The following is a 60,948-nucleotide window of genomic DNA, read 5'->3' on the forward strand; positions in this document are numbered from 1 at the left end:
GGGGGGGGGGTGTCAGATAAAATTAATATCAAATGAATGAATATCTACATACTGAATCGAGCAACTGCGTGGCTGCATGACACAGAGTTGGACATTTGATGCCGATACATGAAAGAAGAAGACATTACATACCAAGCCACCAGGGAGGCGGCAAGTGGTGTCTGCCAGGTGTAAGGTGATTCACTACATAATTTATGATGTTGAGAGAGAATGTTAGAAAACACAACCATCTCTTTAGCGTGGCAGGCCATATACACTGGGTATGTTTCATCTTCCGAACAATATGATTCTGTTGCTTCCATTGACAGCAGGCCACATTAAGGAAAGGAAGGCACAGGAATCAGGGAGCGGAATTGGAAATGAGTACGACACAAGTTTATTTGAAAAGACTGCAGTCAGTCTATGAGAAAAGAGTAGACATACTGTAGATTGTTGTTATGATAGCGGTGCCAGTGTCAGCTAAGGATCCACATGCATTCAGAAAAGCGATTTGATTTGATTTGAAAAACAGTGCCAGGACTCTACCCATATGAACTCAGTAAATGGAGTAGTACGTGATTGCAAATGACAATAAGCCAACATAGCGTGATTATATATGATTACAAATAATGAGAAAATTACATGATTACGTTGCAGTTGACAAATTTGTCAACATATTCGTGTATCAGGAAAACTTCACTATTGGGATAGAAGTATACGATCAATCGAGATAAGGGGTGGGATGGATGGTTATATAATTTATTGTGAATCACAGTGTCGGTTATATACTGACACCTGAAGATTAGGATATTTGAAGGTTATAGCTGTTTGACTTGCTGCCCACTCAGAAAAGAAGCAAAGAAGAAGGGAGTGATAAGTGGCCTGTCGCTGTCAGTAGAGGCCGAGTCATTTCAGGTCATTGCAGGTGTGTGTGTGAGGAAGAAAGACTGACAATATTCAGAGAAGGGGAGGAGGATAGGACAGTAAGTAATGCAGTGTGTTTGAAGCCGGGGAAATTGCTCCTTGTGTCACGTCACGTGGGCGCCTCGCTCCTTTGAGAGACCAATGGCAGGCCCCATGAGTCTATTATTTCTCATGGGAGGAATGAACATGTGCACTGATTGTGACCGATTCATTTGGCCCATATTTACAGAAGTACTACAGTTGGAGGCCATCGATATTGTCCTTTTCTTTTTGCTGAGGTTTGCGTGATCTGCGCAAAAGGACAGTTAACGCATTTTGGGCGGGAACCCCTTTTGGTGTTTTAAACATTATGTTATAATTTAGCTATTGAAAAATAGCAGATCTACAAGCTCATAGCGCGCCACCGAGTGGCGCGCTACGAGCTTGTAGGTCTGCTATTTTTGAAAAATCGTGAAAATATTTATTTCAGAAAACTGGAGGATTTAGAAGGATTTTTTTAAAATTTTGAGGTCAGGCCTAAATGGGTCAAATGATAAGGGACAATATCGGTGGCACCCAACTGTAGATTGTCGAGAGAGCAATGTAGTGCCTCGAAGACGCTTGGTCAGGATAACATTCTTAACATTTGTGGTGGAGGAAAAACAAATCTAAGAAAACAAAAAGAGAAAAGGTAATCTAAGATAATACTGTACCTGCATAGTGAACTAGCATCAAGAAGGGATACAAGGAGAGTTAAGTGCAAAGTGAACGTTGTGGGTCTTGTCTTAGCAACACACTCTTGTGAGATCTGGCACAGCTCAGGTTTGCAGAAGGTCACGGCGCCCACTTAGGACGCTGGAAGTGTGTACTATATTATACCAGCTTTGAATGACTCATATATTTGGTGTGAGTCAGTCAGTTTTTCATCTTTTAAAACTTTCCAGCTTAGTTAGTCATCTATCAACATAATATCCTATTTAACTTATTTAATGTTGGCTATTTAGTGGTTTTGCATCTCCCATTATGCCTTTCAACAAAGAAGAAGAAGAAGTAGGTCGGGAGTGGCTTATTGTTGGTATCAACCGGTAACTCCCCCCGTTACAATGTGCCAGACCCCTGATTGCTGAGGTGGAGCACCACACCTACCATGATCAGCACCCAGTACTTCCCGCACCCAGTACTTCCCACACCCAGTACTTCCCGCACCCATGCAGTACTTCCCGCACCCAAGCCGTGCTACTCATACGTTGAGTTGGCAGTGCCCGGGATAGAACCCATGAACTTGTGGTTCAAAGGCAAGAGCTCTACCGACTGAGCTACCCGGACACAAACTTTTCTTTCAACAAAATTCTCCATAATCGGGTTTTAGTGTTACACATACTTAGGACAACCAGGTTTAGTCTGGTGACCACCGGAGAGACGGTTGACAGCCGGAATGTAGACTGCATCCGGGTGAGCAGTATGGGTTAGCCAGCCTGTGTCCTCCTTGAGGAGGAAGCCCAACAAACCCTTGGTGTGGCCTTTAGGAGGGCCCGCAGCACCACCTTCTTGCTCGGGGGGAGTCTGCGGAACCATTGCCCACCACTCCTGAATGAAGTGTCTGGTGCTGGGACTCTGGTGCAACGCACAGGTCCTGGGCCTGGTGAGAGCAGGAGTGGACCTGGTGAGACGTAGGAGGGCCCCGGACAGGAGTCAACCCACAGAGCCTAGTCCTTCCATGCGCCAGAAGCGTACCTCCCAGCCCTGGCAGAGTAGTTCTGGAGTAGTTCCAACGGATTGTGTGGCCCTGGTTTTTCCCTAATGGGACTGATTGAGGGTAGCTACTAGGCATGTAACGATTCACTCAACTCACGATACGATTCGTATCACGATATGAGGTTCACGATACGACTTTTCACAATATTAAAAAATATATATATTTTAAAGAGAAATTACCGTTTTTTAAATTTTATATAATTTATCTTCCCCCCTGAGATTTTTGAGTGGTGCAAACCACTCCAACAACCAGCTTTGTCTGTACCCGTGTACCCGTGTATGTACCCGTGTACGTGGCCCCACGCACAGGTGAGCATGGTTGCTATGGTTAGTGTGTGACGTCACTGCACCACTCAGTTCACACTGGTGTGATTTTTTATTTAACTACATTGCAAAAGAAGTAGCATTACTTTTGACAGTGCAGAAACATAATTGCCTTCCTTGATGAGCATCAACGACCATCATCACCTGGGCACAGTCGCAGACACACACAGCTCCCCTCTACAGTGCTCTACTACTGAAAGTGACTATCATTTCTCTCCAAAAGCACTTGAATATGATGGAATATGACTAAACATATTGGACACTCAGGCATGAAGGAAGCATGAGTTCAAGTCCGTTTTCTCTCCACAGGTTGGTGGAGGGTGTGTAGAGCCCAGGATCACATTAGATAATTGACACAGGGGTGAAAAATGGGTTACAAAATCGTGGGATAAAAAAAATAAATCAAACTGAGCTCCGAGCACTAGAAGTGCACTATGAAGTGCATGTTCATCTGAACATCATGCATTGTGTTCTCCATGGTCTCCTAGTCGCGTCTCCCGTGCTTATTTTAGCCCTATCTTGGGATATGATTCCATGTCATCAGGGAGTGTGTCTGTAGAACACATTGACATAGATAATTAAATTCCCTTTTAATTCTACTCACTAATCTTAGAAGATGAGTGAGTCCTTTCCAGTGATAGAGGAACATCACTAGAAAGGATTATTATAGTTATAACTAAAACTAAGACAAAAACTTAAGCCTTAAACCAAAATGAACAATGCTAAACTAACTAAAACGAACAAATTACCGAACCAAAATAGAATTGCATGTAAAATCATCTTGGTTTTTCTTTCCTTTCTTTTTTTCTTTTTTTCTTTTTCACTATCTGATCAGCATGATATTGCTTTAGATGGGAGCACACTAAATGCTTGGGAAAAGACGTGGGAATGCTCTTGAGAGTCCATACCCTCCACTGTATGTGAATGCTCTTGAGAGTCCATATCCTTCTACTGTATGTGAATGCTCTTGAGAGTCCATATATACCCTCTACTGTATGTGAATGCTCTTGAGAGTCCATATATACCCTCTACTGTATGTGAATGCTCTTGAGAGTCCATATATACCCTCCACTGTATGTGAATGCTCTTGAGAGTCCATATATACCCTCCACTGTATGTGCTACTTTCTTTTCGCTGTGCCCTTCACTACTGGGTGGATGAAACTGAAGCGGGATCTCTTGATTGGATTATTGTCGCAGCTAGTCATGGCAGCCCCAGGGCGGTCAGAACACCCAGGCAGCTTTGATGGGCAACCTCTCTTTTTGGGCTGCCTGGTCCCAGTCAAACGCCAATTGTGATGAACTCTCTGGATAAACAATGACAGACTATACAAGCCAGTCTCTGGCTAGTTGGAGCTAGAGCATGTTTAAGACCAATTACAATTTGAGAAGAGCCATGATTTTAGGGCAGACTTCAAGTTGAATGGGGAAAAATTCCCCATTCAATTTGCAGGGCTGCTTAATGTAGACTAGAGCATTCCACTGTTTGGTGGCCACATAGTAGTAGATTTTTACCCTTGAGTGTCTTAAATTTAGGTCATACCCACACACACGCACACACACGCAAACTAGCTAGCAGTGCTCAGTGTTGACATTGCTGTGGGTTATAGGGTTTAAAACTCCCAAGAGAATCCCCTCACAGCCACATATGGACAGTACATAGACACAGGTACACACACACACACACACACACACACACACACACACACACACACACACACACACACACACACACACACACACACACACACACACACACACACACACACACACACACACACACACACACACACACAGGTTTAGCTGCATTTTGATTTCTTTCAGTGTTCCTGACACGCAATTTCTCTCTCTCCTCAGGAGTCAGAGATCAGCACCAGAAGGAAGGAGTGTGAAACACTTGAGGCGGAGGTGAAGAAAAAGAGTCAGACATGTCAGACTTTGGTAAGTGCTCCAAAAATATAACACTACACCCACAATCCCTGCCCTGGCCCCTGGCTGAAAGTCTGAGGCTTCACATTGATGTGTCCCTAATAGCCTTGCCTATAGTACAATCCAACACTGTGCTCCCTGGGGACCACGAGCTGCACTTTACTTGTAGAGTCTTTAGTGGTGATTACTGATTACTGTAATTGAAAATTATATATATATAATACTGTATATATGCTGTGCACGCACGCGCGTACACACACACACACACACACACACACACACACACACACACACACACACACACACACACACACACACACACACACACACACACACACACAAGACACTCTCTCTCTCTTTCTCTCTCTCTCTTTCTCTCTCCATCTCTCTCTCTCTCTGTCTCTCGATAAAGTATGTCGAAAATAGCAGATCTACAAGCCCGTTGTGAGCTTGTAGTAGGGCATCTGACAATGGCAAACAGAGTTGGTGTAATATTGTATACGGGGTGAGGGCTATATGGGGTTTCTGCAGGCCTTGGCTATAGTGGCCACAGAGTTTTTGCATAATACTATAACAATTCATGTGCCCACAGCAATGTTGCATGTATGCATATACTGTACAGTAGCATTTGTTCATGCTGTACATTTGCTGAGAAGGTAGCAGAAATGTCACTGTGCCTTGTGGGCTCGCCTTGACTCCAGACGAAAAGGCCAGGGAAAGAAGAGGAAGCACGATACATGAATATTGTTGTGACAATATCTGCATTTGCTCCTTACTGTTGGTTGCATGTTTGCAACATTTACAATTTCACACACACACACACACACACACACACACACACACACACACACACACACACACACACACACACACACACACACACACACACACACACACACACACACACGCTTCTTCGCCTGGAAAGGGGACAGCTTAGGTGGTTTCGGGCATCTGGTTATTAGGAGGCCTCTCGAGCGTCACCCTAGGGAGGTCCCGACTACGGATAAGCGGTTGTAGATGGATGGATGAATGGATGGAAATTCAACCCTGTACAAATGAGTTAATTAGAATGATATTGTACCCTGAAATACTATGGCATCTTCTCTATGTTCTTGTATCGCTGCCCGCCGGTATATAATATTACAGTTTAGGGGCAAACCACCAATAGCCGAATGGTTACCACATGGGCACAAACTCCCGGGGGGCCGGACTTTTGTCCCGAATTTGTATTTTTTATTATTATTGCAGATCAAGTCAGGCCATAACCGTCCGTAAGTTAATAGATGTCATTGTCTATTCATATCTTTGGCCATATATTGTACTTTTTTGCTGGCGATGTTGTTTATTTTTCGCCAGAAACGGTAATATGTCAGCCGCGATGCGATCAAAAATCACTATTCACATCTGATCGCCGGATGGATTTGACAAAAAGACTGACTTTGGAGTATTTTTCAGAGAAAACAGGCAGAGAAGAAATCATAGTAAGTGGATTCCTATTGGATGCGCGCACATTCCGTCTTGTGCTGGGAGGGACAAAGGCGTTGCCTAGCAACCTGGGCAGTACTAGATGTATGTGTTTGGCTTCTGCCAGTCGATTTTTATATAAAGCTTATAACCCGCGGCGCCGCAGGTTTTGCTTTCAATGGGTAATTATACACTTTTTTTGTTCCCGACCCGATCCCGATACCACAATTTCTGTTAGCCGATACGATACCGAATACCCTGATCTTGTGTTGTGTAACTTGTGTTTATAGCTATCTAGCTATATATCTCGTGTTGTGTTTATAGCAGACTCAAATGTGCACTTGCAGTTTGGGCAACTCGAAAGTAAACTCCACATGCCCCAACATTTTATTTACCTGCCATAGTATCAACTCCTTACCACTGTGTCGGATCGGTGGTTAGACTGGCATACTGTATTTGCCGATACCGATATGATCCGATATCACAAATAAGGGCCGATACCGCTATGATCCGATACCGCTACAGTATCGGGACATCTCTAGTAGTTATTATAACCCGCGGTGCCACGGGTTATTAGCGCAGCCAGACTTCATCTGCCTTCTAATGCATATGCATATTGCCTGAACACAGTGGTATATTAGTATCGCAATGCGAGGCTAGCAGGTTATGGCGCTGCCAGGCGTGCAGAGAGCTCCTATTTAACAGCATTTCTTATAAATTGAGCTGAAATGTAAAAAAATAATGAACAAAATACTATACCCTCAAATGTTTTGTTCTATCAAATGCAACATTATAATTAGCTATCACTTAGCAGCATTTCTTATAAACTGAATTATAAATGAAACATGACAAAACAGTTCCCCAAAGCTTTTTTTTAACCTGTAAAAATAATAATGAAAATAAATAATAACAAACTAATCAAACTGGTCTCTTCAATTCAGCAGCACCAGGTTGTAAAGCACAAATGTCACACCCTGGCACCAATAACAGTATATATTATACAGGTATATTATGATGTCAGTGGAATATTCCCATTCAACAGCACCAGTTGCAGAGAGGAGCACATACGCCTAATTTATGCCTCGTTGCATAGAGAGGAAATATGGTTATATCAGTGCCGATAATCGGTCTATCGCTACTCAAAACACAACAATAAAGTTCACTGCGCTGGACTACTTATCTCAAGCAAGTCTCTGTACTGTCTGCAAGGTGGTTTTCATACCATACTGAAATTAATAGCTAATTAGCCTAATGGCTTCCTCGAAAATCAAACAAAGCATAATATGCTTTGGAAAATGTCAAGTAGTATACGGTGAGTCACAGTCGGCTAAACATGCCAGACACACACAGACCACCAGGCCTCGTGCACCACAGGACCTCACTAGTGTACAACATCAGTACCATGAGCTGTAAGTAACACAGCTAATGCTAAATTCACTGTGGTCCTGGAGGCATTCCCTACCACAGCCACAGGAAGCGCAGCATGCACAATGACTAATCACTCCATATTATACTGAGATGAATGCTCCACTCCCCACTCCCACCCCTCTGCAGCTCTGCTGGTACACACACACACACACACACACACACACACACACACACACACACACACACACACACACGTCCTCTGAAATTAGCTCTCTTTTCTGTGACGCTGCTATAACAGAATGTGACTATCTAGTTTCATTATTAGGATTGAGGATTGCTGTGGTGGTGCGGGAGGAGGAAGGAACCCTGTTTGAGAGGTTTTCATGGTTCCTGTTACGGAACAAGAAGGCCAATTTTCAGACTACGTTTTTAGATCACCGACACAATATAGACGTTCTGCTGTGTTTGTGTGCGTGCGTGTATGTGGAGGGGTGCATCAGTGTGTTACAGTGAATGGCTTTGCGTGGCATTGAGTATTTGAATTCCAAATCCCTTTGTGCCCTGCAGGCCTCTTCCTTAGACGCGCCGTCTTTGTGGCTGCGTGCCCCAGATAAACACTCCATTAACACTCTGACATCTTCTCACGTGCCCAGCCCCAGAGCAGCACTTCCCTCTCCTTCCCTCGTCAGGTTCCTCAGTCCACGGGAACTGACCCAAAGGACAAACTGTCCCCGAAATGGAATGCAGCAAAGGCAGGCTGGCCTCCATGGCGGCGCCACAGCGCTGCTGTCCTCCTCGTCTCCTCGTGTGTTGTCCTCAGAGGACAGAGACAAACAGGTACAGGACAAGTGAACACCAATGTGAGGGCAGGGAGGTTTGACAGAAGTGTCACTTCCTGTTTGGTCTCTGCTAGCTCTTGTTTCCCTTTTCTCTCTCTGTCTCTCTTTCTCTCTCCCTTTCCGTCTGTCTCCTCCCACTGTCTTTTTGTCCTCTCATCCGTCCTTGTCCATGTCTTACATTTATCTCAAGCTCTGCATTCTTTCCCCCCCATGTCTCTGTCTTGCCTCTGTTGTTGTCTGTCTCTTTCTGTCGGGTGAGAACTTTCTGACTAGAGCGTGCACGTGGCTACATGAAGCAAGCATATGCAAACCTACTCGCTGCAGTGTGTAGGGTGATCATGTATTTAAAACCTACTCGCTGCAGTGTGTAGGGTGATCATGTATTTACACCTGCAGTGTGTAGGGTGATCATGTATTTACACCTGCAGTGTGTAGGGTGATCATGTATTTACACCTGCAGTGTGTAGGGTGATCATGTATTTACACCAAACCTACTCGCTGCAGTGTGTAGGGTGATCATGTATTTACACCTACTCGCTGCAGTGTGTAGGGTGATCATGTATTTACACCAAACCTACTCGCTGCAGTGTGTAGGGTGATCATGTATTTACACCTACTCGCTGCAGTGTGTAGGGTGATCATGTATTTACACCTACTCGCTGCAGTGTGTAGGGTGATCATGTATTTACACCTACTCGCTGCAGTGTGTAGGGTGATCATGTATTTACACCAAACCTACTCGCTGCAGTGTGTAGGGTGATCATGTATTTACACCAAAAGCCTATATAGGATTGCACGCCGACATTCAATATCAAGTGTACAAATTACCACTGCCACTAATGCCATTAATGCTGTCGTCGCTGCAATGATCCTGGAACATAGCTGTGACAGTAATACACACACTCACATCTGTATGTGTGTGTGTGTGTGTGCGTGTGTGTGTGTGTGTGTGTGTGTGTGTGTGTGTGTGTGTGTGTGTGTGTGTGTGCGCGTGTGCGTGCGCGCGTGCGTCGTGCGTGCGAGAGAGAGACACTGACAGTAAACACTGACACAGCCATCTGTCCTAGGCATAGTGCACATGTGCACACACACACACGACACACACACGCGTGCGTGCATGCTGATTACAATCATGCAACCAACAGTAAGGAGCACGATTGCAGATATTATCTTCAGAATATTCATGTACTCTGTCTATAATAAAAGACCAGCCAGAAAGGTGCAAGTAAAGTGTGTGTTGTCTTGTGCATTGAGTAAGTCAAGCACACCTGGGAGTTCTCATGCCAGGTGAAATGTTTCCTGCTTGTTTACTGAAGGGAAGCAGGGCTGTTTCAACCCTCAGCCTTATTGCTCTAATTAGACAGAGCACTAGCTCAGTAGGTCGAGCCTGACCATGTTTGGTCCGAAACCACATCCGCCTACACACTGATGGGCCTTAAAACAGAGGCAGAATCTCAGGTATTCTACACTGTGGGACTAATTAAACGAGCGACTGCATTATTCAGGAAGCTAACCTGGCTTCTCAGAATTAATGGAATACATTTTAATGACTTCCTCCATTGATGAAACATCAAGGGCTTTATTTTCCCTTTCAGGAATCATTACATTTTGACTCATGAGCTACACTTTTGTTGTTTCTGTCATTGGTGCTGTCATATTAGCGTTCTTTTTTCCCAAGACACAGTGATTTCACTGGCAGCGCAAATCGATTGTAGAATAAGTCTACGCTTTATGTTGATGTTGGAATGCATGCGGTTAGAATGTTTTTGAAACAGAGCTTGTCAAATAAGTTGAACATCCATGTCATGCTGAGCAGTGCTCTAGAAATGCCAGGGAATGTAGGCCACAGGCAGCCATACAGTAGTATTGTACCATTGATCCTTTCCCTCGCTAACTTCTTCAAAAAGTGAGACCAAAATATGATGAGACAGCATTTAATAAGAGCTCGTATGCGATTCATCTAGATATAGAATCTAACATTCCTTATTCAGTCAAGCGTTAACCACTTCCAATCTGGTCCCTATATTTTGGGCATTTCATTATCCTATCCTACAGTTGGAGGCCATCGATATTGTCCTTTTCTTTTTGCTGAGGTTTGCGTGATCTGCGCAAAAGGACAGTTAACACATTTTGGGCGGGAACCCCTTTTGGTGTTTTAAACATTGTTATAATTTAGCTATTGAAAAATAGCAGACCTACAAGCTCGTAGCGCGCCACTCGGTGGCGCGCTATGAGCTTGTAGATCTGCTATTTTTTTTTCAAAATCGTGAAAATATTTATTTCAGAAAACTGGAGGATTTAGAAGGATTTTTTAAAATTTTGAGGTCAGGCCTAAATGGGTCAAATGATAAGGGACAATATCGGTGGCACCCAACTGTATACCACCTGTACTCACCTGTGGGCAGTCCCTCTCCATGGTAACGGATTGGTGTGTGTCATTTGATTGGCCCCCGCTGATCTCAGAGATGTATTTATGCTGACTGTTTGTCAGTACTGCTTTATGCCTGATGAAGGTCTGACGACCGAAACGTTGCAATAAAAACCAACCTAAGTGAAGACAGTGTGCGGGATTCTCCTTTTTTCTACATATCAGTTTCCTGTTATCCGACGCACCTGTCCTTTGTAGGTGTGCAGAAGGACTTTTTCGTATAGTTTGCGCCTTTGGCACCCAACTGTACATTAAAATTGGTTAATGTGAGGAGCGGCCGGATGGTGCGCTGACGGGCAGAACACGGCCATGTCACTATGACTCAGACATAACCATAAACAAACTACACCCATATATAGGCATATACTGTATGGAGAATTGGAGATCCAGTTGTCCTGAGCCACTGATCTGACCATGCCTCTATACAGTTGGGTGCCACCGATATTGTCCCTTATTATTTGACCCATTTAGGCCTGACCTCAAAATTTTAAAAAATCCTTCTAAATCCTCCAGTTTTCTGAAATAAATATTTTCACGACTTTTCAAAAATAGCAGACCTACAAGCTCGTAGCGCGCCACTCGGTGGCGCGCTATGAGCTTGTAGATCTGCTATTTTTCAATAGCTAAATTATAACATAATGTTTAAAACACCAAAAGGGGTTCCCGCCCAAAATGGGTTAACTGTCCTTTTGCGCAGATCACGCAAACCTCAGCAAAAAGAAAAGGACAATATCGATGGCCTCCAACTGTAGGCATATACTGTATGGAGAATTGGAGATCCAGTTGTCCTGAGCCACTGATCTGACCATGTATGCCTCTATATGTCATACACATAATAATGGGACCGACCGACTTCAAACTCGGCGAGCGCATCAGCAGGGGCACGATGATGTTTGGTGACCGCAGTCGAGTCGTTGGGATATGCGGTTGTCCAGAATTGCAGATGGTCTCTGACACTATACTCAGAACATTTGGTCGGATCGACCATGCGACGTAGGTGTGATGATTCCAAAAATGGTCCAAAATGTAAAATAAAGAAGCTAAAATATAGCAGATCAACAAGCTCACATAAGTCACACATATGCATCTGTAGGGGATCAGCCAACGCATGCCGTCGTGTTAAACTCGTCAATTACCCATTGCTGTCTTGCATATTGTATATGCTGGTGTATAGTTGGTTTGACTCGTGTGTGGTTTGTTTGACTGACTACAGATGGCTAGACAATCAATGCAATTACTCAAAGGAGTAACAGAAAGGGATTTCAATTCCATTATGTGGACACATGTCACATTTATACACACAGCTGTTCAAACATGGCCGGTGAAGTACCTAAGACCAGGGCTAGTTGTGACACAATGATCCTTGTCAATAACTCTTACATTTTACAACCTCGAGCCATCAAAGGCCAACAGATGCGAGCTCTCTTCTTAACCTCACCCTAGCCTGAGGTCAGGAAGTAAAGTCCACAGAGTTCCCTCACACTTTCCAATGAGTGATGATGTGTTTGAACTTTGAAGAAAACAGTCCCTCTCATTAGGACAACATTTATGTAAATAAATTAGGAACTCGATTCTTCAGACAGTCTCTGGGTAAAAAGAAAAGCATGTATATGTTTCTGAATTGAAAGAGCAAAAGATTTGAATGGAAATACCAATGCAACCACAAGCTAATGCAGGAAAGAGTGTGTGTGTGTGTGTGTGTGTGTGTGTGTGTGTGTGTGTGTGTGTGTGTGTGTGTGTGTGTGTGTGTGTGTGTGTGTGTGTGTGTGTGTGTGTGTGTGTGTGTGTGTGTGTGTGTGTGTGTGTGTGTGTGTGTGTGTGTGCGTGTGTGTGTGCGCGTGCGTGCGTGCGCGCGCGTGCGTGCGTGCGTGCGCGCGCGCGTGCGCGTAACGAAAAATGTATTATATTACCTTTTCCAGTAACGACAAATATTACTACTATACCATTTTGACAGTTGCTTTTCACCAAAAGTAACTAGCAAAAATGTTCTTGTGCCTTGGTGGAACTGTGGGTCGAGACTCCAGATATGTGTCACGTGTGACGTGATTTGCGTGTGTTGGGAGGGTTTACAGTACAGTTGGTGTACAGTCCAACATACAGTGCAAGCAAACTTGTTTTCAGATCGTTAACATAGAAATCTTATGTTAAGCTTTCCAGATGTTGGCAGCTGAAGAGACAAGTCCATCTCCTTACAGTAAATGCTTTCCTCAGCTGAATTTCCATCGAAGTTTATTCCTTGTCCGAATAGCATCCAAATGTCTTGGTAAAGCTTGGTTTCTATAATTAACCAATATGATCCTCTCTAGGGCCTGCAGCTGTATCCAGTCATTTGCGTGCACACATATTCGCTGCATTTCCGTATCTGCTCTGGGTCTAGAGCAGATTGGGAATATGCTATGCTATGTGTGTAGCATATACATATACATGTAACATGCAAATTAACTTAAGATAGTATTAATTTAACTGATGAGGGTATACATTTTGTCCACAATCACAATCAGTAACAGAAAAGTAATATAACAGGTTACTTTTGGCAAGGAGTAAGTAATATAACCTAAAAGAGTAACGAACGTAACATATTATTCTTTCTGTAACAAGCCCAACATTGATGCACATAATGTGTAATTGCATAGGTACTGTGCATGTACTGCTGTAAATTAACGTATTTCCCCAGTCCACATTTGCCCTCCATTGAAACATGGGCATGGCTGACCTTCATAAGTAAAACATCGGGAACCAGCTGCAGTACAGCACAGTGCAGCACAGTCAGTAGCCATTAAGGGACACTATACTGTGTACATACATAAATCTACCATGCATGAGCAGCGAGCTTTTTTTGCTGTACAACATGTCGTGTTTTGCTTGGCGATGCTGTTAGCTAAAGTCAAAATGCACATGGAGAGAAAAAAGAGAGAGCTCTCCAGTTGACACTGCAAATCGCATCTGTGGCACGCCTTATGGCTGTTGATTGGATGTAATTAGATTTTCCTCCTTTGCATTGAGGGCATGTTTTTTTAATATCTCCCTGACTGACACGCTTTTAGTGGGAAAAAGAAGAGCGTTGAAGGAGAGAGTGGGGATGGTGGGTTGTTTGCGGGGAGGTGTGGGGGTGGGTTGCATAAAAAATGCAAATATATGTTTTTACATCCTATGACAATCACATTTCATGACTTTACCTCTTCCACTGTTGTATGCTAAACACGTTACGTGTCTTGTTATCGTTATAAATGTGACTTTTGTGTCTTTGATCCACAAGTCAGACCTCCCTTTGCTCTTTTTAGTCATGCTTTCTAGGACAGCTGAGAGTGAGAACAACCTCCACAGATGAATAATACATGGCTACATCACTAACAGCACATTAGTTAGAGTAGAGTGCTCCGATCACACCTTGTTCTGAGGGTTTCAAAAAACAGTTTCTCCTTCTTCTTCCACCTAGGAGACTGAGCTTCATGATGTTCTACAGGAGAAGAAACACTTGAGTCTCCAGTTGTTCAGCAATAGCCAAAAGGCAGTCGAGTATGAGAAGGTAAGAGACGACAACTGGGTCATGGCTTCATGCTCTACAATGAACCTCCAAGCCTTTTATCTTCACCCACATCTCACAGGTTTTACTTGACATATTATTACCCCAGGTTCTGTATATCTAATGGTGTTTCTGTCACATTAATAGAAGACCTGGTGTTTGCTTCAGACAGTGACCTTAGGCTGCACTGCCCCTGTCTTCACATCTCCTCTACAATATTTTAGTCCCACTGCCAGTCAGACAAAGGTGCCGTAGGTACAACAGTAAAGATGCTGCCTGGATGTTTGCGGTGCGGATGTTGAGCTGTTTCACCACCTATAGCCTGTCGTCTCCAATACCATTAAAGCACTATATCGCCTTCCTTTTGAGCTCATAGACCTCAAAGGCTGTCTCCAAATGATAACACAGGGGGGCCAGAGGAGACTAACGAACACAGACTGAGCACTAGCTGGGCCTCGCTATACGGGTGGGAAAGCAATTTCCTGGACGAGGCGATTGGCAGGTGGCTGCTGTGAGGTTGAAGGAGGGTGGGATGCCGGTTATTGATGTCTTATCAGGCGCCTCTTGCAGCAGCTATCCTCCAGTGTTATCACACGGACGGATATGAGAGCACCACTCTGCAGGGCAGCGCGGATATTAGCCCTCGCCTGCACCCCCCTGTGTTCAGATGGTTATCGTTTGCCTGAAAGGTGTGGCTGTGAGCAGAACCGCCCTCATTCCATGTTAGCCTGTCACTCCAGCCCGGATCTGATGCATCTGATACTGCAGTTGACCGGCAGTTTATAAATCCATGATCGTGCACAACCCTAACCTCCCACGGGGCAGCACACCTAAACCTAACCTTGACCCATGTCTAACCAATGACTAGTCTAAACTAAGTATGCACCCCCCTAAACCTAACCTTAACCCATGTCTAACCAATGACTAGTCTAAACGAATGCAATATTAGGAAGTCGTCTTTTTTTGTTTAACACTGATGTCCCAAACTATATTATATATAACCGACGACCGTATTATTCTATTTATTATTTTATAGTTTTTTATAGTATCTATCTATCTATCTATCTATCTATCTATCTATCTATCTATCTATCTATCTATCTATCTATCTATCTATCTATCTATCTATCTATTTAAAAACCTGATTTCTCCCAAATATTACCTTTTGGTGATGGGACACCAATGTCAGACTCAGGACCACGTCTGTACCTGTAAACTTGTGTTTTAGCTGTCTATACACTATTCAGTTATTTGTATCCATAGATATCTGCGCTGTGGTCCATTGCCTATAGGTGTTGTTGTTTTCATAGCTGCTGTTTGTTGAAACAGCCTCTCCTAGTAGTCATTAGTCATTCATGACTGCGCTGAGAAAGGGATATTACTACATTATTGCTGCAGGAGCCAGTCACCTTCTTGGTGATTATGGCAATCAGAAGGTTGATTGCAACACACTAGCTTCTGAGTTATGAATGCAATTGTTCTGTGACTGGACAATGCTTCATACAGTGTGCAATACAGATTGTATCTATTCTAATCTATTGTACAAGTGCGTAATTGTTTTGAATTCTAGGTTTTAGCCCTTGGTTTAGGATTGGTAGGAATTTCTGCTGCCACGTTATAATAATTTAACTGCCTTCATCTCTATTTACCATTGGTTGGATTTCACAGACAACCTAAAAAATAAGTAGGAATCATCAAACAGGGGACAAGGTGTCCTGGCTTAGCCATGAGCAAGTTTGAGGTTATAAAAAAAGTATAACAAACATCGGCCTCATGGTGGTGCTATGACAGCCAATGTAAAAAGATTGGGGCAGAGGTTCTGCTCATGGCCTCTAGGGAGTGTGTGTGCAAAAGCTTCATGCCGGTCAGTCCAACCGTGCCGGAGATTAGCTGCCCACAGACGGAAAGGCGGACGGACGCACACGCACAAGGATGGATGGATGGACATAGTCTCAGCCACTCCTTCGGCCTGGCAGTGACAACAATTATATAGTTGTGTACAGTATATTGTAATAATAACAATGTGTAGTTGTCACTCTCTGGCCCTTAGCTCTTTGCTTGTTCTTTGTGTACAGGTGATAGCTGAGTATGCCCAACTCAAAGAGACCCTTGGTATTGTGACCCAGGAGAGAAATTCAGCTCTGTGGGAGAAGAAACTGCTCCAAGGCAAACTGGAGAACCTAGAGCAGGTGCTCAAGGTAGGAAACCCAGTTTCCAGGGAATGCATGTTCCTATTATTTATGTTATGTTATGTTTTTGCTGTGATGTGGTGTCTTATTCTGTGTATTATACCAGCCCCAATTCAGGTGTTATTACAGAGTCTGAACCTCCTGCTGCCAGCCCCCTCCCTGCCTGCACTACAGTGACTCCGCCTGATAATCTTCCTCTATCTGTCTAATGTCCCTGACCTGTCTGTTGCCTTCCAGTGCCATTTTGGGAGGTCTCACCGGGAGCTGTGAAAGAGTAGAAGCTCGGAGCAGTCTGCCCCGTCTGCCCCTCTACTCCTTAACATTGTTCCACTGCCCCAGCCCCGTCCATCCCTGCCCCCCCCCCCCCCCCAGCCCCTCTCTCCCCAACTAGATTTCCAAGGTATCATTGCCATGTCAAAATGTTAGGGAGAATCCCTTTTCAATCCCATTTCGAATGCTCTCTCTCTCCACCCCATTGGCTGTGCTTACACACACCTTCCCTGTATCTCTGGGCTGCTTACCAAGCAGGCACACGAATGGGCACCTGGCGATGTGACCAGAGCACTGTGGAATGTGATTGTGCATGAGGCAGGCCAAAGAGCTTGGCAACAGTCAGACGGGGGTGGCTGAGAAGAGATAAGACAGGCTGGGGTTTGGGGGCGGGGCATCTCGGGAGGGTAAATGCTTAATTTATACTCGGTCACACTAGAACAATAACAGATCTACAAGCTTACAACGCGTCACATTGTGATGCTTGTAGAACCGCAATTCTGGGAGTGCTGCGCCATTCTACAGCGGAGTATAAACTAAACATAAGCATATCTAATCTACTCGGCCACTTGCCGAAAACTGAATTTGAAGCTAACTTAGTTAATGTCGGCAAGGGACACTGTCCTGCGATGGTGTAGCAATCAAGTTTTATATGATGATAATGTCATATATAGACATTTGATGACATCAAGTATCCTCGACATTGAGTTTCATATTGGCATGATGTCATCTGCTTATTTCCCCCTAATATGTTTACTTCCTGATTGTTCTGTACAGTAGTAGGGAGACTGGATGACACTATTTCATACATAGTATTGTATGGCTTCTTGTGTTATGGATGACCACGTACTGGAGTTTGCTCACCCGTTTCATGTAACTAAAAACCCTGTATTGATCATGCAAAGACAACCTCGCTGAGGACAGCGTTTCACACAGTGTCAGTAATGAGACTTCTATCATATGGATCGTGTTACCTAAAGGGGGCAGCAAAACGACAGTATCTGTGCACTGTTGGTTGTTTTTTTCTGCACAGCAAAGCATCTCCTATAGTCCTACTCCTCATCCATAAGCGTCCTTCCTTACACAAACTGATCTGATTTCTAAAGGATCATTTGACATAAACTATAACTGATACTGTACGTGCCGTGGCATATAGTTTATGTCAGCGGTCCCCAAACTTTATTGGCCGTGCACCCCCTGTTGCCTCCTGACCTATAGCTGACACCCCCACCCCCCAGCGCTAAGTCTTGTTGTATTTGGTCGAAAATGATACATTGTTTTAATTTGTTTAAAGGTATATTCAGTGATTTCACTTAATTCAAATATCACTTATTTTTTCTTATTTTTTGGATAATCCCCCCTACTATAAAGTGTGCTGACCATATAAGAAGTTCCTCCCTGTCCCCAGTGAGCCCCTGGGGTCAAAACACCCTAGTTTCGGTTTGGGCTTTGGGTGGCAAAGCCTTCATCCAATCAGGATGAGAGGGGCCTTCCTCCAATCATGATCGAGTGGGGCGGGCATTGGTTCACGTGCTGTTGGTCTGTTTTACTTCCCCCACTGTAGAGCGTGTGCATGTGCACATCTTGTTACCGGGTGGACCGGGTTTTTTCCCAAATCACCCAAATCACTGAATGTTCCTTTAATATGATTATGGCAAATAATGGCAGAATGTCACTGCACTGAGACATGCAGCTGCCTTATACTCCCGCAGCTGCTCCTTACAACAGTGGTTTACCGGATTTTGCCGCTTGTGCTAAATAACACCATCAAACCGCCATTACCCTTTTCATGTCCCCCTAGAAGGCGTTCGCGCACCACAAGGGGTGCACACACCACAGTTTGGGAACCCCTGGTTTATGTCATTCTCAACGTTAAAGTGTGTTCAGCGTCTCAGCACACTGTGTGTGTGTGTGTGTGTGTGTGTGTGTGTGTGTGTGTGTGTGTGTGTGTGTGTGTGTGTGTGTGTGTGTGTGTGTGTGTGTGTGTGTGTGTGTGTGTGTGTGTGTGTGTGTGTGTGTGTGTGTGTGTGTGTGTGTGCGCGCGTGCATGTGTGCGTGTGTTATTTCTATGCACATATCAACCTGTGTCATTCATGTGTTTGGAATAGAAGGCTGGGCATGCTGGGGATCTTTTTGTGATTCAGTGCCAGCAGGTTGTTAGTCCTACTAATAGCAGCCCTTTCTATACCCCCCCCTCCCCTTCCCCCCGTCCCGTCCCCACCCTATGCTCCCCCCCCCCCCCCCCCCCCCCCGCCCTTCACCAATGGCTCTCCCTGGCCTGGCCGACAGCATATGCGCGAGGCTGCAGAGAGGCGGCAGCAGCTAGAGTTGGAGCATGAGCAAGCCTTGGCTGTCCTCAATGCAAAGCAGCAGGAGATTGACCTCCTTCAGAAGGTAAGTGCATGGGGGACACTACAGTCATCGCTACAGGAACGTCATTGCAAGGCCATCATCCCTACCCTTGTCAGTAGAGCCTGACCAATTTATCGGTCGGCCGATTTCGGGCCATCACAGATATATCAGTGTCTGCATACATGTATTGTCCAATATGTGCTGATATGAAAACTTTTCACAGAACATAATGGCAGAAAAAAGACGCTAGGGGATATTTAGGAATTGTATAGCCTACTATTTGTGTGTGTGTGTGTGTGTGTGTGTGTGTGTGTGTGTGTGTGTGTGTGTGTGTGTGTGTGTGTGTGTGTGTGTGTGTGTGTGTGTGTGTGTGTGTGTGTGTGTGTGTGTGTGTGTGTGTGTGTGTGTGTGTGAGGCCTATATATATATAGGCCTATATAAATGTGGTGTTTTGTGCTTTATCAGCTTGCCCTTGCGTTGCTGGGTTTTTGTGCTAACAATATGTCACAAAGTGATGCGTTGATCAGCATGTTCAGGTTTCAGTACTTCAGTCTCTCTTCTCTCTCTCCGCCCCCCTCACTCACCCCCCACCCTCCCCCCCCCCCCCCCCCCCCTATCTTGCTCTATATTGCTGATGGAGATCCCCTCCCTCCTTCCAGCCCCCTCTCTTTACTTGCTCTATATTTCTGATGGAGATCCCCCTCCCTCCTTCCCTCCCTCCTTCCCTCCCTCCTTCCCTCCCCCCGACGCATGATTTGGGATCGCACTCTGGAATGGGTGGCACGCTACTTTATATCTCGCTCGTTATTAAGTGTGTGTGTGCACGCACGAGAGAGAGAGAGAGAGAGGGAGAAGCATCAACTGAACTGAACGGAATTAACTACATTTGCATACAAAAGATTAATGACGGCCATCTCTATCCAACTATTTATAAACTCTTATTTATGAAGCAGTTTTAAGGATGCACATTGTTATTATACATTCTGGAAACAGCCAGCCAATTGGAAACGGTCTGGACTCTAGCAGCGCCTCGGGGGCCATGGCGTGCCAACCATTCCAGTGTCGATCCCAAATCATGCCCCCTGAACCTAACCTGACTCCGCCAGATGGGGCAGCAGAGAGTACACTGGGTTCCCCCTCCTGCTCCCATCTGGGAACTCTCAGGCAGACTTGATGCCCGGCCACCAAACGGCCTGGCCAATCAGCGGCAGCTAGAGGCGGGATCAAGGCATACACAGTGCTGCCTTGATCCGCTGCCCCATCTGGCGGAGTCAGGTTACCCTGACCCCCCCCCCCCCCCCCCCCCCCTTTCTCTATATTGCTGATTGAGCTCCCCCGCCCTCCTTCCCTCCCCTTCTCTTTACTTGCTCTATGTTGCTGATCGAGCTCTCCCTCCCTCCCTCCTTCCCTCCCCCTCTCCCTTTCTCCCACTCTCTCACTGATCAAGGTCTGGTCTGACGTCACACACAACAGAAACCATAGCCTCACAACAGCGTTTTGCACTTACCTAACGGCACTGATCTGCAGCGACGTTGGGCATGTCCAGTGCATATACTGTATGGGCTTATTTGCCGATATGTGCTGACGTTGGAGATGTCCACTGTCCAGCATTATTGGGTGTGCATGTGGACATTTTGGGCAAATTTTGTCGCTCGAGGAATGTCCACGAGCAGAATTGTATTAAGGCGCAGAGCTTGTGTATTTATTTTGTATTCTTTTTCTGACAATAGTGTTGGGTGGATCAGAACACTAACACAGCCGTCCTAAGAGCCCTGATGTCTAAAAATAAGTAAATAAATGTTACTCCACTCTATTTGGCAGTTTGTCTGTCTGATCTAACTGACTTGAAAGTAAGGCTGAAAAGTGATGGGAATTGTCACAGACACCTCACCTGGATTGGAAACAAAGCATTAACAGGCAGAATCCTCCGTTTAACAGCAGTTCGTTAGTGTTTCATCTTCCTGCAGAGACATTGAACTGCATTTCTGCATTCTCTTTAATTAATTCCCTGCAAAGTGGATTCACAAAATTGGAAAGTCCACAGATGTTCTTTAATTCCAACGTTAGTTTTTCTCACAACAGATGTTCCTGGTCTCCAAAACTAATATAGAATGTATTATTTTTTGTTATATATATACACACGGTACAGTGATTCCATATTACCCAAAGATTATTATTCTTGAGTGCACTGGAAATCTTCATGCATTGTTTCAGATTGCTTCAACATAACTGATATGCACAGAATCATAGAACAGATCATTGCACATATAGAGCGCTGTCACAAGTTCACAGCCACTCAAACAGACATTTTGACAGCATTTGAACCGTTTCACTGACCAAAGAGGTTGCTATTATATAACAGGCAAGATTAGACACAGTAGCCAGGTTCAGAGCTGGGCCACCGATAGTTGTAAATCATTTTGGAGCATCAGATGGGTTGGGTTTACTGGATAAGGACAATTTAAATGGTGTCAGGGGTGTTGCTAATCACAGAAAAATTTAATAAATTCATTTTAAAATATTCTTATGATAATATAATCTTATCATTTTTTTGTAGAAGGAGAACATGTGATAATCTGCCATAAATCTTCCCAATGCCATCTGTGTTTGTTCTTTTGGCACTGGAACATTTCCTATATGTTTTACACACAAGGGAGAATGCTCTCCACAGAAGGCATTTTTTGTTATTTATTTTACCCCCTTTTCTCCACAATATAGTCTGCCAATTAATTCCTCCCCGTACGCATTTGTGTGTTGTCTTGTCACTGATGTTGTTTCCTACTGACTCACCTGCCAGTGAGGAGCCCCCACCGGGAGGACGTAGAGCCTTTGACCTACTTCTCCCGCCCAACAACAGCTCACAGGTGCCGCCCGAGCCTGTAGGAGTACGTGCAGTGAAAATAGACCATATTCACACTGCGGCCATGTTGGCACTTTGCATTGAAAAAGCACGGTGGCAATGGGGTGGGCATTTCATTAGCTTAATGGCAAGATGGCCACCATGTGAATGTGGTCTATTATCACCCTCCCCGCGCCCCAAACACAGGCCAATTGTGTTCGTATAGACGCTCAACAAAGCCTGATGCACGCATACCGCGGTGGATTCGAACACCCAGCCTGCGTGTTGGTGGGCAGGCTCCACCCGAGGCGAGCGCCACTTTAAGAAGTGTCAGATTTTCCACATGTCCTCACAATAGAATCGTAGTATTCAGATTAAAGTAACATTTTAGAATATTTGGCTCTGGTAAGGTGTCTCTTGATACTACTGTACATGCTGTGCATAGTTATGTATTCATTGTTTCATTGTATCTCAGGCTCAGGTTGAAGCTAAGAAGGAACATGAGGGCGCTGTCCATCTGTTAGAGGTGAGTGTCTGGGCAGTGGGGGAGGGGAGGGGAGGGGAGGGAAGTGAGACAGGAAGAGGAAAGAAACTTGGCGCTGAGTCAAATTGTGTGTGGCAGCTGCCGGAGTGAGTGAGACAGGTCAGCCTGCCAGTCAAACATGTGCAAGCCTGGAGCCATTTCCAATGCCTCTAAAACATTTGCTAGAATGAACACTTCTTGTAGCTAATAGTTAACCTAATTATTTAGTATAATCTCTGCTCACTTGACCTCAACAGTGTTCTTTTAATTATCAGTCTTTGTATCAGTTATTTTGTGTCATACATGAACATTATACTAGTATTTCATCTTCCTACTGTTGTTACAGTCAGTTTGATGAAGAATTATGCACGTGTGCTACAGTGTGCCTTAAATTCTTACTTCTTTCCAGATTTGTATGAGTGAACATACAGTATGTGTAGTGTGCTTAATTTATTTCCTATTGGTGTGTGTTCATGCATATACAGAACCACTTGGACAGCATGCAGGTATTTCACAATTACTTTTATTTATTTACTTGCTATTTTTCCACCTCTCCCTGTACAGTCCATTGGATATACTGTATCTCCCCTAGTTTTCTTTGGCCCAGGAGGTATAGTTACCGAATGCAATGCCATAACTGGAATCAGTATTGTATCAATGGTACAACTGATCTGTTGTGTCTTGAATGCATACACTGTAATAATAATAATAATAATAAAGCTTTATTTATATAGCACCTTTTAAGAACAAGTCACAAAGTGCTTAACATAAATATATAGAGAAAACATGGATCAAAAAGGCATAGAATACAATAGAAGACATTTGTCAATAGAACATAATAGAAGATAATAATACAAAATAAAAGAATCACATGGGTGACTGTAGTACAGCAAAGGTGAAAGACAGCTCAATGACTGTACTATTGAAATAATGTATTGCGTTTAACTTGAATTTGGTTTTCAATGTGAATACTCTGCTGTCTATCCTGCGCTTTCCAGAGGCGTTACAGTAGCACACTCACCTGTCATCAATTTCATCAAAGTGTTCTTAGGCATCAACACTTGACAGTGATAAAAGGTCATGCACGGCCTACTGTAGGGTTTTTTGACTTTTGTGGTGGCTGAAATTAGTGATGAGATCAATTGGAAGTCTTTTAGTCTTGAATAGAAGTAAAAACATCAGCTTTTGGTGAATATTTACAGAACAATTCCACTTGCTGTATACAATATTGTACTTCAGCTAATAAAGCCTTTACCTGAGTAAAAAAAGAAAAATATATGTATATATATATATATATATATACATACAGTATATATATATATATATATATATATATATATATATTAAAAAAAACTCTATTGCACTTTATTTGTCCAGGTAAATCACATTGAGATCACACAATCTCTTCGAGGGATCACTGTCGTAGAAGCTTCAAATGACCTGTAAATAAATACAGCTAAAATATTTGCATTTGAACTAAAACTTGATTCATTTGGAACTTTCAGATATGTTATACATGTAGAATAATTACTCCACCTAACGGTAAAGTTAATAAAGTTACAGTTAACTGCTCCTTTTAACAATATGTTAATCTGTATTTGATTCGGAGATCAAACAGCTGGACAGTGATGAATGAGATTGTCTTTTCATTATCAACTGAGCATTGCATGTACATTATAGTATGCCCTTTTAACTTAAGCATGTAATTCACATAGGGCTGTGACTCACCAGTCACCATACAGTATGAGAACTGTATGATGCAAACAAGATAGTCACCTTCTGTACTAAATCAGTACAACATCAAACGCCGGAAGGGCCGTCCTTCTTCAAGTTGCATGTTTACATCCTATATTTATAATGACAAATAATAAATAATAATAACAACTGCATGAGATGCCCACAGTCATTTTAAGATAGCATCTTAACAAAGTTGTTTGTCGCTATGCACTGGGCAGTGCTGAAAATTCCACACAGTGTGTCCCCACCATTGTCCATGGTTTAGATTGTCTTAGGTGGATGTGAGATTGTGTGGTGTTTAAGAGTTTGTCTTCTCAATAAACCATGGTTACACATAAGAGGACATCATGTACTGGTACTTGGAATTTCCACTACACCTGCCCATGCAACTGCTGCATTCAAAAGAGTAAAGGTGGGGAGCAGATTTCACTTTGCAAATGTAATGGGGTTGACTGCATGGCTCTACGGTGTCTTGCTGAATTACTGTTGGCCCATTTGTTCGTTTCATTACGTCTGATGGTTTCTTGCCTTTATTTTACGATCCCTGTTCATTGAAGTTGAGGAGCGTTTCCCGCACCTTGAACACGGTGCAGTTTTTGGTATGCATTCTGACTCTGAGCAAGAGGCTACTCTTTAGAATCATGTACTGTGCAGTAACTGTAGTCCTGCATGCGATTTTGCACACTGTTTGTAGTTTAGGTGTTTAGGAATTGTTTTGTTTGTTTTGCTCGTTAGGTCTCTGCACCTATTTCTCTGTACTGAATTATCCCCATATATTTACAGTACTGTCCCAGACCCCATTCCACATTCTGTTTGTGTGTAGATGTTAGCATAGCACTGTGTATATGTACGTAAAGATCTATGGATGTACTCTCTGGCATTCTATCCTGCATGCTGCTTTTCCCTTACTCTCTCCTTTTCGTCATGTCTTCTTGCCATCTCTCTCTCTTCTCTCTCCTCTGAATACATCACACCAGGCCAAGGTCCGAGAGCTGGAGGAGAAATGTCGGACTCAGACTGAGCAGTTCAATCTCCTGTCTAAAGAGCTGGAGAAGTTCCGGTTGCAGGCTGGGAAGTTTGACATCCTTAGCACTGAACCCATAAATCTATGCGAATCCCCCGGATCGCCCAACAAATCCCTGTCCCAGCTCCTTAATGGACTGGAATCACTAGGGAAAGGTTTGTGGAATCTTATCGAACCTAGTACCTTAACCCATTGAAATCGGGAAAGCATCTATGTCATTTTACATTTCTTTGCCTATTCAAAAATAGTGGCTCTGCTATTTTTGAAAAATCCTGAAAGTGTGTGCAAATGTTTGAATATTATATATTTGAATATATATTACATTTTTAATTCAAATCTTTGCTTCTGGGGCCCCTGGAACAAAATATTTTAAGATGGGGGGTCTGTGAAAAAGTTGGAGAAGCACTGATGCAGCAACATTTATTTATTTATTTTTCAGAAAACTGTTAGAAGACATTTGTAGAATCGGCCTCATGTCTTCTTAATGGGTTAAAGGACTTTTCTTCCCCCACGTTTTTTGGAATGACTACTTTGCATGTCATGGACAGCCCTTAGAAAAACCACAGTGCTAGTGAATGAATCCATCATTGCAGTCATTTTAAAGCTGTTTGCAACCATTCTGCGCTGCAGAAAACAAGCCAGTTCTTCATAATGGCACAAGGTCGGGTAAACAATCATGTTGTCTAATAAGAAGAGAGAAACCACTGATGGAATTTCTAGTCTGGAAGGCAGTACTTGTGGTGTACACTAGAATAAACTCTAAATTCCTAATAAGTCAATCATGATGAGAAATAGCCCTTATGGGGAATGAAACCCAAGCTGAGTTTGCCGTTTGTTTTCCAGTTCAGTTTTAAAACAGAGCTGCTGCTAATCAAATTAATAATGGGTGTGTTAGATGTAGGTGTGCCCAGGCCACAGTAGTCAACAGGTGTGCCAATGCAAATGAACACACCCATTATTAATTTGATTAGCTGAATTCAGACTTATGCCATAAGGGCATATACTGATGACATCAGGGATCTCCATATATGGGTATAAAAGGGACACAGGTAGAGAGACAGAAACAGACATCTCCATATATGCCTCTAGTATGTATAAAATGGTGCTATTTTGAAACTCAAAATGTTAACCATACATAATTGAAAATAGAACAAGAAACCTACAATTATATGATAATACTTACTCTATATCTACTCTTTTGAAAATAGTTTTAAATCTAGCTATAATCTCTCAAGCAACATTAATTTGTTCCCAGATTGATTTCATGTGAGCATTTCCTTTGTTTGTCCCTAAGGCAATGACACGCAGATGAGTAGATCGCTGATATCTGAGTTCATACGACCACTCCAGATCAGTGGGGACAAGCCTGAGCTGCTGTCTGTCAAGCCAACATTCCTCACCCGCAGTCAAGCCAGCAGTACTGGTCGGGCTTTCCTATCTGAGGTGCGTCCTCTTTTTCTAATATAATTAATTAGATTAGATTAGATTAAATTAATTCATTTAATTTATTTACTTTCATTCATGAAACCTACGTTTTGGGGAATAAATGATTCATTTGTCGCTTCATACTATTTTTTTTCCCACTGACCCACTGACCCCTCTATTTGTTTCTATTTGAACACCTCATTCAAAGCACCACTCATTCATTATAAGCTTGCTCAAGTATTGTATCACAGTAACTAACAAATTGCAGAGTAATTGGCCTTGATTTATGAGGGAGATAGATCCAACATCTGAATCACCATTAGAATTATTCCATTGCCAAGTACTGTATGGGACATTTGCTTTGGCATGTGGTGCAGTGGCAACCCAATATAAAATATATAGACATACAGCAGTGAAATCTGCACAATAGAATAGTGAGGAGCAATAAAGAAGGTCTAATTACATTTGAGCCGAGTCCAGAAGGCTAACGAATACCCCATGAACACCCTGGAGGCTTGATGAAAAGATATTCATTGTAGCCATAATTGTTTTGACTGGATTGCTGTCAAAACCCAATACTCATTTCAAAACATACTGTAGCTCTAATTTCTTTGCCATTGAAAGTGTTTGTTACTGACCAGTGCAGCCACATTATTCCACTGATGGCCATTGAACAATGATGTTCATTACTTGCGGTTGACTGTATTTTTTAAGATTTCAATTGCTGACCATCCAGTCTTGAGTGCACGTGTCAACCCTTAGGCTACCACCACCCTACACTAGCCCATTCAGGCCTGACGTCGACATTTTTAAAAAAACGTTTTCTAAATCATGAAAATAGCAGACCTACAAGTTCATAGCGCGCCACTCGGTGGCGCGCTATGAGCTTGTAGATCTGCTATTTTTCAATAGCTAAATTATATCATAATGTTTAAAACACCAAAAGGGGTTCCCGCCCAAAATGGGCTAGAGTGACTGTGATAGAGTGGCCAGGCTGATGCAGCAAATAATATGAACCTATCATTCTGTCAGTGTAGGGAACAGAAACTGAAGTCAGAAAGACCTAGTAATTGTTTTCACGCTCTACTGCTGAGAGTTTCGTCTCAAGGTTTATAGGGAAATATTTACCAGCTGCAACAGTGTGGCTGGTAGTATTTCCATCTTGTTCTAGCCTGTTTGTTTATTTCTGTGGACAGATTTTGTCAATGTGATAGGCAACATTGTGCATGCTTTTTCTATTACGTGCTATTTTTGTGTTAGGGTAATAAAATATATCAGATTATCATAATTTAGAATTTATTGAATTTCTTAGAATAAAGAATAGTTTTATTCTACAATCCAGTTGTTGCAACTCTTGCAACTTGCAAATATCTTGGGGGGAAAAAAGTCTAAAACAAAGCAGAATTTCCATGTGGGAAAAAAGCCAATCATATTGAACATAGTTTGGATTTAGATTGACCAGGGATGGATTAACCCCACAAGGGCCCCTGGGCCGGTACCCTAGCGCGCGTGCGCGCAGAATTTGAGTTTTTTTGTGTTTTTATCAATTTCTTTACCTACATTTTACAAAATCAATGGCCAATGAAGGTCCCCAGGAGCTTTTTTTCAGGGCCTCAAACCCATTACAGGGCTTTACATTTTCCCAGAAGGGCCCCTGAGAGCCAAGGGCCCCTGGGCCACGGCCCCATTGGCCCAATGGCTAATTGGTCAATCTGATTGACCAGTCACAACTTGGTGTCAATATGCCACTTGTGTTGACATTTATGTTGACACACCCATGCTCCAGCACCAAGTTAATCTGCAGCTCCCCATAACACGATTTGATATCACAGCTGGCATGATCCCATCACAGGGTGGTCTCTCTCTCGTAGCCTGCTATATCACAAGATGAAGCAAAATCCTTACAGCTTAGAAAGTGAAGTGCAGTAGTTCTTGTAGTGGTTTTATGTACATAAGGCAAGACTTCTAAAGCAAACACTGGCAGTAGATATATAATTAAAAATGTATTATTTATTTATTTATTTTTCATTTCCTTTATTATTAGATGGACAAGGAGCTCAGCTCAACCACAAGGTCCAAACCGAGGTTCACCGGCAAGGTTCGCCTATGTGTTGCTCGCTACGGGTATGTATGTATTGTATTATTATGTGGTCTGGTAGGACAGTGGTTCTCAACCTATAGGTCGGCCCACATGAATTTTCGTGTCCCAGATGACAGTAAAGTGACAATTTAAGACTTTTAATACTGGTCAAAAATTGTCAAACAATTTAAGAAAGAGGCAGAAATTGTGAAAATTGACGATCTACAAGCTCAATGCCTCAGTTCAAATATATTATTTTTGTTGGGGGGGGGGCTGAAAATGCCTGAAAATGTTGAGAACCCAAGCAGGGACAAGTCACAAACAAACTAATGTTCCTCCCGGACCGACGTAATCGTTAGCGATCACAAGGTTCAAGGTGTTCTTTATTGTTACATGACCCGTCGTGACAAGACAGTCTTGTGTACATGAGCAGATAAGTGAGAGCTAGTTGAATGTCCTAAGAGAGGAGTGCGATGATAATAAACAGGGCAGGTTTCTAAAACTCCTTGGTAGACCTCTGCATGGACATAGCTTGTGTATAGTATTTATATTGTCTCACGGGGTGTAAGCTCAGCGCCTAATAATGATGCAGTGCTTCTCCCACAGAAGAAAATTACCTGTCAGCACAAAAAATAATTGGAATCCTTAGAACATAAATATAACAATGTAGCCCAGTATTTTCCACCAACACCCTTTTGCTTTAACATTTTTGCCTGAGAAAAATATATACCTTGGATGTTTTAAGCAATGCTATTACTTCTCTCATGGAGACTATTGGATCCACATACACATACCGTATAGGACATTGTGCTGTTGTAGATGTAACAAATGCCAGTGTCTGGATGTTTTAAATGCTTGGATGGGATTTATTTTCAATTAGTCTGAAATACAGTACAGTAATGTCACCTTGACCGCTGCATTGTATGTTTTTTTTCTTCTCACTCTAGTTATAATCCCTATGACGGGCCTAATGAGCATCCTGAGGCAGAACTTCCCCTGGTGGCGGGGAAGTACCTCTACGTTTATGGAACGATGGACGAGGATGGCTTTTATGATGGTATGACATCCCTGCACTGTATTAGTTTATCTTATCAACCTCTCACACTAATGCGGCAATATCATTATTATTTTCTCTTTTCCTCCTATCTCTGGTGTTTCAGGAGAGCTGCTGGATGGACAGCAGGGCCTTGTCCCCTCCAACTTTGTGGACTTTGTTCAAGATGAGGAGACATCCTCTACTCAGCACAGGGAGGGGACTAAAGAACCTGGCTACCTCAACCACAGTAGCCTGAGCTCCCAGAGGATGGGTATTGGTACGGGCATTGGAACTGGCACAGGAATAGGAATAGGCATTGGCTTGGGAACGGGCACGGGCATGAGCTCGAGCTCGGGCATTGGCACAGGTTCAAGCATTGGGACGGGTTCCAGCTTTGGCACCGGTTCCAGCTTTGGCACGGGTTCCAGTCTTGGCACAGGTACGAGCATAAGCAGCTTGCTGTCTGACAGTAAGCTGGATTGTCTGAGCACCAGCAGCCTAGGGATGGACATCCTGGGCACCTGTAGCAATGGCACAGGAACCCTGGATGTCAGCACTGACGAGGTCGGCGAAGACATCGTGCCTTACCCCCGCCGCATCAACTTGATCAAACAGTTGGCCAAGAGCGTAATCATTGGCTGGGATCCCCCCGTGTTGCCACCTGGCTGGGGCTCCATTAGTGGCTACAATGTCTTGGTTGACAAGGAGGTACGCATGAGTGTCCCCTACGGGGGCAGGACAAAGTCTCTTATCGAGAAGCTCAACCTGGCCACCAACACCTACCGTATCTCAGTGCAAAGCATCACAGACCGGGGCCCGTCAGACGAGCTACGCTGCACTCTACTCGTGGGCAAGGATGTGGTGGTGGCCCCTTATTATCTACGGGTGGACAACATCACACAGGTCTCCGCGGAGCTCTCCTGGATGCCCAGCAACAGTAACTACAGCCACACCATCTTCCTCAACGGTGCGGAGTATGACATGGTCAAGCCGGGGGGCTACAAGTACCAGTTTTTCAATCTGAAGCCCATGACAGTTTACAAGGTGAAGGCTGTGGGGAGGCCGCACCAGGTGCCTTGGCAGCTTCCAATGGAACATAGAGAGAAGAGGGAGATCTCTGTGGAGTTCTGCACGCAACACGCAGGTCAGCATTGCTTTCACACTTTCATCTATCTTTCTGCTACATTGAAAAAGGAATTCTTAAACTCGACCATATCGTTAATTAAACCATACATTTAAAAAATGGATCGGGTAGCCATGCATTGTAGCATTCTGCATTGTAGCATTCACTCAATTTCTTTGGATACAGATTCTCTCCTGTATATTTTCCCTCTAGGGTGCATTTATAAAAATAAACAGTTATTAGTAATTTATTTATTTACTCAGGACATGAGGAGTGTACACTAAATGAAGCTGCCATGACAGACAAGAGGAGCATCAGACTCTGTATTGGAGAAGGAAACTCTAAAACCTTATGAACCCACATGAACCCTAGCAAATCTTCTGTAAAAATATCCGATCTACAAGCATAAGCTATGAACTTGTAGATCAGCTATTTTAGGTGGAGAATTTAGTGTGGGAAAAGGAGAGACCAAGTACAGACCCATGGGTTTCCCTGGTCAACAAAAATAGGAGTGAGGTTTAGTGCAAATACTAGGCTACAGTATCTGTAGCCTACTAAGTATAGTCTGTGTCCCCCTCCTGCTTTGCACACTGAGAGAGACATCACATCTACAGCATACAGCCGATGCCAGCACCATTATATCTGGTTGTAAGAATGAGCCTCTTCTTAGCTAACTGATTTGGCTTATACATATTGCATTAAGTACAATTATAGAGGTCCGGTTACCCAGAGCGCATTTAAACTCCAAGATTGTACCTTAGAGCGAGGGTTCCCACTTTTCAGGTCACGACCCCCCAAAATAATCATATTTGAACTGGGGTCTCCCCACCCTGACAAGCACTTGGAATTGTAGGCATTACATACTACAAGCTCTAGTAGAGCTCTACAACTACAAGAGGCGTTGTGAGCTGTAGTTCATCTATTGTTTGGCTTGTAAATCGGCTATTTTCTTTCTTACGTAATATTTGAACATTTGGCCAATTTTAGAAATGTGCAGATACATATACTATACACTTACACTGTGTGTTGGTTTATTAACTGTTGAGTGAAAAAACAATGTTGCTCCTTAAGCTAATCATCTGGGGACCCCCCAAAATAATTTGGGAGTCCCGACCCCCAGTTTGGGAATCCCTGCCTTAGAGTGACTTAGTGCTTCAAGGAAGGTTGTTGAATGGGGAGGTGTGGATGAACCGGGAAGGCAGCTGGAGTTCTGCGTAAATGGCAGCAGTGCATCCTGGGAGTGATCTTATTACAGGGAACATCGGGGGGCATAAAATCGCCATGCGATGGTGGCACATGATAAGATAAAGACAGCATTTCAGAGGCTTTCAATTACCAGGATATGATCTTGTTTCCATAGAATGAAGACGCCAATTATGTGACCCACATTGTTGCCCCCCTCCCCCACCTTGTCATGTGCCATTCCAGTCCTGTCTTAATGGAAGCCCTTGATGCCTCCGTCCACTCCCATTACTATTTATGCAACATTTAATCTTTTCGGTCAGATAATTCAACACAGCCTAATGAACTCTTCAAATGGATCATTTTTTATCAGCCACCCACGGTGAGGTTGAGCTCATTAAGAGAACTGCACCGGTCTCCGTATCAGCATTTAGGGACTGTCTGTCTGTCAATATAGTGTACAGTATATGGCGTCAGGGTAGGCGTACAGTGTCTGTGTCACATTGTTGGGGGTTCGCTAGCCCCTCATATATTCAGCTATAGTGTAACATTAAATTCCCATTGGCAAAGAATGGAGAATTTACATCATATGTGGACGAGTAAATCGGCCATTTTTGTCCTACACAAAGATTAAATTCCCATTGACAATGAATGGATGATGTACGATGATAAGAGCGCCCCTCACTTCACACGGGTGTGATTTCTCAGTTAAAATCATGATATTTTCGAAAAAGTCACACTGGCTTAAGTGGTAGGTACAGCGGTTACGGCTGGTTGTTGGTTGACAGGCATAGTTAAATGACATGGAAATGAAATGCGATTGCATCAAAGACTCAGTGCTCACATCTGCTTTTAGAAAAAGGTACCCGGGCTGACCCTGTCGAGTGCAGGATTGTGATGAAGATGTATTGATGATGTTTTTTAGATAGACTATTAGATAGCTATTGGTTGTAGCCCTGTGATACTGGTAGCCCTGCACAAAGGTTCTTATTGGTTTAGTTATATGTAGGCATCAGTGATACAATGATACGTTTTACAATCATGCCGTGGCACAACACTTACCCACGGTTGCCTTATGAATGCTAGTGAATACAAACACTAGGGAAATCCATAGATACAGTATACATAAATGCATTCAATTGTGGCTCTACAAATTATGACATTAACATAATTTGTAGGATTAATTACATGTATTCCTTGTAATAATTTACTTATTTTGAAAATCTTTGCATATACAGTAGTGCATATCCACTTCATGTTTGAATTCACTGGTAATAAGGCAAACACATTTACAAACAATGTTCCTGACTTAAAGCACACACAAAAACTAACTTTCCAGAGCTGATTACTATGGGGAAATTTAAAATGGAGAATCAAATTAGTTGTCTTGGCGCTTTCAATGAAATCGTTTTGTGTCATTGACCCTGTCTGTATTGTGTTCACTTGGTTGTAGTGTGTGATAGTTGAATTTGTCTGCTTGTATTGTTTGAGTGTGTTTATTGTTGTAAAATGTTCTCTTGCAAGGTCACTCTTAGACTCACTCACTCTTTTAATCTCAATGAGACATCTATCCATCCATCTTCAACCGCTTATCCGTAGTCGGGTCGTGGGGATCAAGTCGGGTCAATGAGACATACCTGTTAAAAAATTATATAATGATTATGATGCCAATAGATGCATGCATATTATGCATTGTGCTCTTGAAGAGCCTGGACATAATATTCCTGCATATCATATGCGGGCAAGATATTAGACTGTATTTTAAAATCATGTTCAGATATACATTGGCCCTCGCATACATCATCATAACATCCTGTCACGATTATTAAATATGAGAACAGTTACAGAATTATGTGAGCAATCTGTTTTCCACTTGATGAAAGAGAACACCAGTGGTTCAGTCCAGTGGTTCTCAACCTATGGGTCGGGACCCCAGATGACAGTGAAGTGACAATTTAAGAACTTTTAGACCTTCCTTTTCAATACCTCAAAAAAAGAAAGTACGTAAGTAAGAAAAGTACTGCATTAAAGGTTATCAACAAACTATACTATAGTCAATACTGGTCAAACATTGGCCAAATTGGCCTGGACGGCTGAGGGCTGACATCGTGTCGCGATCCCAACAAATTTGCTGCGTGTCACCCCCTGTCTCTCATAAAAACAATATATTTTTTAAATAGTTAATAGGAAAAAAAATCAGAGTAAATGTAATGCCTCAACTCCTACATTCGATGTGCTTGTCAGAGTCCCACTCCCCAGTTATATAATAGTATTGTGGGGGTCATGGCCTGAAAGAGAACCAGTGGTATTTATTATACTTTCTCTTCTTATCCTAGTGTGTATAATATGTTGTGTTCCCCAGGTCCTCCTTTCCCTCCCCAAGAGGTGCAGGTCCAGTGTGGTCAAACACCTGGGGTGCTGCAGGTCAGATGGAAACCCCCAACCCTGACCCCTTCAGGGACCTCAAATGGTGCCAGTGTGATTGGCTACGTAGTATGCACAAAGGGACAAAAGGTAGGTAGGGGTACATACGAATAAGCCTGTTTTCTTTATGTATCCTTCTGCCAGTGTCAGCTGTTCAAATCCCATCATTGTCGGTGTAGCGTGACTGTGCTGCCATCTGCTGGACATAATTGATAGAACACTGACTTCTAGCCCATGCATGACAACAGCAGTTATGTAAGGCGCTTTGCAAACAAGGCTGTAATAATAGGCTCTCTGGCTCTTTTGACAGCAGCGGTGATGTTTAGGTGTGTCATTACTGCATCCCACATACTGTACTAAGCCAGAGACATTCATCGTGTCTGTGTCAGTGTGTGTATTATTCACATGTGTGTCTTTCCAGCCACTCAGGATTGAGTCATCAGAACATTGTTTTGGAGGGGGAGGGAGGGGGAGGAGGGAGGCAGGCAGGCAAAAAACGAATTATATATAATTTGTCTGAGATGAGGTGCTATAATTACAATAAATATAAAACTTTGTCACTTATTCCAGCTAGGGTTAAATCTATTAGGTCTATACGACTGACCTTGTTTTGTAGTTCAGTCAGTTTCACCACCAGTTTTTGCCATGATGATAGATTTATGTTATTGTACATCTTTAGAAAATAAGCTTCATATAGACGGAGGCAAAAGCTGCACATAGGTCTATACAGTAGGTCAAAAAGGAGTTTCAGACGACTGGTACGCTGACACTTGAATTGCCCTCCAGTTAAGAATGTTGTTCTGGCTCCTGTGTGTGCAGATAGCAGAGGTTATGTACCCTACGGCAGACTATGTGACTGTGGAGCTGAACAGGATCCAGTGTCTGGAGGCCAGGGAGGTCATAGTAAGGACGTTATCAGCACAAGGGGAGTCCGTGGACTCGCCCGTGGCCCTCATTCCACATAATCTCATGGGCTCTCCACGCCTCGCCCGCCGCACCGCTGCATCTATGCCCCACCAAGTGCAATCGCAAACCCATCCGCCGTACCCGTCCACCTATCCCCCGACGCACCCTCAACCCCAGGTCCAGCCCCTGCCTCGAGCCCAGCCCCACACGCTGCCTCACTCACAAACACAGACGCCGTCGGCCCATCACCCTCCTTCCCAGCACTTTCAACCCCACCCCAAACCTTTAGTAAGTGCCAGAGAGCCAGAAACCAAAGAGCACGAGGCTGTCCTGCGGCCTGGCCAGCCCTGGGAGCGCTCACCTTCGCCCCTGCCTCCCATGCGTGGGCACACGTTGGAGCCGCCACACTTCCAGCCACGCCGTTCACCCTCTCCTCAGAGGATCTTGCCACAGCCTCAGGGAGTCCCCATCCCCAACACCATCGCCAAGGCCATGGCCAGGGAAGCTGCACAGAGAGTGTTCGCCGAGGGCAACCGGGTATGTGAGGACAACAGTTGTTGTTAAACGTTACATGTTACAATAGTACAGTACAACAGTAACATGAATCAAAACAGTGTGAAATAATTACTTGAATAATCGATTAATTGATCGACAGAAGATTAATAGAATAATTTGTAATTATAAAATCATCATGACATGTCGTTTTTGACTGCTGGGTAAACATCAAGAGGTCTGTTTGGAGCATTGATGAGCATCTACCATCATTTTGTACTTAATTACCTTATTTCACCATTATGGGCTAGCTTAAGTTGCAGTAGACCATGATGACAATGTTTTGTCATCAGCAAAACATTGAAATTATGGTTGCAAACATTACATGCATGGCATACAAAACAAGTCTAAATAAATACCTGTATTGTGTCTGTCAGGTTGAGAAGAGGAACATCTTCAGTGACCGTGGTAATGCTCTGCATTCACTGAACTCTGATGAGGAAGAAGACGGTTATGATTCTCCTCATGCGAGGAGAAGAGGGGCTTCGGTAGATGAATTTCTGAGAGGCTCAGAGCTTGGCAGACAGGTATTATACACAAAACACAATAAGATAATGCTTGTTTGATTCACTATCTATGGTAGAACATTGTATATTTGTAGGAGTTAAAGGGACACCTCACCTCACCCTTTTTGCAAAAGAATATATGTTAATGACGTTTAGAAGATTTTGTGTAATAAATATATTTTAGATTTAAGCAGTGAACCCAGTGTCTCTGATGTCATGGACACTGGGCTCACTTCCTTCCTGGACTACAATTCCCATAATGCTTTCGTGCAACTGCTCGTCCTTGTGGATAGGGGGAGGGCTGTCTTACTGAGACATACATGTAGTCCAGGAAGTAAGTGAGCCCAGTGTCCATGACATCAGAGACACTGGGCTCACTGCTAAAATCTAAAATATCTAAAACCACATTACACACACATGTAAATGTTTTGCAAAAAGGGGGAAGTGTCCCTTTAATGAAATCACCAGCATCAATGGCACAATTTTCCTACTTTCATTTGACACAATGTGTCGAAATTCACAAAGAGTAGTTAGTGTAGACTGTGGTGACACCAGTCTGTGGTACTGCCGGACAGTTGAGATTGAGGCATTTTTGGAAAAATGTGAACTGGTGGCTGACCAGATGCTGGAGTCTTTCACCGCTTTGCTTTCAATTTGAATTCCCAGTCTCTACTATCCTACAGTATTAACCACATGAATCCTAGCATCCCTGTTCTGGGGGTGAACATTCGCCCCCAGAAATAGCTGATCTACAAGCTCACAACCCGTCACTTTGAGAATGATGAGTGTGATCTTGTAGATGGGCTATTTTCAGCCAAAGATATTCTGTGTTGAAGAAAAGATATGGGACTAAGTACAGAGCCAGACCTGGTCAACTAAGTAATAATTTGCTTAGTATAGAGGGTTTATATGTGACAAAAGCAACATTAAAAAGCATGGGGAATGTTTACTTTTAAACAAACCACTTACTCTTTGACCTCAACTGTCACTCTCCCTCTTCCCGCCTCTATTCCCCCCCAGCAGCACCATCATCACCACTACAGCCACAGCGAGGAGTACCACACGGAAAGCAGCCGGGGTTCCGACCTCTCCGACATCATGGAGGAGGACGAGGAGGACCTCTACTCTGAGATGCAGTTGGAGGAGGGCCGAAGGCGGAGCATCAACTCCCACAACACTCTCAAGGTACTGTAAGCCAACGGCAACCCAACGAAAGCAACCATGCCAGGGAGGGTGTATGGAGGACGGTTCCATGTTTCTTTCTCACAGGCTCTACATTCAGGCCCACCGTGGCTTTGCGTGACTGAGCTGCACAGTCTTGCCTTAGGCACCGCACCCCCCCCCCCCCCCCCCCCCCCCCAAACCACCTACCCAGCCCCATATTCAATCCCTATCACTGCTTCTTTTCATGTGAATGGCTACGCATGCTGCATGTTAGAATAGATAGAGGACGTAACCTAAGGCATAATTACTGTTCTTTCCAACTTGCGATAATTTTTTTTGCTACATTGTATTTATTGCACTGAATGAGCATTAGATTTCTTAAAACCGAAATGTTTTTTGTATTCGTTTTAATATTAAGTGTGACACTGAAATCAAAGTTGTGTTGTATAGGACAGCAGTGAGCATAGTTATCTGGTGCCAATACAAAAATGGCCATTCATTTCTCCCATAGAGATTTACAAAAAAATGATATCAATTATTTTAAGCCTAGAATCATGACCATAAAACCTTTGATTCTGTGGGAAGAAAAATAATAATATTTAATTAAAATAATTTATTTTTGCACATCTCTATGGGAAAAAGGAATGGAGGATTTTTTTGTGGCACCACACCCACTGCTATTCCCTATACTATAACATTTGCAAAGAAAGGGTCATGGCATATCAAGTGCATATGGGAATCTCATTTAAGTGAGTACTTAAATGGAATTTGTTCACTTCTCTTTGTCTGTCCCATGTCCAAACATTTAATTTCTCTGTTGTCAATGTAGATGGTAACTTTTTCACAGTGTGTGATCTTGTCATTCAGTCTTTGACTTTGTGTGGATGTATGGCCAATAACTGTACTGTGAAAGTAAACATTACATTGATGTTTATTGTTCAGCGTAATGGGAGAGGTTATGAGGAAAAGAAAACTTGATGTGAATGATTTATGTTTGTCAGCAAATATTTGTACAGTAACAGTGTTCAAGATTTGGTGTGGTTGAAACGCATCAATGTTGAATCTCCTGTTTCTTTGTTGCAAACATGCACCTGTTTCTATGTTGCCATCAGTTCATAAGTCACTTCTGTGACATCATTGTACCTGTACATGCATCCCAAACTATCGCCATCTGTATGAAAAATCTGGGGTGGAAAAATGTAGGCAATTTAGTTTGACTAACAAATATATGTGGTAAAGGACAAATTCAATTCATATAGTAGCTTAAGTTTAGTGTTCTGTTGAATTTGTGTGGGCTTATTATCTCCATTAGGAGATCATATGTGCGTGCGTGCGTGCGTGCGTGCGTGCGTGCGTGCGTGCGTGCGTGCGTGCGCTTCAATTCTCAAATATTTTACAAATCGGTCACCGACAGCTATATTTTCAAACATTTATAATTGCAGTTTGGCGACTCAATGAATTCAACTAAAGGTTCAGTTTGTGTGTGCAAGCTGACATTATATTAGCACCTTAACTTTTCAATCTTTGGCCCATTTTACAGAGTTTAGAGTGCAGATGATCTACAAAGCTTGCACCAAAACTAATACAGCATCGTCTTTTACTTGTTTTCAAGACTAGCTGAATGATCATGCTGGATTTGAAAAGAAACATGTTTTGGCTGATTTGATCAGGACATCCCTACTTAATTTAATGTTAAATGTTATTCTCTCTCTCTCTCCCTCTCATGGAGATTGTCACACACACATCAGTGTCTTCCCCGAGATTATGCTGGCATGGTCTGCCAGCTTTCAGATATAGCTGTGTGACGTTCATTCTCAGTTTTAATTGACTGCCAACGTAATTCCTCTCACAAAGGACATGTAAAGCGGGTGTGTGGCAGCGAAAACCAACATCAAATTGTAACCGTAACTGCTGATTTAAACATAATTGCACCATAGTAATGACAGTCTTTTGACATTCCTTCCCGCCATTGCCCTGTGCCTTTTCGTACTCACACACAGCCGCAAAACATTGTCATCATTGGCCCCATATGGAAAGATGTAGAGTAGACAATGAATGAGTGAGAGAGAAAGGGAAGACTGCAGAGACCATGCACAATTGGTAGTCACATGTCACATTTTTTTATGGCTGTAGGTAGAAGTATAACTGCATACATCAACCTTATTATTACAGTAAGGCATGCAGAGATACTTTAAATGTTTTACCTTGGCCTTGTCGATCCCATTGCACTTCTGTTTGTAGGTGTTTATCCTACACATATCCACATACTGTATAGTTAATTTTTTCCACTTCATTTCATTTGATCCACATCAAAGCTTCAGGATTTGTCTGTCATCAATTAATCAGAAAAAGAGAAAAGAACCCGTACACTCATCTGCTCCAAATGTTATACTTTATTGACAACGTTGCGGGCCAAGGTCAAAAACTATTTTTTTGGTCTGGTCAAAAAACAGTTTTTGACCAGATAAATAGCCTTGGCTCGTTTGGAGCAGATGAGTGTGCGGGCTCTTTTCTCTTTTTCTGATGTCACATTTGATCCCAGCACCTCTACTAAGTGATGTGCGTATTCCGTATTCTATTAGTTTTCATCAATTTATCAACCTCAGTGTTTTGTTTGCTCCTCACCAGCAGTATTTATTCTGTATGGCTGTCACTTCATTTTGAAGTATGGATCGTTTTCCCCATTATGTGTGTGTTTCGTTCACCACAAGTAATGTCCAGACTCATACATATCATTTATTACAGATTTCCTGTCCAGAGCATGCCATTTCCCCCTCACGGAATGAGACTGCATGTCTTACTGCATTACCACAAATAACTAATTCTGTCTTTATTTTGTCTTTCCCCCAATTTATTTTTCTATTCACACACATTATCGCGTCCTACCTGTTCTAAAACCTTCAAAAACCACACAAATCTTCCCTCAAATCTAAACCAAACGATTTTTGACTGAATTCTGAACTATGGAAAATGTGGACATGTTGCTCCCCGGTTCTCACGGCTAAAGGCTTATTACAAGCGCCAGGATCTTGCAGAGGAGAGAGACTGCTGGGACCTCCAGAGGGAGGTGGTGAAACAGAAGTCGCTGCGGAGCAAACGACTCCACAGCATCCCAGAGGTGGCCGAGGAGGAGCCAGACAGCGTGGACGGCCTGGGACAGCGGCTGTGCTTCGAGGACGGAGGGCGTCCGGGAACGCCCCGCTCCCAGCGGAGGAGCAATCGCATTTACGAGCAGGACCAGCACATCTCGCCCGGTAAGAGCTCACGGCGGCTGCAGCGCCAGTCCTCCTCGCCGCGCTTCCATGATGGCCACTATGGATACACGGCAGTGGAGCGCGGCCTGGGCCGACCGAGCCGCCAGAATACCAAGAGTCCTGACAGCGGGTTGGACTGTGGCAGTGAGGAGGAGGGCTCTTTGGGACGCGGCTACCAGGGTTACTACACCCATGGTAGCCCCGTGCGGGGGCCCATACGCATCATCCACTGTGAGGGGCCAGTGGAACGGCGGGCCCTGGCCATGGGTCGAAAGAGAACTCTGACACGTCAGTGTAGCATGGAGGAGGACTACTGTGACGTGCCAGTGTCTGCAGCCACGTCAGTGCACAGGGGCGATTTCAGGAACAGGGAGCACTTTGGCCCTGGGCGAGGAGCAGGGCCCAGGAACTACTCCAGGGAGGGAGCCCTGAGCGAGGGCAGGCTCAACGAACTGGACAGGGCCTATTACAGTCCACACAGAGACGCTAGGGCACAGTCTATGTCCAGGCTCAACCGGGACCAGACGCTGGTGTGTGATTCTGGCTTTCTGCTGTACATTTCATCAGCAAGCAGCAGCCATTCTATTTTCATAATGTTTTTTTGGTTTGTTTTTTTCATGGGTATCCCCCTTTTTCCTTTCATTATCACTTGCTTTCAATCTTCTGTAAAGGTTACATTATGATTACATGTTCATGGTTGTTCTTATTTGATGTTTTATGTTGTGTGTATTAGTTTGCTCGTACTTAGATTGTCGAGTGTTTTTGTTTCTTTCAAGTAAAGCTTTTGATTATCTAAAGGCCATTTAACTATGTTTTGATTTCTCATGTCTCCGAGGGAAAAGGACAATGGCAGCTCAACTAATGGCTGTTTCTCTTCAATGCATTGGGATTGTACCATTCCTCTCTCCTCCCCTGCCCTCACCTTTTCTCCACCAGCCGACAGCTTAATATGTCTCATCTTACTTTTAGACCTCTAGTACTGCAGCCTTATGTCGCGCTGGAAATTTCTAGCAACTCTAGTTGCCTTGCATACAAAACAACAGCAGAACAGTTCCTTTTGTAGTCTGTGCAGATTTAATTTACTCTGCTTCAGCCCTCAAGCTGATATGCATCATATTAGGTCTATTTTCTCTTTTCCTTCTCTCTGGCTTTGAAGCAAAGAATACTCTTCCTTTGTTCACTACAGAGGCTTGCTAGCAGGGCAACCACAAATCCAATCCCTCACATGTTTGGTCCTATTTATACTTAGTTGCATGCCAGTATTGCATGCCGAAGAATAGCAGATCTACAAGCTCACAGTGCATTGCATTTTAACCCGCTGTGAGCTTGCAGATCTTCTATTTTCGGCGCGACACTGGCGCATAACTAAGTATAAATCAGGCTTTAGTCTGCAGTAATAGTGGCCCCCAGGCTGATGCTCAGCTAACCATGTCTCATCACATTCTGTTTTGTGTCCATTCTTTTGTCCATGCTCATTTACTATAACTCTTTCTCTCTCATCGTTGTCATTCTCTTTGTCACTTTCAGTCACTTACTTTTCTCATCAAGGTAGCTGACATGCACAGAACAAAACAAACAAAACAAATGGTCTTTAGCTAAACATCTGAACCCTGCCTAACCCCCCCCCCATCCCAATCCATACAGTTATGTGGGGGTTGATTCCTATTTTGTTTTCTTTAGTTGATGGTTTGTTGGTTTACTGGATTTCATTTATCTTTCCATGGGTTTATTGCTCTTATGTTTTCCTCCCCTAAGGACAAATGGAAGCCACAACATTTGCTCTTATGATTATTATTTCCCCCCCCAATTGTGTTAAGTGTTGTTTTTAATGTTTAAATGTTTTTACAGTAAATTGGTGTTTATATATAGTTGCTTTGCTATTGCATGGACAAGGGAGCCGGCTCTAACATATTGCTGTGTGTTGTCTCTTACTCTAAAGATCATTGGAAACCCGCCGTCGCACGGTCGCTCAGCAGACCACCTGGACCACTCGGGGAGGAGGTCTGTGCACGTGGCCAACGCCCCTCAGCGACGGCCCATTCCCTCCATTGGTTAGTGAGGTCATGACACGAGAAGACGCCTCGTCCACCTCCAGCAGGGGGTGTATTGATTGATTGATGTTGTGTATTGATGATGTGTTCCTTTAACCCGTGTGAGCCGAACATCCCCTCTCGCATAGACCAGGGGTTCTCAACCCGTGGGTCGCGACCCCTCGGGGGGGTCGCCAAATTATTTTAGGGGGTCCCCAAATTATTTTCGAAAAAAAAAAGAAAAAAAAGATTTTTTTTTAAATTTTATTTTCACGATTTTTCAAAAATAGCAGACCTACAAGCTCGTAGCGCGCCACTCGGTGGCGCGCTATGAGCTTGTAGATCTGCTATTTTTCAATAGCTAAATTATAACAATGCTTAAAACACCAAAAGGGGTTCCCGCCCAAAATGGTTTATGGTTATTGTAGCAGTCAATTTATATTGGGGGTCGGGAGGGGGCGTGACGGGGGTCCCGAGACATTGCCAAAGCATTTCCGGGGGTCCCCGGCCAAAAACGTTGAGAACCCCTGGCATAGACCAGTGATTCTCAACCAGTGGGTCCCCGCATGATTTTGGGGGAGTCCCCAGATGACAATGAGGTGACAATTTAAGGACTTTTAAGACCTTTTTAATAAAAAAAAAAGAAAAGAAAAAAAAATATGCCATTACTGCATCAAAAGTAATCAACAAACTGTACTATAAAAACTGGTCAAACATTGGTCAAATTGTCAAATAATAAGTGTCAGGCGTTGTGAGCATGTAGTAGCCTTGCGTGGCCAGACACGCTGAGAGGCGTTGTGAGCATGTAGTGGCCTTGCGTGGCCAGACACAAGTCTGATGGTGCGTTGTGAGCATGTAGTAGCCTTGCGTGGCCAGACACGCTGAGAGGCGTTGTGAGCATGTAGTAGCCTTGCGTGGCCAGACACAGTGAGCATGTAGTAGCCTTGTGTGGCCAGACACGCTGAGAGGCGCTGTGAGCATGTAGTGGCCTTGCGTGGCCAGACACGCTGAGAGGCGCTGTGAGCATGTAGTGGCCTTGCGTGGCCAGACACAGTGAGCATGTAGTAGCCTTGCGTGGCCAGACACAGTGAGCATGTAGTGGCCTTGCGTGGCCAGACACAGTGAGCATGTAGTAGCCTTGCGTGGCCAGACACAGTGAGCATGTAGTAGCCTTGCGTGGCCAGACATGCTGAGAGGCGTTGTGAGCATGTAGTAGCCTTGCGTGGCCAGACACAGTGAGCATGTAGTAGCCTTGCGTGGCCAGACACAGTGAGCATGTAGTAGCCTTGCGTGGCCAGACACAGTGAGCATGTAGTAGCCTTGCGTGGCCAGACACAGTGAGCATGTAGTAGCCTTGCGTGGCCAGACACAGTGAGCATGTAGTGGCCTTGCGTGGCCAGACACAGTGAACATGTAGTGGCCTTGCGTGGCCAGACACAGTGAGCATGTAGTAGCCTTGCGTGGCCAGACACAGTGAGCATGTAGTGGCCTTGCGTGGCCAGACACAGTGAGCATGTAGTGGCCTTGCGTGGCCAGACACAGTGAGCATGTAGTAGCCTTGCGTGGCCAGACACAGTGAGCATGTAGTAGCCTTGCGTGGCCAGACACAGTGAGCATGTAGTGGCCTTGCGTGGCCAGACACAGTGAGCATGTAGTGGCCTTGCGTGGCCAGACACAGTGAGCATGTAGTGGCCTTGCGTGGCCAGACACAGTGAGCATGTAGTAGCCTTGCGTGGCCAGACACAGTGAGCATGTAGTGGCCTTGCGTGGCCAGACACAGTGAGCATGTAGTGGCCTTGCGTGGCCAGACACAGTGAGCATGTAGTAGCCTTGCGTGGCCAGACACAGTGAGCATGTAGTAGCCTTGCGTGGCCAGACACAGTGAGCATGTAGTGGCCTTGCGTGGCCAGACACAGTGAGCATGTAGTGGCCTTGCGTGGCCAGACACAGTGAGCATGTAGTGGCCTTGCGTGGCCAGACACAGTGAGCATGTAGTAGCCTTGCGTGGCCAGACACAGTGAGCATGTAGTAGCCTTGCGTGGCCAGACACAGTGAGCATGTAGTGGCCTTGCGTGGCCAGACACAGTGAGCATGTAGTGGCCTTGCGTGGCCAGACACAGTGAGCATGTAGTGGCCTTGCGTGGCCAGACACAGTGAGCATGTAGTAGCCTTGCGTGGCCAGACACAGTGAGCATGTAGTGGCCTTGCGTGGCCAGACACAGTGAGCATGTAGTAGCCTTGCGTGGCCAGACACAGTGAGCATGTAGTGGCCTTGCATGGCCAGACTCAGTGAGCATGTAGTAGCCTTGCGTGGCCAGACACAGTGAGCATGTAGTGGCCTTGCGTGGCCAGACACAGTGAGCATGTAGTGGCCTTGCGTGGCCAGACACAAGTCTGATGGTGCAAAAATAAATTGCCCTCGGCAGTGATAGTCTGGCCATGTGAGGCTAATCTTGTAGATCTGCTATTTTCACAATATTTACTGTATCTGTAGAACCGAGTCAAACTGAATGTAATGGCTCAACTGCTACAATTCCAAGTGCTTGTCAGGGCGGGGAGTCCCCAGTTCAAATATGATTATTTTGGGGGGGGTCCCCAGTTCAAATACGATTATTTTGGGCAGTCCCCAGTTCAAATACGATTATTTTGGGGGGTCCCCAGTTCAAATACGATTATTTTGGGGGGTCCCCAGTTCAAATATGATTATTTTGGGGGGTCCCCAGTTCAAATAGGATTATTTTGGGGAGTCCCCAGTTCAAATACGATTATTTTGGGGGTTCCCCAGTTCAAATACGATTATTTTGGGGGGTCCAGTTCAAAAATGATTATTTTGGGGGGTCCCCAGTTCAAATATGGTTATTTTGGGGAGTCCCCAGTTCAAACATGATTGTTTTGGGGGGTCCCCAGTTCAAATACGATTGTTTTGGGTGGTCCCCAGTTCAAATACGATTATTTTGGGGGGTCCCCAGTTCCAATACGATTATTTTGTGGAGTCCCCAGTTCAAATACGATTATTTTGGGGGGTCCCCAGTTCAATTATGATTATTTTGGGGGGTCCCCAGTTCAAATATGATTATTTTGGGGAGTCCCCAGTTCAAATAGGATTATTTTGGGGGTCGCGGCCTGAAAAGGTTGAGAACCACTGGCATAGACAACATGAAGCTTAACCACTTAAACCCTAGTTGACTGAGGTCCCCCAGTATTTCCCTCTACACCAAATCTCTTTGCTGTAGATAGCAGATGTACAAGCGCACAATGCGTCACAATGTGATGCCTGGCGAGCTTGTAGATCGGCTGTTTTCGCAGACCCCCCCCCCCCAGAATTAGGCCTATAGCCAGGGTTCATGTGGTTAAATGACTTTGTAGACCAGTGTAACACTGCAGCAGCTGTTCATCTTCATTATGAGTCAGTATTCACCAACTGTTCATGTGCTGTTTGGCAGAGAACCGCTGGAGATACATCATATGTTATGTCGTACTTCTATGCTTTATACACCTGATCAGGACCCCTGCCTCCTCTCTTGTCACAATAGTGAAAAAGCATTGCTGTTTTACACCAAATAACTCCAGAGTGAAACCTGTGGTATTCTGCCACCCCCCAGCCACATCCCCCCCCCCACCCCCCAGCCGCCTTCATCCCTGGCCCCTCCGCATGTTTGAAAAGGGCGGTAGTGCAGAGTGTGTGTTTTGGGGATCGGGCGGGGTCTCTGATCGTAACATTGTGATTGGTGTCTTCTGTAGAGATCACCATGGACAGTAACAGTGAGGGGAGTGAGGGGAACCTCTCACCTGTCAAGGCGGATGTTTACTATGGCAGTGTAGCTCGACGCAGGATATGGCCTATGTCCTCAGAGCATCAATATGGTATGTGGTGCAGCTTCATCTCCAGATGATAATTCACCTTAACAAATAACTAGGGTGGGGAAAAAAGCAGTGGGGTAAAAAGAAAACCTTTTTGTTTTGAGTTCGTTGCTGGAATGGTAGTTGTTCTGGTAGCCAATGTTTTTTTTTAGCTTTAGTTTAGCAGATTCCAAGCTGACGGGAGAAGACAAGATGGCCACTTTTCCCGTGGCTGGACAATGAGAATCACCCTGGCCTCCACTGTATGTTCCCCCTTCCCTTTAGAGCTTCTGTCCCAGGAATCCTCCACCAAACTACCCTTCCCGTCCATGCTGCCTATCAAACCCTGCTCTTCCTTCTCCTCCTGCCTCCCAAGACCATTTGCCTCTTTTCACTCTTTTAATTTATTTTTATTTTTTTTGCATGACAAGTTATTCACCAACAGTGAGAAGGAAAGAAAACATCATTGGATGAGTTAGTGCATTGTTGCCTTGTTGGTAGGTATCACAACATCAACCACTCATAAACCTGCTGCCATCAAATTCAATCTAGTGTTCTAACATGAATTTAATTTAAAAAATATTCACCATAAGCTGCATTTGTAATTGGTTCACTTTTGGCCGCACTGCGACAGGTACCGATGCCGAGTCCAGAATTCTGCCATTGAAACGTTTGAGTTAACATGGTGATCCATAAGAAGCATGGTTCATTGATATCAGGTTCACCCTTTCCCCTCACTGTCCCACTGATATCTGCGAAGCCACGAACTGCTGTGGTATTTGATTTTCTGAGTTCTCTTTGGAATGTCTCTCGATGTATTTATTTATTCATTCATTTGCTAACAACTGTTTCCAGACATGTAAAGCATGTCCCTGCATTGATACGTAATACAAACGTCATTGCCTATATGCCAGGAAAGCGTGCATGAGATAAGCCTCTGTGAGATATGGCAGTGAAACAGCAATGAACGGTAGTGCAACGTTAGTCCCCCTCCATTCCCTTAACATGCATGGTCATTAGTTTTCCCTTGCACCAAAAGACTTGGCTTGACATGTCCTTCCCACCTTGGTCTTTGTGTCAATGTTTCTGTGTGTACAACACCATGGCCTAATTTATGTTTCAGTGAAAAGGTGTGGTGCGATTTGTCGCTCAACAAACATAACTTACCTTAAGACCTTTTCAGTTACAAATATTTTTGTCGAGCAACACGTTGCACACTTCTTTTCTAAGCATAATTTAAGCTGGAGTGTAAAGTCGTTCTGTAAAGAGGAGTGTCTATCAAGCCAGAAATCAGATGTGTTTATATATATATATATATATATATATATATATATATATATATAATGCTAAAGGTTTCCTGAATATATGATCACAACTCAACTGAGCGGTTGAAAGCGAAGCACATTAAACCAAAGGCACTATTTTGTATCGTTTGATCTCTGGCTCTTTGTGTCTCATGTCCCTGTCCCCTGTCAGCTCTAACAAACAATCATATTCTGCTCCTATCAGTGCCTATACTACCTGCCATCATTGTGGAAGGCAGGTAGTAGCAGCAGAGGTCTCTCTTTTTGTTTCAGACGGCTATGGCGGCCGTAGCCACGGACATGGGAGGGGGCGGCGCTCTCCTGAGTACTATGAGGAATCGGAACCAGAAGAGCTAACCCGTATATTTGTGGCCCTGTTTGACTATGACCCCCTGTCCATGTCCCCAAACCCGGATGCTGCTGACGAGGAGCTGCCTTTCAAAGAAGGACAGATCATAAAGGTAAGGCTTCCACTCACACTCACTGTCAGAGAATTTAATCTCTGTGTCTAGGCTGCAGTTTTTCATTTCTTTTTTGAGGGGTGCTAGCCCCTCCAACGTCTGGCTTTCAGAAATTACGTCTTGTGACAGTCAAGTCTATGTTTGAAAAAAAAAAACAGTCTGTCTGTTTGTCCAAACATTTCAAGCGCAAACCGAGAGTGAGTCGCAGCTTATCTAGGATTACATGCTTGTTCAGGGGAAATCTGTTCTTTTCTGTGATCGATACAGTTGTACGACAATGTATAAAGTGGGCTTAATTAGGAGTACCAAACAAGCATCATTGATTATTCTCCTGCGATCTGGTTTGTGTTCCTCAGGTGTTTGGGAATAAAGACACAGACGGGTTCTACAGGGCGCAGGTTCGTGATCGTGCGGGTCTGATCCCCTGTAACATGGTCTCTGAGATCCAGACGGAGGATGACGAGATGATGGACCAGCTGCTCAAACAGGGTTTTCTACCGCTCAACACTCCTGTGGAGAAATTAGGTCAGAACCCCTTTCATTGGCTGAACCTCTTTCTTTCCACCCCTTTCTTCTTACTTTGCTGTTCCCCTCTACCTGGACAGCTTTCCGCAATATGGAACTGTATTTTCTCTTGATCTTTACTCTTCCTTCTTAATTTTAACTTTTTTGTCTCTGCTCTCCTGTGAAGTGAACTGCGACCGTTTCAAAGATGGCCGCTCAATAAATCGCAGATCCAGAAAATCCAAGAGAGGTCTGTGTCCAGTGAAATGCTCCTCTTCCCTCTGCTACATCTTCACGCTTTGTTTTTCCAAACTTTGCTTCAATCACTGTGTGTGTGTTTGTGCGTGCGTGCGTGCGTGCGTGCGTGCGTGCGTGCGTGCGTGCGTGCCTTTATCCGTAATGTGCTCATCACAATCAAAAACCATTCATTATGATCATAGCAGTAGTTCTCTTTGTGAGCCAGACCATCTTGTGACCTAAGCCCAGAATGCGATACGACCATAGGCTAAACAAACTCATCATCAGCTGCATGAGGCTTCGGAATAAATGTCATGTTCTCAATCTCAACAGGGTTTACTTTTTATTTCAACTGATCACTCCCTTCCTCTCCCCTTTGTCTCTAGAGAGGAACAGGCGAAGTGGACGTCAACACCCAATGTCTACACGCAGAATGGTGGCCCTCTATGACTACGACCCACGGGAGAGTTCTCCTAATGTCGATGTAGAGGTACTCTACTCTTTCAGCGACAGATCTTTACTGTCTTCATCATGACATTTTCTCTCTCCATACAGTTGGAGGCCATCGATATTGTCCTTTTCTTTTTGCTGAGGTTTGCGTGATCTGCGCAAAAGGACAGTTAACCCATTTTGGGCGGGAACCCCTTTTGGTGTTTTAAACATTATGTTATAATTTAGCTATTGAAAAATAGCAGATCTACAAGCTCATAGCGCGCCACCGAGTGGCGCGCTACGAGCTTGTAGGTCTGCTATTTTTGAAAAATCGTGAAAATATTTATTTCAGAAAACTGGAGGATTTAGAAGGATTTTTTTTTAATTTTGAGGTCAGGCCTAAATGGGTCAAATAATAAGGGACAATATCGGTGGCACCCAACTGCACACAGTTTTATCCAGCGTAGTCCCCTAATACAATTACATAAATGTGTGCTTTTGGGAATACACACATCCTTAAGACCAATTTGGCTAAGTGCATACTACATATTATTAGACATAGATTTGTTTGTTTGTTTATATGTTATAGGATTGGAAACACGACACCGTGTATAATATGAGCTTCCCACAGGGTTGGGAGGGTTACCTTTTAAATGTAACCCATTACAGATGAATGATTATTATATTAATAGTCTGTTTTAATACCTATTATATTACTGATTATTATATTAGTAATCTGTTTTAATAAATATTATATTACTTATGAAATAGTAATACCGGTAAGTAATAACATATTGTTGTATTACTAATATAAAACTGACACATTTGATTACATTCTAGATAAATGAAAGTTCTCAAATATAACATCAAGGTTGTCACACTAGGCATTCTTGCTTGAGGACATAATTAAGCAATATTACACGATAGGGTGTGCTTTACCGTGATTATTGGCCAGTGATGCAGTCAGCACTGAAGTGCCATTCATCTAGGTAAAGCACACCCTCGAGTGTAATATTGCAATTATACAACAGTTACCCTTAAAAAACACGTCAACTCAATGTCATTGTAACTAAGATATTCGATAGAAATTCATAATTTTTTAATGCCAGATTTAGCCACTACAACCACAAACTGCTAGCCTAGCCACTCAGCCGGCTTTGCTCTGCGAGACTCTGTCTCATCAGCACAGTTTTGATTAGGTATGGCATCATGCTCGTTTGAAGCACGGGTAGATGCCTATTTCAACCAATCAGATTGCTTCCTCGAAACTACCTGTTGTATAAACACCTCCCTGACCATTGCCAATAACATAAAACATAGAGCATGGACATATTCATATTGTTTTTGATTTTGCTATTACATTGCTTTTTATTGTGGAAAGATGATGTGAGTGTAACCTTTTGTAATCACCAGTATTTTGATTAGTAACTGGAATTCAGTCAACATAACTGACATATAACATTTTTCTTCGTACTGTAAGTTAAATTTAGTTTGTAATGTAATTACGTAACTCTGTTATTTCTTCATTATGTTGCTTCTTGACTCTGTGTATGAGACTTACTGTTTCTCAGTCAGTCAGTGTTAAAGTTACTGTCCCATGTTGTACTGATGGCCCCATGTCCCCCTGCCGGTTTGTACTCATTGTCACCTTTGTATTGGCACTGCCACCGACAGTTTGGGGGCCACAGACTGAATGAGGAGGTGAGTGAGAGCGAGGAGGACATGTGGTCTGCTCTCTCTGTGTGTGTGTGTGTGTGTGTGTGTGTGTGTGTGTGTGTGTGTGTGTGTGTGTGTGTGTGTGTGTGTGTGTGTGTGTGTGTGTGTGTGTGTGTGTGTGTGTGTGTGTGTGTGTGTGTGTGTGTGTGTGTGTGTGTGTGTGTGTGTTTGTTTCTTCCAGTGGTGGAAAGTAACTAAGTACATTTACTCAAGTACTGTACTTTTTAGTACAATTTTCAATACTTTTAGTACTTCTACTCCACTACATTTATTTGAAAACTTTAGTTACTAGTTACTTTGTAGAATGAATTATTATTACAAAACATGCATTAACCACTTCAGCCCATCAACTTTTGCTATTTGAAAATTGCTGATCGTGAACTTAGATGTAGATGTTCAAAAGATTGTTTTATGCATATGATAACTTGTGAAACATTTCTGTATAATGAGTACTTTTACTTTTCGTACTTTTATGTAAATCTTGACGCCAATACTTAAAAAAAAACTTTTACTCAAGTCCATTTTGATTACCGGAACTTTGCTTGTAACAAAGTGCAGTATTGCAGTATTGATACTTTTACTTAAGTAAAGAAATGTAGTACTTTTTCCACCACTGGTTTCTACCCTGTTACCCTGTAGTGAGTGCGTAGAAAAGGTGGGCTTCAGATAATGGGCTCCAAGCGCTCCGACCCTCCCCTCCCCTCTCTTTCTCGTAGTCATGAACACAGTCCCTCATGCATCATGCCTGAACCAGCATCTCTCCTCCTCGGTTTGGTCTTTGTGTTGAGCAGATCTCCTACAACAGTACAACCACATTGCTTGGTTTGTGTGTGTGTGTGATCTATCCAGAGAGCCTCCCCACCCCCCCCCCCCCCCCACACACCCCCCCAACACCCCCAGTAGGAGACATGTACTCTGTGTGTTGCAATCTTCTTGTCTTCTTCACACAACAACATATGATGCATTGGCGGTTGCAACAGTCTGTCTGCTGAGACTGAATTAACACTTGGATTGATTGATAATGCATCATGTTGATATGGAGAAGGAAGCACAGTATTTTTACAATACTATCGATCATTTTCTTGTCGATTATTCCATTTATTACTTTTTTGATTTATTGAATAATCGAGAAGCAGGTTTTGTAACGTGTATATTTATACGGATATATGTATGCAGTATATCAACGTATCCAAAATAAATGTCTAATTAATCTCTTTAGCAATATTTTAAAAGTTGTTGTACAATGTGTACCACAAAATAGTCGATCTATAAGATCACAATGCAATGTGTTGTGACATTTTGACTAGTGATTTTCACTATTTTTGATTTCTTTGAACATTTATGAAAATGTGATTATTAGTTTTTGTATTCACATTTCTTTCTCATAATCGATTAGTTCGATTAACCCCTACAATATTTCACACTAATCAGACCCTAGAAGGTGTGTCCTTCATCAAACCCCAAGGTGCTGTGAGAAAAAGGAAAAAAAACATAATTATTATTATTATTAAACGTAATTATATCTCAATACTCTCTTTCCCTGACAGGCTGAATTGACATTCTGTGCCGGTGATGTCATAAACGTTTTTGCTGAAATAGATGAAGATGGCTTTTACTATGTGAGTATTGATTTGTATGTTCATTAATTTCTTATATATTCAGACGGAAGAAGGAATCTTTAATGCTGAACAGCGTTTTGATTGATTGATTGAAAATTGTATTAACAGTTTGCAGAATTACAGTACATTTCAAGCACAAACTCAATACAAAGGCTGTTAACTGTGAGTGGACGACCCAATTAAGCATTACACTTGTTTACAACAGGGTCCACCATGTTCAATTCATCAAAACATTTAGAGACGTACAAATAGACACTTCTATATAGACAAAGAACAGAACAGGAATTCATCATAATGGAGGTAAAAAGGGAAAAGAAACATATACAGTGAGGGGGAGGGGGGGGGGGGGTCGGTGGGGGGGGATTCAGATTTTACGGGGGCCAGTTTCGAATTGCAGCCATCCGTAGGTGCCCTTTGAGAGCGGTTTTGAAGGAGTCAAGGGATTCGCATGTCTTAATGACTGTTGGTAGGGCGTTCCACATTTTGGTGGCATAGCAGCGAAAATAATTTAGTCCTTTGTTTGTGCCGAATCTGGGTTGTACATGGTTCGTTGCACTCCCTCTGGTGTTGTGGGTGTGGACTTCGTTAACATTAAGGAAGTATCTAGACAGGTACATGGGTATCTTGGTGGAGTATCGAATCTTGTGGACCAGACCCATTGCAAGATGCGATTTAACGTGTTTATAAATTACCGTAACTCCACTACTTTTTGCAGTAACTGTAATGCAACTGATGATTCTTTTCTAATTCAGTAACACAATGGGCACCTTACTCCAGTTGTTACTTTATGTGAAAATAACGACAACTTCAGGGCCCAGGAGTTCAACACTTTTAATCCCTATCAGATCGGATCAGATTTGGATTTTTGGGGAGTTCAAAACCACAAATCTGGATTGGGATCACTCTGATATCCGTCAAATCAGGAAATCCAATCCAAACTTGAACCCATTTCGACCTGAGATCAGATTAAAAAAATGTCTTCTACATCCTGACAGTTTTCTGAAAAAGCTGTTTCTATGTCTATGTTTCAAAAATAGCAGACCTACAAGCTCGTAGCGCGCCACTCGGTGGCGCGCTATGAGCTTGTAGATCTGCTATTTTTCAATAGCTAAAGCATAACATAATGCTAACACCAAAAGGGGTTCCCGCCCAAAATGGGTTAATCTGGATTAAATCTTCAAAATGGGTAGTTCAAAACTAAAACGAAGGTTTGGGATCAGTTTGATAAAAAAATAAAACAGGATTACCTTGATCCAACTGGAGGGCTGGATTTGCAGTGGATTACCAAAGCGAAACGCAATTTACAATTAATTTAAACATGTTTCTTATGGTAAATGTTGTCATTTTAGGAAACAAAGTCTTATTTCACACATAGCCTCGGTACCCTGCAGGCTTTTATTTTCGTTCGCAACCGTTCAAAAATGAAAGCCTGGGGGAACGAGACACATTTCCTGGTCTAGGAGTGGGAGTGAACTACAGTGCAGAGGGGCGTCGCTCCAAATTTGGTGACATCAGTCTTGTCCGCTGTTTTCTACCAGGGAGGGGAGGGGCGGAGGGTGGGCGGGCGCTCGGATCGGTGAACCAATATGATCCAACGCATTGATCCCTGCGGCACCCGCCCCTCTATACCAATAATCCTACCCAGTCTCATGCACCCAAACATGGTGAAATAGCACGGAATTGTAATTCCGTGCATACACGCCTAGAAAACCCCAAAATCCGTAGTATGAATCCTTTCCATAGACGATGATGGAGCGGCGCCGTCTCTACTGAACTTGAGCCACGGGACTCGGGAGACACCACCGAGCGGCCCCAAAAGGGCACCTCCGTACTAGTGAAACCACGCCTCCGTCGCCATCAAAACAGTATCGTGTAATATTACAGATTTTTAGGTTTTCTAGGCATGTATGCACGGAATTGCAATTCCGTGCTATTTCGCCGTATTTCTGTGAGATGGGGTTAAGAAATCAAGGTGGCTGGGCCAGGCTAATGCACACCTGATCCACTCAGAGATGGGTGCGTATTGCGTAGGCAGGGCTCAACGTATTCAGCACAAAAAGTACACAATGCAACGCAAGTGCAGGCGGTGTGCGGGTCATTGTGTACTTTTTATGCATTTTTTGAAAAGGTTGTAATTTGAAATAATACATATTTTGTACCACTTTTATGGTTGATACATTTATTTACATTTATTTAATGCCCCCCCCCCCCCCCCCCCCCCCCTGTGTATCTCTCTCTCTGTGTCTGTGTACGAGTGTGTATGCCCCCCGCATATCTTGACCACCGTCCAACTGATCAACTTCAAACATTATACTAAGGACCAGCTATTTTCCAAACTTTTGGAAAATGTTGTTGACATTAAAGGAGCATTCAGTGATTTGGGTGATTTGGGAAAAAAACCCGGTCCGCCCCGGTAACAAGATGTGCATCTCTACAGTGGGGGGGACACAACAGGCCAACAGCACGTGCACCAAGGCCCGCGCCAATTCGATCATGAGTGGAAGAAGGCCCCTCTCATTCTGATTGGATGAAGGCTGGCTAACCTTAGCCAAAAACGAAACCTAAGGTTTTTTGACCCGAGGGGTTAACTGGGGACAGGGAGGAACTACTTATATGGTCAGCACAGTAGGGAGGATTATCCAAACAATTTTTTTTTTAATGATATTTTAATTAAGTGAAATCACTGAATATACCTTTTAATGACATGTCCAAAATAGGGACACCAAGAAAGCGGTTAAACTGGCACTGTATATCCTTTTCTTTTGTTTCTCGCTGCGTTTCCCTTTCCAGTCAGTGTGTGCGGGGTGTGCATGTGACCCGGGGATTCTTACTCGTATTCTCTGTACCCTCCAGGGTGAGCTCAATGGACACAAGGGACTTGTTCCTTCCAACTTTCTAGAAGAAGTGCCTGACGATGTAGAGGTTTTTCTCACAGACACACCATCTCGATACCCCCAGGACACTCCAGCACGGATAAAGACCAAAAGGGTACATGCTCCTTCGCAGTACTAGCCCCTCTGTCATCCATCTTACTCTCTTTTTCAGTTTCCTCTTATCTCCTTCTGGGTTTTTTTTTCTTTTCCTGTGTCTGTGCTTGTGTGTGTTTCATTGCTGTAAGTACAATGGGAAGTCTGACTCTGTCTGGACCATTGCTTTACTGTAAATACTGTACAGTAGATGTGTCAGATCTATGATAAGAAAAAAAAAGAGAACATTCTAAAACTAATACTTGACAGAGGTACTTTTATTTTTCATGTTTACTGCTGTGAAAGATATGCATTGTATAAACAAAACAAAAAAACAAACAAACAAAAATAAATGGATATACTTTATTCATAAAGCATTATTTAATGGAGGAAGAGGTAGCGATGGACCTGTGACTTTTTATTCATACTGTGTCTTGAAAAGAAAGGGAGTGGTCTATTGAAAATTTAATTTATTTTAATTTTATTATTTTGCACATGCATATTTTGCATTGTAACAGATGCTTTATGAATATTCTGTGTTCCGATCCGAAATAATTTCTAATAGAGTAAATAGTTTTAATGTACTGAAAGATCAACTATGTAGTCTATAGCTTAGCATGTTCTATATTTAAGATGCATGGATTCTCCCTGAACATTTTTATATACACACACACACATACATATATATATAGAGATATATATATATATATATAAAAAGAAAAAGATGGCTAGTACAGTACTTTTGTATCTGCTCCTGAAAGCCTTGTTTTGTATATTGCTTTCTTGTGAAGTAGCTCACAAAACATCACTTAGCCTAAGTTGCCATCAAAGAATAATTTCACATACATCATTTCTGAACTGTAAACGTGATGTGAATCTTTGCGTTTTAACAAATAATGCAATTGTTTGATTATCAACAGGTGTCATCAGATGTTTATTTCCTTGTTTCACAATTGACATTTTTCACAGTACAGATTATTGAAATGCCATCACCACATATTTTTGTTTGTTTTTATTTCTTTCCTCACCCGCTTGGCAAAACAGAAGAAGAGTGTTCATTTCACACCTTAAAGGCTGTGTTTCCGTCACGTAAGTGAGCAACTGAGGATACCAAGATTACGCACTCCTCGTCTAATGCAGATGACATGGGTAACCTTAGTTTCTGGTATGCAACACCATACACAATATGAATCATTGGGTGTTCACAGCTATCTAGTTGTTTTAGACCCTTTCCTTCCTCTGTCCCTCAAAATCTTGCCTGTGCTTGTTTGTTGGAGGATAACAACCCCAGCCAATGCATTAAAGAGGAAGTACTGTATGGTATCTTCAGTTGTTTGTCTTCAGAGTGTTGTACATGACAATGTCCGTCTCCCACACTGTCCAATGCTAATATTTATACTTTGTTGCATGACCGGATTGACACTTTTTTTCATAAATTGAAAACACGCCATTTTTGGCAATCGACACGGTCGTGTGATGAAGTATAAATTAACCCTAATAAGTCTCCTGCTGTAACTCATGGTTAGCTAAAAGGCCATCTGTTGCACACCCCTCAATTACCCACTGTAATTTGGTTAAACTTTTACTCCTGACATCTAGACAAATACCTTCCCCTTTTCCTGAAGAGGTGCACCCTGAGTCGCATATAATCCAAACGGTGAGAAACGTTAGTGATTCTCATTCTACACCACTCAAATCTACTCAATGACAATGGCTGGGTTTCCCAAAGAACACTTCTTACACCATGGTGTAAGAAGTGTTCTTTGGGAAACCCAGCCAATGTCAGTATTATATCTTTATTAAATCAACAGCAGGGTGCACGTTTTCTCTCTCATTGAAGCAATGATGTAAAATGGCAGAACGTTTGCTGACATGTTTATGCAGAGACGGGAAACAAACTGGAAACAAGATCACATCAAGTTAACTTGATGAAAAATGTATTGTCAAAAATTTGAAAATGTTAAGCTTTTATTAATATAAAAGCTTTACATTTTCAAATATTTTCACATATTTACACTTATTAATAATTTGGACTTTGATATGTTACAGTTCTGCATTGTATCTAATATAGTTCTGCATTGTATCTAATATTCAAAATCTTAAACCATACCGCCAAAGTGCAATTTCAAAGAGCCTTTTAGCTCATGATTACAAAAAGTGATATTTAGATATTAGTAGTTACTCTCTACCCCAGTTGTATGAGTGATTATATGTTTAAGAGGAAGAAAAGTGAATGTGTTATGAACATGTCTCATTTGTGCTAAACTGTAATACCGTACAGCTGAATCTCTTTGTTGTGTGCCCTTGCCTTGGCTTGTCATTTTGTCTGGATAGACTCTGTTGCTAATGAAGTGAGAAGATATGAGCTGTCTTGCTTACCTTCTGTGGTGCTGTAGCTTACTGGCGGTAGTTTGGACCAAGACTATTTCTACATAACAGAGAGGTGGAGTGGAGGGAAGGGGTATTCCTCAGTTCACAGGACAAAAAAAGAAGAAAAAAAAGAATTGAGCAGTTGATGTGAGCTGCCAAGAACAGGGAAATACAGTAGCATTGGGGAAATGCAGAGCTATGATGGCCCTTCTGAGACAGAAAGGACTAAGTGGACTGGGGGAGTAATGACTGGCGGGTGCGGCGGCTGGCTTTTTTTTAACAACCCTGAACTGTCCCTTACGGGTCTCCCATTAGGTTCCGTTGGAAAAATCGGGTCCACCCAGAAGAGCTGCTTCTCCCACAGTGTGCCCACACATTCCTGGCTCGGGCCCTGCCGCCATGGGGCCTGACAGTCCCATCAGGGGCCCACTGGACATATACTCCAAAAAGAAAAAGGGACTGCTCTCCAAAGGGAAGAAACTATTTAAAAGACTTGGCACTGCAGAATAATTTCTCGATCTACTTGCTAAAGTATGTCATCAACTTCCTCACCATAAATATAATACTCTTTATTGCATTTATTTTCATCCAGTGCAGCAGAAACAATTACAGTGTACAAGTGGCATTGGTCAGTGTGGCAAATGCTCTATTCTTGTACACCCATTGTATAGTAGAATTTGTATTTTGTTATTTAATTACAATACATATTTTGAATAAATTATTTCATATTCTGGTCAAGAGACCTCACGCTGTAGGCTGGAATCGAATATCTTAAGCCTTGGGTAGATCAAACTAGTGCTGCCGGGAGCTGCAATGAGAAATCGCTGATTAGGCTGTGGCACTAAACAACATTGTCCATGTAGAACATGGATGGTATGATGCCAGGTCCTCACTCCTCAGCATGTCTCAGAGTGTGATCAATGTCTCTGTACATAACTGAGATTAAAAAGACCAGAACTCAGAATGTCACATGTGTCACACAAACACAGAGGGCTCATTCGAACCATGGAGTCTGTTTTGGGAGTCCACAATGATGCAAGAAAAATACCTAATAGGGTTTGGTGGTGGTGCCAGGGGGGCTGTGCCGGCTTGAGCTCGTTTAAAACGACTGAATTTGTATCCAAGGTGTATGAGAGTTTTGCCTGTTCTTACTTCAGCACATTCCCTCCTGACCATTCAAAGCACATGCAAAGTGATTTGGAAATGTCAGAATGGTAATTGAAGCATGCAATACTTCAGTATACCATGGCTAATATGCAGTAATGTGATTTTAACAGTCAAGTTGACATCATAGATTCCTGTTGTACTCTCCCTATACACTTGTGATAAGAGACACAGAGACAAGAATGCTAAGTGGGGAATTGGTCAGAATCCAACTAAATAAGCACATGCTATATGCTACAGGGTCACTAAACTGAATTCAGCATCACATTATTTACATTCAGTTGAATGGTGGTGAAATGCCTAGTATATCCAACCTCCATGTATTTGCCTTATAAATGCACAATGGTTTGTACTTTGTCAAGTGGAGTGTGCAATTGTATGCCCGGTTTTCATTCATGTAGTTGCATTACTTCACAAAATGAAATTGTCTTGGTTTTGGCAAATATACTTGTGACTTGTGATGTGCAATCTTTTATGTGACCATCACATTTTATGGAAGACCAGTGCTCACATATATTTCAAATCTCAAAATGGCCCTGATGTTGTCCTTGTCCATCGTTCGTATACACAAGATACTGTACAGTAGGTGAAAGGCAAAACAATGTTCCCCCTACTTAGAAATTTATGTTGCATCATTGTTCTATGGAATATACTATAGAGGCACTTTATTTTGTCATGTGATGTACAGTAGATATATAACTTATACATTTGCTGTTAGCAATGCCACATTGATGCACTTGCAAATGAGATTGACTACTCTATGAAAGAAACACTAGTGATGGTTCCACACAATCAAACCAGTTTCAGGGACAGTTGGAATTAAGTTAACAATACACATGTCATAAGCAATGTGGGTAAACTCATGTTAACATTTTAACATTTGCTGCACTTTCTTACATGATATTTACTTCCAACCATGCAACACATTGTTTTCTTCATTTTTGAGGAGAGGGGAGTTTACTGGGTTTCTAAGTTGCGAGGTTTGATTGTGCAACCTTAACCCTTTTATTTTGTCATAGTATTCTTAATAAGACACAAGCCTACCTCTACAACGCCCATTTCCTTCCAAAGTCTGGTCAATCTGGAATTTATTACGATAAGTTAATAGAAGCCAAGCATCTGATTCAGTCATTAATGATTCCTCCTGTGTTTAAAAGGTGCAGGATCCAAGTACTGTATGTCTGAATATACCAACACCCTAGTACATA

General features: G+C 43.2%; 1 protein-coding gene across 2 annotated transcripts; it reads left to right on the forward strand.

Annotated features, from left to right (window-relative positions):
* The first annotated feature begins 16,598 nt into the window (after positions 1-16,598).
* On the forward strand, positions 16,599-59,218 carry rimbp2b (RIMS binding protein 2b). Of its 2 annotated transcripts, XM_079515336.1 has the most exons (20): positions 16,599-16,709; positions 19,260-19,364; positions 22,637-22,687; positions 25,399-25,600; positions 26,740-26,888; positions 28,915-28,994; positions 29,898-30,007; positions 30,111-31,130; positions 34,654-34,805; positions 35,535-36,158; positions 36,551-36,700; positions 37,700-37,864; positions 43,037-43,148; positions 48,545-48,732; positions 49,089-49,257; positions 49,424-49,486; positions 49,860-49,963; positions 53,169-53,240; positions 56,094-56,228; positions 58,892-59,218. In XM_079515336.1, the coding sequence occupies exons 2-20, from the start codon at positions 19,263-19,265 to the stop codon at positions 59,084-59,086; spliced, it is 3,843 nt and encodes a 1,280-aa protein (XP_079371462.1). In that variant the 5' UTR covers positions 16,599-16,709; positions 19,260-19,262; the 3' UTR covers positions 59,087-59,218. The 2 variants fall into 2 exon arrangements, with proteins under 2 accessions (XP_079371462.1, XP_079371463.1); XM_079515337.1 differs by lacking the exon at positions 49,424-49,486.
* The last annotated feature ends 1,730 nt before the right edge of the window (positions 59,219-60,948 follow it).

This window comes from Electrona antarctica (genome assembly GCF_951216825.1).
Source record: "Electrona antarctica genome assembly, chromosome: 12".
NCBI classification, from domain to species: Eukaryota; Metazoa; Chordata; class Actinopteri; order Myctophiformes; family Myctophidae; genus Electrona; species Electrona antarctica.

Excerpts from the sequence above, each read along its gene's own strand:
- rimbp2b (XM_079515336.1), top strand. The coding sequence starts at position 19,263 with ATGCGCGAGGCTGCAGAGAGGCGGCAGCAGCTAGAGTTGGAGCATGAG. Across the intron at positions 25,601-26,739 it reads ACTGGAATCACTAGGGAAAG|GCAATGACACGCAGATGAGT; the intron begins GTTTGTGGAATC and ends TTTGTCCCTAAG. Across the intron at positions 48,733-49,088 it reads AAGAAGGACAGATCATAAAG|GTGTTTGGGAATAAAGACAC; the intron begins GTAAGGCTTCCA and ends TGTGTTCCTCAG.